This window comes from Rhamphochromis longiceps, linkage group LG23, assembly GCF_057381845.1.
Source record: "Rhamphochromis longiceps isolate RC_006_pf linkage group LG23, R_longiceps_female_GT1.1, whole genome shotgun sequence".
Lineage (NCBI taxonomy): Eukaryota > Metazoa > Chordata > Actinopteri > Cichliformes > Cichlidae > Rhamphochromis > Rhamphochromis longiceps.
Window position 1 is genome coordinate 21896599 of NC_140578.1, and position 62474 is coordinate 21959072.

Genomic DNA, 62474 nt, shown 5'->3' on the forward strand with positions numbered 1-62474 from the left:
TAAAGTCTAAAACTTTAATTCAGAAACATAAAAGCAAGCAAACCCAGTAAATGGCAGGCAGGAGGCAGAGTCCATACATGAGAAAGTTGAACAGGAAAAAGACTGGCCAGTGGGCAGTCACCAACTGGAGGTACATGCACACAGAGGAGACTCACTGACAGGAAAAAAGAAAATCGGCTGAAAGCACAACTAACTGGCGTGTAAGAAGTAAGGCAGGTGGTGACTAGACAGAAACCAAACATTGTAATGCTATGGTCCAAAATAAAATACATAACAAAGGAAAAAGAGAAACATAAATAAATAGAAACACCAGACAAACCAACAAAAACAAAACTTCACAAATCCAATGGGTTGGTCAGCAATAGGACTCAGCATGAAATTAGAGGAAGTAGGTGCATTTTGGGACATCGTGCATGCAACAGTGCATAGGTCCAGGTCACTGGGAAAGTGCTTGCTCATTTCCAGTGTGTTATCAACAGATACATTACTGAGAACAGATGCTGATAAGGAAATCCATGTGACTCCTTGAAGAAAGAGTCCCAGCATGAATCAGTGTCTCCATCTTGTGGGCAAAGTCTCTCTCTCCCTCTCTCTCTCTCTCTCTCTCTCTCTCTCTCTCTCTCTCTCTAGCTTTCAAAATAAATAAATTAATTAATTAATAATAATAATAAAAAATAAAATAAAAGATTATCTGCCCAAAATACTGACTTTAATTTCTAATTTAATTTCAAATTTCCATGACATTTTCTTACACAAGTACAATGTAAAGTGTTACATTTAGTGGAATCTGGTCAAATGAAATTTGAAGAGAATGGAAGAAGAGAGTGGAGGCAGGGTGGAGTGGGTGGAGACAAGTGCCAGGAATAATTTGTGACAGAAGAACAGTGGCAAGAGTGAAGGCAAAGGTCCACAAGATAATAGTGAAACCTGCATTTTAGCAGGTTTCACTAAAGGTTCAGTAAAGGTTCAATAGCTGCTATTTAACTAGGATATGTTTAGGCATGGTGGTTAGCGCTGTTACCTCATAGCAAGAAGGTCCTGAGTTCAATTCCACTATCAGGCTGGGGTCTTTCTGTGTGGAGTTTGCATGTTCTCCCTGTATTTGCGTGGGTTCACTTCAGGTACTCTAGCTTTCTCCCACAGTCCAAAGACATGCAGTTAGTGGGGATAGGTTAATTGGAAACTCTGCCCATAGGTATCAATGTGTGCGAATGGTTGTCTGTGTCTATGTGCTAGCCCTGCGACAAACTGGCGAACCGTCCAGGGTGTACCCTGCCTCTCATCCTAAAACACCTGGGATAGGCTCCAGCCTCCCCGTGAACCTGAAAAGGATAAGTGGCAGAGAATGAATGAACATTTAAAGCTTTTTAAAATAATCTACTTATGAATGATTTGAAATCTTTAATCCTGAAATGTCTTTTCACTTCTTTAAACCGATATGGAATAAATTAAGCTGAGGATATCTGATGCTGGTAAACTTACCCAATCCTCCTGATGAGGTTTCAGTTCCAACACTGACAAAGGAGTCTTGCCCAGTCCTGGAGGAGAGCGAGATTCAGAAATACAAGCATGCACCTTAGAACACACATGCATCAACACTACAATGAGCGGGTGGAGGGAGGTTTGGAGTCTTCTCTCACCCCCATTCTCTGCGACCTGCTGGAGCAGGGGGGCTAGGAGGAGGAGTTGGCCATCCGACTGCGGTCTGGAGTGTGGGGCCTTCCTGCTGCTGCGGTGTCGGGGCGGTCTGCCTCCCCCCACCGCAGGGAAAAGGGTAACACCACCTGGGTCTGGGTGCAGTTCCCCCCTCCAGGGGCAAGGGTACCTAGACCCGGTTTGTAGAGTACGCTTGGGGAGTGTGATCGTGTGTACAGCGTCTCTTTATGTCTGTCTCCACGTTGGTTGAGTGAGGAGTAAGTGCATATGAGAGCATGAGGGTGGGAATGGATGTTTGTATCTGTGTGTGCCTGTATGTCTGTCTGAGGGCAGGGATAGCTCAGTAGGTAGAGTGGTTGCCCCATGATCAGAAGGTCGGGGGTTTGATTCCCCTTAACAGCTACCCTGAGGTACCCCTGAGCAAGGTACCGTCCCTACACACTGCTCCCCGGGCGCCCAATGGCTGCCCACTGCTTCACTGAGTGAATGGGTTAAATGCAGAGAGCAATTTCCCCACGGGGCTCAATAAAGTACAATAATGTACACACTTTCTTCTTCTTCTATATGTCAGGTTGGGTGTCAGGCGCCACCTCTCTGGGGACATCTCAGGCCCTCCAAGGTTTGGAGGCCTATTTCCCCCTACCACCACTTCCCCTGCCAGTGGCGGACCCCCTCAGGTGTCGGTGCGCTGGTGGTTCTTTGTGTCTGGGGATGGGCATCCAGGTACACACCGGCTCACTCCTTGGCGGCCGCTTATCGGGCCCTGGAGCCTGGGGCTCGCTCGGGCCACTTCGGAGGTGGGGTGCCCCCGGCCTCTCGGCCTGGGGCTCGGTCACTCAGGTGCGGCTGGCTGCCGGCGGAGCTCACGGGCGCGTCACTGCAACCCCCCCTGGCTTCTGCTCCGCGGCTGCTGAGTGAGCCCTCATCTGGGACTCTCCTCAGCTCTTTCTGGGACAGTGGCGCGGCTGCCCCTCTGTTGGTCTTCCTTGGTCTGTTGTGTTCTGGGGGCCTCTGGATGTCTGGAGTTTTGATCTCCTCCATACCTGCTTCATGCCCTGGAGGACGGGGCTGTGGCCCCCCCACACCCTCTAGCAGATTATTACATGAAGGAACCTTTTAAAAAACAAAAAACAAGCGCATCCATGCTCACAGGTGTACACACGGGTGATCACACCCACAAACTACACCCTTTTTGGCTCCTACCTCAAAGCACACTGTGTTCTGTTGATCTTATGTGCTGCACAATAATGTTTAACATTTAGTATTTACTGTCATATTCCCATATATCATTGTGATGTTGTTTATTCTATTACTCTTGTTCTCTTCTGCTTGTTTTCTTTTTTCTTTCTCAGCAGGTGATCCAGGTGATTGATATATGCATTTTTTTTTCGGTTGGTTTTTGTTTTTTGCCCTTCTCCCCCGTCCCTCTTCTCAGCTGTTTCTCTTTCCCTCTTTCTTTCTCCCCTTCTTTCCCCCAGTCAAGTCTGTCCCGTATTCATTAAGTGAAAATAAAATAAACAATAAAAGGTGAATCAAATGGACCATTACGGCAAGGCTGGGATGGTCAATTTGGTAAAGTAAATCCGTTGGGCATCTTTCTTTGCCTTTAGACAACAATTCTGATGGCAAAAGAGCCAAACGGGACAGGCAAAAAAAAAAAAAGAAAAAAAAAAAGAAATACAAGCATAAAGAGAGATTTACCTAATATGTACCTAACAAGTAAAGTCTTCAACTTCCTCTTCCGCTGTCATTAGAAGAACACCAAAGATAAGCTGACGGACATAAAATAATATTTTTGCGTGTTTTCTTAGTGGAAGGGTGGCTATCAAGAGGGCATTGGTGAAGATGAGGAACATGAAGGAAAGACTGGGGTATCACAAATTACACAAGAGGTCAACTGAAAATCAGTAATTAAAACATTTCCTATCAAGGGGAATATGTTTTCCAAGCAAGAGACTGACCTGAGTGGACAGGAGGAGCCAGGCGGGGTTCGGTCATGTTATTATTAAATCACAAGTTTCAGTGCATAACCAGAAATCACATAAATCTCTGCACTACACAATTATACAATTGTACAATTTTGTGCTATTAACCCTCAAAGTACAATAAAAAATACATTTAAAAAATAAAATTAACTCAATATTTCAATGTGTGAAAATCTAATTACAAGCAAGTATTATGAAGTGCTCTAAATTTTGTTTCCTCTAGTTTATTCAATACATCCCAAAATCTAATTTGTTTGTTCCATGTAGAGCCAAACAAAACCTGTTTTGCCTCAAAATCTATTTAGAGTGGTGTAACAACTTCCCCAAATAAGTGTCTCAACAGTACCTTTAATGAAATTAATGAAGAGACAATATCCACTTGAAATACTTCATGGTGACAGATGTGAGGGCTACAGGTGTGTAGTCATTGAGGCTGTCTCCACTAGTCTTTTTGGAGATACGAATGATGGTGGAGGCCTTCAGACAGGTGGGAACTGTGGCATGAGTCAGGGAGAAGTTGAACAGCCTTGTGAGGATCCCTGCCTGTGGTGCACACAAGCTTTGACCATAGCCCTGGGATCCACTGCTGATGCACATGAATCCTTACTTAAAGTTGAGATTTTGTATCCTTTGGCAACAACTGATCGCATTCCTGTTTATATGGAACTAAATTCTGAGAATGTAGAAATAAAGGGAAGTTTGCTTCGACAGTTTCTGACATCTATCCGTCAATAAGTTGTACTGCCTGAAATCTAAGTTTGAGCAATATTAATGTACAAAGGGATGTTTTTTTGTGTGATAATGCTAATTTTGATCATATAGAGCACAGTAATGAAGTATTTATGATGTACCAGAAGATCGTGAGCTGCTTGAATAATGACTAATAATAATAATAAAAAAGGTCAGTGAGTCATGTGTCACTGCCAGGTTGGTCAGAATATGCCTCTGAATTACGTACTGAGTGCAGGGAAGATGGGTTGCTGCTGGAAATCCAAGATTTGGTATGAAATTTGAGCATAAGAAACTTCGAGTCCTGTGTTTTGGTCCTTCATCCTGGCTGCCACAGCACACCTTGACAGCTCTGTTCTGTCATTCATCCAAACACACCCAGGCAGTGACTTTACATTTTGATCTGCAAACATTTTCCTACAAATGCCAAGTAATGGACCTTCTAATTCTATCTTTTATATTATTATTTTAAGAAATCATGTTAATCATTCATAGTCAAATTTATAGAGTGTCTGTAATACAGTGAAGACAATGGGAACCCCAGGATAGTACTGTAAATGTATTATTAGAATTAGGTAATTCTAAAGTGCTGATTTATGCTGATTTGGTTAACAAAAACACAAATGAGCAGAAATTGCAGGTTTTCACATAGTTCCTGTAAGCTCATCACACCAGATGACGAAAGGGAAATCCCATGCAAATGATTTTTTTTTTTTTTTTTTTTTTGCGGTAAATTGACTATATCTAGCTCGTCTCTACATTTACATGGATAAAGTGAGGGAAACATTTTTTGATTTCCTCCTAAATTTGTAAGTCTGCCCCTCTATTGCACAAACATTATAAATAAAGTTCTAAATTGATTTGCATTGGATGAATGCACTGGGGGCAAGGAGTAGCTCAGTGTATTTCTCAAATGAGAATGTGTTGAAGTTTTTTCAAGTATGTTTATACTGAGGACAAAAAGACTTGGGGTGAAGTTTTGAGTTGCCGTGTTAGATAGACCTCACCTAATGACGGTATCTGGTCAGGACTGGAAAGGAATTACTTAGACTAAGACCAGTGTTTATGGTTGTGTGGGTGTGATTCAGAGAATGAAAGAGCCGCTCTATGCAAATATTTTCTCATGAGCGAGCATAAAAAGTCAATTCACGCACATACATTTTCAAAACCCGTTTGAAATCAAGAGAGCGATGCATCCAATCTGCACCTGCATCCTGCTCCTGCTAAGCTCATCTGGAACTTTGAGCAAGTATGTTCACGTTGACAAGATGTGGTATCGGGATGCATCTTTATCTTACTGCCGGCAGTACTACACAGACCTGGCCCCTGTCAATAACGAACGTGATATTGCAGAACTTAGGAAGATCAAGAATAACATTGGCTACATCCTAATTGGACTGGAAAGGAGCTCCACATACACAAACAAGTGGATGTGGTCAGGAGGAGGGGAGGTGACCAGGTTTTCCTGGGCATCAGGTGAACCACGAAATGAAACAGGCAGAAATTATGGCAGTATTGACAATAATGGATGGCACAGTGTATATAGCTATCCAAGAACCTTCTTCTGCTACAGAGCAATAGTGGTCGGGGAGGAAAAGACTTGGGAGGAAGCTCTGGAGTACTGCAGGGAGCACCACAATGACCTGGCCAGTGTGGCATCAGAGACTGAGACGATGCTGATCCAAAGAGAGCTGAGGAAACATAACACAACTAATAACGTCTGGATTGGCTTGCGCTTCTTGTCCAGAGACTGGCTGTGGGTGGACGGACAGGAGATGGTATGAGGCCTGGAGTGAAGAGGGGAAACCACTGTGCCCGCACCCCAAGATGAAGTGTGGAGCCCTACAGGTGAGAGGAGGGAGTCTGAGTGTCTGGGAGGCACATGATTGCGCGGAGAGACACAATTTTATTTGCTACTAAAGTAGTGTGTTTATTGTGCTTACCGGAGTTTGGTTGTTTCCTACTTATTTTGTGTCTTGTAAAAACGTAAAATTAATCCCTAAATGATAAGAAACTACAATATTTTTTTTTTTATTATTATCTCTTTTATTGGGACAGCTGTTGAACATAACAGTAATTTGCCTTTTTACATTTTCTTTGCTGTCACATTTTAACTTATAATTGAAAAACAAAGAAGACGGAAAAAGAAGAGAAAAGAAAAGAAGAAAAAAACAAAAACAAACAAAAACACCCCCCCCCCCCAAAAAAAAACAAAACAACAACAAACAAACAAACAAACAAACAAAAAAACTAGGGTTAGGAGGCAGCAGGGCAGGTAGGTTTACGTAGAACTCAGGGTTGTAACATCATACACAAAATCACATCTCATATGCTTAACATAGTCTGTCCATTTAGACCATATTCCGTAGAAGGTATCCCTCTGAAGTTTAAGAGAAAATGACACTTTTTCCATCGTATAGATCTCTTGTACAGAATGTATCCAGTCTTCTATCGTTGGTAGTTCAGGCTTAAGCCATCTTCTCGTAAGAGGCTTTTTACTTGCGGCCAGAAGGATATACAGGAGTCTTCTGTCGTTGGAATTCAGTTTATCCACTGGTGCATTGCACAAAAACATGGTCTCAAAAGTTGAAGGAAAAACAAATGAAAAAACATTTTGTAAATGATCATGGATTAGAGACCAATACTGGCGAATATCTTTACAGTCCCAAAAGATGTGGAAATGGTTAGCTCCATCTCCCCCACATCTCCAACATTTATCACCAATTCCTCGATATCTTTGTTGAGCAGGGGTAATGAAAAATCTCATAATGCTTTTCCAGCAAAATTCACGCCAAACATTAGACCCAGTGGTAGCCCACTGTATCTTGCATGCGTGAGCCCAACACTTCTCTGTAATTGTCAAATTACCCTCCTTTTCCCACTTCACTTTAATATACAGAGTGCTGTCGTTTTTACACCGCCGGATGCTGTTATATAATTTAGAAATAATTTTACTTTGCACTTCAGATTTGGTTAGTAATAAGAATGTTTCTACAAATTGTAATTTGTTTAGGTTCACTTTTAAGTTTTGATTAAAATAATTTCTGATCTGTAGATATCTAAAAAAATCATCAGATCCCAAGTCATGTTTACTCCTTAAAGATTCAAAGCTTTGAAATGCACCCTTATGGACAAATGAATAATAATTGGTTATACCTTTTGAAATCCAGTTTTTGAATCTATTATCATATTGATCTGGAGTAAAATCTGAATCATATGCACACCATCTTAAAACCTTAGAGGCATTTTCCAAACCACCAATTTATATTACTTCTTTCCAAGCTGATATCATTATTTGTAGTATAGGTTTATCTGCCATATGTATTTTATTCTGCAATTTTATGTCCGATATTAAAGCTGAAACTGGTATTTCTTTTACTATTGCTCCTTCACCATCTTTCCATCCGGCGGTGTAGTTTGGACAACAGAGACAAATCAGCGGTCTTAACTGAGCTGCACAATAATATTCTCGTAGACAGGGAAGCCCACGACCTCCCTTTTCTTTCTTTAATTGAAGCGTTTTATATTTAACTCTAGCTTTTTTCCCATTCCAGATATATTTTGACAATGTTCTATCCCATACCGCAAACTGTTTTTGTGGTATGGTAACCGGTAGAGACTGAAACAAATACAGCAGTCGGGGAAGAATATTTAATCTGATTGATTCAATCCTGGAGTGTAGGTCCAGAAATGGAATAGCGTTCCATCTTTGTATATCTGATTTTATGGATTCATTTAGAGGGGCATAGTTTGCATTGAACATTTTGGTGAAGTCACGATGTATTACCACCCCTAAATACCTAATGCTATCTGCATCCCATTTCCATTTATAACGATTCTTGATTTCGACTGGTGGTTCATAATTTAAAGTTAATACCTGCGTTTTATTTATATTGACCTTATATCCCGATAAAGAACCATACTGTGATAGTGCTTCCATGAGATGGGGGAGTGCCTGTGAGGGACAAGTTAATGTTAAAAGTAAGTCGTCAGCAAATAATGCTAATTTCTGTTCCCCTCCTGGCGTTCGTACTCCTGTTATATGCTGACTCTGCCTAATCCACTGACTTAATGGTTCTATAAACAAAGCAAAAAGCAGCGGTGAAATGCAGCAACCCTGTCGTGTTCCTCGTTCCAGTATAAATGATTCGGTGAGGTCCCCATTGATTTTGATTTTAGCTGTTGGTTTGTTGTATAACTCTGAGATAATATCAATTATAGATTTATCAAAATTAAACTTCTCAAGCACTTTGTATAAAAAGGACCATCTCACTGAGTCAAACGCCTTCTCGGCATCTAAGCTTAACACTAAGGTCTCTAATTTTTGTTTGTCAACTTGCCGCAATATGTGCAAAACCTTTCTGATGTTGTCCTGGGCCTGTCTATGTTTAATAAAACTCCCGGACGGACAGGAGAAGGACTATGAGGCCTGGAGTGAAGAGGGGAAACCACTGTGCCCGCACCCCAAGATGAAGTGTGGAGCCCTACAGGTGAGAGGAGGGAGTCTGAGTGTCCGGGAGGCACATGATTGCGCGGAGAGACACAATTTTATTTGCTACTAAAGTAGTGTGTTTATTGTGCTTACCGGAGTTTGGTTGTTTCCTACTTATTTTGTGTCTTGTAAAAACGTAAAATTAATCCCTAAATGATAAGAAACTACAATATTGATAAAACTGATAAAGATGCAAAATAAAAACACACCTTACTAATTATACTCATCTCTTTTCAGCAACACTAACAAAGTTCATTTCGACTCAGTTGTTGTTTTTTGTTTTGTTTTGACATGATGATATTTGTGTGCACATGTATCTGTTTAAATGTTGGCTAGGCAGAAGAAGTGTAGGACGTTCAGTTAGGTCCATAAGTATTTGGGCCACTTTAGTTTGCTTGAATTTTACTCTCTGGTGTGTATTTGTATTTTTATTTCTCTCTTATGTGGCTGGTGAAACAATGTAAACAACAACAACAACAATAATAATAAAAGTGTTAAAAATGAGTTTGAATCAAATTCTTTTTTCTCTTTTGCCTCAGAAATTAAATAGAAAAAAGTATTTAAGTAATGAGTCTTCAAGGACACAGGGAAGCCTTGGTTTAAGAAGGGTGGGACTGCTGGCAAATCTTGTGCCTTGTAAGCATGTTTTATTACCTTTATGCACCCAGGAACTTATTCAAAACAGCAGTTACTGTAGTAGTGTCCTTGAAAGTGTCCTGAAGGTCTTACTCCTTGCAAGCAAAAGAAATGATTGGTGGTTTAAGACTTTTGCAAAGTGCTGTACTTATCATCTAATAAAATGCAAATTTAGACGAGAACCCAGATGAGCTGTAGAATTTAAATATTAACCAATTCAGCATTGAGAACCAATATTAAATTGGTTCTCAATGCTGAAAAGACAAAGCTAATGTTGTTTTCAAACATGAAGAGATTTCCTCAAACTGTCCCTTTGGTGTCCACTCTTGAGGGAAACCTCATAGAAGTGGTGCATACGTATAAATATCTTGGCTTTTTAATTGATGATTCTCTGACCTTTAAATCTCACATAGACAATCTTGTGAAAAAACTCAAACTAAAATTGGGATTTTTCTTTCGAAACAAATTTTGCTTTTCTTTTGAGACAAAAAAGCGTCTTGTAAATGCCACATTTTTATCTGTTTTAGATTATGGTGATCTGCTGTACATGAATGCTTCCGCCCAGTGTCTTCATAAGATTGACTCAGTATATCATGCCTCTTTACGATTTATTACAAACTGTAGGGCCTTGACCCATTGTTGTGATCTGTACGCTCAAGTGGGATGGCCTTCGTTGTCCTCCAGGAGGTTTGTTCACTGGTGCATCTTTATTTATAAGGCCCTGCTTGGACAAATGCCCACCTACATTTGCGATCTGCTCACACGGAGGAGTACTGTTTCTTACAGCCTGCGTTCAAGCTATCTTTTTTTGCTCAATGTTCCATTTGCCAGAACTGAACTGGGAAAGAGGGCTTTTACTTATGCTGCCCCTTTCACATGGAACATGATGCAAAAAGACTGGAAGATAGCAGATCTTATTTCATTAAATGCTTTTAAGTCCAGATTGAGAGAGCCAGAGAAAAATGTTTTTAAATGTAATTGTTACTTATAATATGTATGTAACTTTGTAATTTTAACATGTTGTCGCCTCTTGGCCAGGACTCCCTTGAAAAAGAGGTTTTTAATCTCAATGGGACTTTTCCTGGTTAAATAAAGGTTAATAATAATAAAACCAAAGGTGCCTTGATGGTCAAGGGACTTAATTTTGTGACCAGGTTCTTTAGAAGATATGACTTAAAATTCAGTTTTGTCTGATATGAACAAATGAGTGCAGATATTTTATTTACATTTTAATATGGTTCCAGTGATGATGACAGTACATGAACATGATGTGGAGATGATTGAGGCACGGTCAAAGCCCTTAATGCAAGTAGATGAAATTCACCAAAGTGCCCGTGTTTTAGGTTTGTCCGTGTTATTTTCACAGATCCATGCACACATAGAAAAACAATTGTACAGTAATTGAGTGGTTTATTTACAGACTCACTCAGTTTTTGTTGCATAAAACAGTGAAGCCTAGAATCAAACTCTGTGAAGTCGGACACAGACACACGTACAGACCAAGGCAAATGATGTGGTGACACACCTGTGAGCATGAGCGCGCTTGTATTTAAAAGGTTCCTTCATGTAATGATCTGCTAGAGGGTGTGGGGGGCCACAGCCCCGTCCTCCAGGGCATGAAGCAGGTATGGAGGAGATCCAGGCTGCAGACATCCAGAGGCCCTCAGAGCACAAGAGACCAAGGAAGACTAACAGAGGGGCAGCCGCGCCACTGTCCCAGAAAGAGCTGAGGAGAGCCCCAGATGAGGGGTCACTCAGCAGCCGCGGAGCAGAAGCCAGGGGGGGGGGGGTTGCAGTGACGTGCCCGTGAGCCAGCTGTGCCAGAGTGACCGAGCCCCAGGTCGAGAGGCCGAGGGCACCCCACCCCCGAAGTGGCCCGAGCGAGCCCCAGGCCCCGACAAGCAGCCACCAGGAGTGAGCTGGTGTGTACCTGGATGCCCATCCCCGGACACAAAGAACCACCAATGCACCGATGTCTGAGGGCGTCTGCCACAGGCAGGGGGAGTGGTCGGGGAGATAGGCCTCCATACCTTGGAGGGCCTGAGATGTCCCCAGAGAGGTGGCGTCTGATACCCGACCTGACATATAGACACAAACAAACAGGCACACACAGATACAAACATCCATCCCCACCCTCATGCTCTCATATGCAAGTCCAAAGTAGCTAAGTTTGCTAATACTGAGCCTCTGATAAATCTTTCATGTCTAATGTCCAAAATCACTTGTTTTGTTTGAATTTGTATTTAATGCACTTCCAAGCTAACCATTAAAGCAAAATTCTACTCTAATTTGTTTGTCCAATGTGACATTGAGCAAGACCTATGCTTTGCTTTATGCAAATTCTCTTCTTACACTTCTCCTACTACAGCACAGTAGTGGTGGAGGAGAAAAAGCATACTGCAGGGAGCAGCAATCTTACCAGAAGCATTTGTTGCTGCCCATCAATCTGAGATGGGATGTAAGGAAATTTTGAAACAATTTGAAGTCCATCATCCTGATGTGAGAAAGATTATTCAGAAGTGGAAGTACATGACATTACTTGTTTGGAAACCACTCATCCAGTCCAAGCCTGAACCTGTGGCTCCATCTTGTGGACAAATTGTTCCATACTATCAGGACCTGCTGATTTCAGGTGCTCCATCTAAGAAGCAGGTTTTTGAGAGGGAAATGATGAGACAATGGGTACATTCCAAAAGTCCCTCCTAGTCCCTATTCCTAACCTCTTTTCCTAGATGAAAACTTCATTGAGATCAAGGCAAAGTGGGTGGGGGATTACCAGGTAAATGCGCTACACCTAGTCCTAATCCTCAGAACCCTTTGCACCGTGCTCAGCAAGTTATTTATTATATCAAAAGCACACTCATTCTCTTCTCAACTATCTGAGAGGAAAACTTGCGTGAAACCTGAGCTCACACTGCATTATTTTGGTTAGTAGGCCTGCAGTGCTCTACCTCACACTCCCTCCTCGCGATTATTGAGCCACTAATTTGCATTCTCTCTGCACAATGCTGTTTTATACTGAAGTGAACTGGCTGTATCTCATTATATAAATTACAGACCACTATTAGTAGACCATGTCTGCGATTGTGTCATTACAGTATTTTGCCTCACTTAGTAAACCGGTCACATAGCATTAAAAAAATATGTCATCTTTTTTTATTTTACTGTTGTGGTAAAGTGGAACTAGTTTGCTCCTCCTTGATGACAGAGTAAAATCCCCTCCATTATCACTCGTCTCAGCTGAACTGATTACACAAAACCTTAATCACACATTTATCAGGTAACATAGATCGCCTTGTAATCGGAAGGTTGCCGGTTCGAGCCCCGGCTTGGACAGTCTCGGTCGTTGTGTCCTTGGGCAAGACACTTCACCCGTTGCCTACTGGTGGTGGTCAGAGGGCCCGGTGGCGCCAGTGTCCGGCAGCCTCGCCTCTGTCAGTGCGCCCCAGGGTGGCTGTGGCTACAATGTAGCTTGCCATCACCAGTGTGTGAATGTGTGTGTGAATGGGTGGATGACTGGATATGTAAAGCGCTTTGGGGTCCTTAGGGACTAGTAAAGCGCTATATAAATACAGGCCATTTACCATTTACCATCATAATCTTGAGCTTGTACAGCATTCTGCTTTCTTCATGAACAATAAGGGCGACCGTGGCTCAGGGGGTTGGGAAGCGTATCTGTAACCGGAACGTCGCCGGTTCGATCCCCGGGCTCTGTGTCCTGGTCGTTGTGTCCTTGGGCAAAGCACTTTACCCTACTGGTGTTGGCCAGAGGGGCCGATGGCGCGATATGGCAGCCTCGCTTCTGTCAATCTGCCCCAGGGCAGCTGTGGCTACAACCGTAGCTTGCCTCCACCAGTGTGTGAATGAAGAGTGGCATTGTAAAGCGCGTTAGGTGCCTTGAAAAGCACTATATAAATCCAATCCATTATTATTATAATAAGTACTTTTTAATCCTCAGTCTCCAAAAGTTGATTTTGTTTATCTGGACGTAGTGTTTTCAGTGGGAGGACTGTTTCGTCACTCATCCAAGTGACTTCTTCAGTCTCAGCTCAGTGCAGGCTTCCAACCTTATAAACCATAGGTGTCAAACTCTGGCCCGCGGGCCAAATTTGGCCCGCAGCCTAATTACATTTGGCCCGCGAAGCCATACCAAATTACTATTAGAGCTGGCCTACTGGTATTATACAGCTAATATATATATTGTTTAGTATTAAGCTTTGCTTGTTCCATATTCAGTTTTCCAGCTAAACTTATTTGAGTCCATAAGAAAAGATTCATTCTTATATCTGGAGGAAGATTTTTTTTTCAATAAATATTAATGTTAGCCCGCGACTTTGTTCCAGTTTTGAATTTTGGCCCACTGTGTATTTGAGTTTGACACCCCTGTTATAAACAGTACATTTGCATAATGACTGAAACCAGCCCACTGAGGGAACAATGGGCTGGGAGGTCAGTTCCTTCATCATAATTATGCAAATTCTCATGACCATTAATCAAAGCCCACTGATCAATGGCCATGAGTACCGTTCACAGAGAGAGTTGGGCAATGGCTGCAATCACAGCATTGTAAGATGTTGAAAAATGTACCCTTAGGCCCCCTCCTTTAATCCATTGATCTTGCTGTTAACTGGCTAGGCTATGATTTGAGCATATTTTACCATCAAATCATGGAAGATTTTTGTGCCTTTTAAAGAGGACTGGAATCTTCTCTTGTTTTAGCCTTGTTTGCATGTTTCTTCTGTTTGATTTCTGTTTAGTTTATGCCTCACGGCACTTTGCATCTCATTGTGTTCACACCCAGCTGTGTGCACTCTTGCTCTGGTTTAGAGCCACACCAATACCTTCAAAGAGAACTTCAACAGACTACTACTGTTCAGTCACCTTTAACAGGCTTTGCTATGCGTAGTTTATATTCTGTGGACATTGCATGACTGCATACGCAACTGCACTTAAGTAACACTATGAATGCACTCACACTTTTCAAAAAATCTTAGTTATTATTTTATTTTATTCATAGCAAAATGACTTGAGCTAAATGACACAAAGTGCAATTACCTTGTCATGGTATTACTCTTTTATATACTTTTGCTTTTTTGTTTTTAATCAGAGCTTCTACTCAGAGTTTGAAACAATCACAATGTCAGTCCAGAGTTCTTTACAATGTAAAGTGCTGTGAAAGAGTATCGTCAAACCAATGTTAATATCAGGCAACAACCAAATTAAGTACAAAATGCTGGTCAAGTCATCGTGTTTAGCAGTAGACTTACCCATACCTGTCAATGCTTTGCATAGCTTGAGTAGAGAGAGAAGCATTCAAGGGTTATAACATAGAATCTACAAAACTATGTTTGAGGAACTTAAAAATTCAGAGGGAAACTGCATGCCAAATTAAAAAGGTTGCAGTGAAGTACAGAAAGGTTAAACAATGTTGAGGTCGGGTGTTTCGTCTCCACCACTGGAATTAGAATCTAATTCCAAGGATAAAGATGGCAAAGAAGAAATAAAAGATGTTGAAACCATCTTTGACATTGAGGGCAAAGAAAAAAAAACTGGAGGTGCAACCTTAACTGTTTGCATTTAGTGGAAGCACTTGCAGGAACCTATCAGGGCGTCACAGTGTGGAAGGAAGGAAGAGAGGACCCAAACGCTGGACTCGTGGCTTGGTGAAGGCTGGTGTTTATTATGTGGGCAGGATGAACAGAACATGAGATGGACAACTAACTTACTGGGTGAACTGAAAGACTGACTGAACTGTATTGGAACACAGATGCAAAACTGTCGACAACAATGACAAGACAATGAACTGAGGGAACTGAGGGTTTAAATACGATGATGATTAGAGACCAGTGAGTAGACAGCTGAACTAATCTAACTAATGATCCACGGGAAGTGGAAGAGAACATAACGCACACAGACAGATGGCTAACATAATAAAACAGAAACTGTGAACATGTGGAAAATAAACAGAGAACATGAACAAACTGAAAACACTGGGTCAAGCACCCAGGAACCCTGACAGAACCATTCTGAACACTTACTGTAGAGGGCAGCAGAGACACTTTCTGCTGTCATTTACAGTTTGCTATCATACAATGATCACGTGCACTGAAAGTCAACTGTTAAACTCTCTCAAAGTTTGCTCATACAATCTAATTATTATCTGAGGCTGTGAAATATTTTTAACAGGCGCATAATAAATGAAGCTGCTCATGAGGTTTCAGTTGCAAAAGCTGACAGAGGACTTTTGCTCCAACATGCTACAGGGATACAAATGGAGAGATGGCCAGTGCTCGCTATTCTTAAAGTGCTTTGTAAACAAAGTTGGCTTGGCAGTAGGTGGGCTGCAAAAATTTCCCAACAAAGATTATGATGAGTGATGATCACCAGATGTGTAACAATGTGCAAAAATTGCAAGGGATTCAAAGACTCTACAATAAGGAACAATGTGTTACCTTATCAAAGAATGTGGAAGGTAGATCTAAGTGTTTGTAGAATACTTGGTTAATGTATGGTCAAAGTGTTTTTGTAAATAGTGAAAAAGTCTTGTTACTGATAAACACAACAAAAACAATATATACAGCTCAATCAATGCTCCAGTTCAAATTGTGTCATTAGAATAGTTATGCACTGACCAGATTTACAGAACATCTTTATAATAATGATTTCAATGTTGCTTAAATGACACTACATTGAAATGCCATTGATAAAGTACAGATGTGTTACACCATGCCCACTCAATATCCCCAGAGAGGTATACAACTCCACCCTAATGGTCAACAAATCATGTTCCCCTCCAACCCATAGGAAGAATCATAATTTCCTTTGAGATTAATAAAGTGTTCTGATTCTGATAAGGTAAAAGAATAGCGTCTCTAACTACTATTTTATATGTTTAACATTTCACGATATTAATGCTTCCTGGTTGTTTTGAATGTTGGTTATTTGCGATAGATCAGTCTTACAGGCATAGAAAAAAACAGATTCCATCTTGAAAAGTTCAAAACAGGTAGAATGTCTCTTTTCAAGTGTTTTCTTTTAAAGCCACATTTATCCTAGCGTCATGGTCTATCATTGAGGAATAATAATGATAATAATAATAATGGATTGCATTTATATAGCGCTTTTCAAGGCGCCCAAAGCGCTTTACAATTCCACTATTCATTCACTCTCACATTCACACACTGGTGGAGGCAAGCTGCAGTTGTAGCCACAGCTGCCCTGGGGCAGATTGACAGAAGCGAGGCTGCCATATCGCACCATTGGCCCCTCTGGCCAACACCAATAGAATAGAAAAAGAAAAACAGTGTCGGCAAAAAGTACTGCTTCTTGATTTTTGACATATTTCCCCACTCAAACCACTCCGAACTCCCTGGCTTTCCTGAATGCTGTGAATAAATGATGGCACCAAATAAAATTTCTCAATATAACCCAGATCCTGATATGTAGATCTAAATCCCATGACTGAACTCACTCATTCTGGAGGAACTTTGAGCACTTGCAGAGTTATACAGTCACAGATCACTCTTGTTTAACTGTCTTGTATTTTTCTTTTTTTCGGTTGTAGGTCCTACTAGTGCAGAAATCTGAAGGATAAACAAATTATTGATACCTTAAGCAAATCAAAGGAACGCCCTATGCAAATAAATCCTGATAAATAGCTCAGAGCTCCAGCAAATATTTTTCAAACATCTCACCGCTCCCCAGAACTCTTTCCAACAAGACAGCAACGAATCAGATCGTTACCTGCATCCTGCTCCTGCTGAGCTTATTTGGAACTTTTAGCAAGTATGTTTACATTAAGAAACAAGTCCTGGAATGAAGCTCAGAGTTTCTGTCGGGAGCATCACACAGGCTTGGCCTCTGTCAGTAATGAACAGGATAATCTCAAACTTGGGAAACTTGGCAATTCCAATGACCATATCTGGATAGGATTGAAGAATTCCTCAGAAAGTCAAAAATGGATGTGGTCCGGAGGCACGGAGGTATCTAGCTTTTTCTGGGCAAGTGATCAACCAGACAATCAGCCGGAACAAATCTACGGTGTTATTTATAACAACAAGTGGCGTGATTATCCTGATGATCACTTGCACTTCTTCTGCTACAGCGCTGAAGTAGTGAGGGAAGAATAGACTTGGGAGGAAGCTCTGGAGTACTGCAGGAAGTGTTACCGGCACCAGAGGGGAATCTGGACCGGCAGCAAGCGGCACACAGGCTAGAGAGCACTGCGTAGCCAAATATGAGCAGACTGTGGATTAATAGAGAGGACACCCAAGTTAGCGTCTTGCTCAGGCTGGAGCTCATTTATTTCTGAGCTGCGCATGCGCAGAGCCTATAGCTAGAGTCTCTCTGGTAGTTCCACAGCAGTGCAAGAGCACCATCTACTGGCATAATGAAATATAACCATGGTCTGGCAACACATAACAATGTCAAAATAAGTCACAATAATAAACAAAAAATAAGGGGGTAATTGGTTTTCTTACAAAAATAAACATGTAGCTTTTTCAACCTGCTACACTCTCCCCTGCTTTAAGAGATGGCTCCGGACATCTGGAACCAAACTAACACACTTCATGGCGTTTGCCCAAAGTCTTTAAAGTCTAATAGTCAAAACTGTTACAGTTCCAGGAGTAATGCCAAAAGGTCTTTTGGTCACCAGTCTAACATGTCCATACTGGTGTGGGGTAATAACAGTCAGGAACAGCTGGGTAAAGTGGCATGTGGCAGGGAACATACGCAAGCATCATGTTTGCTCCAGGTCTCCAGAGCTGATATGAAGCCTGTCCCATTTGGCTATATGTAAAAACCTCTCTTGGTTTCACAGCTCTGGTCGACCTCCGTATTGGTGGCACATCCCATTCTGGTGTCTCTGGGGCAGGGTCCCTGTTATCCACACAGCTCTCCGACCCTGTGTCCTCCATAAGATCCTCAGTTGCAGGTTCCTCCTGGGTTTCCACAGTTGGTGATGAAACAACAGGCATTGGGAAATCTGCTGGTTCTGTATTTACAGCTGGTGGGACTGCACTTCCCTGCTGCACTTCCACTGATTCCATTTCGTGTCTTATTGGCTGGAACTCAGGAGCTACAGCTCTCAGTTCACTGTGTGGTCTCGGCTGAGGCCTTTTGGGGTTAACTCTCCTCCACTGATACACAGGTATCGTTCTCAGGCTGTATGAGTACCCTTCCTCTTCGTCCGAATGATCAGACTCATGTTCCACTGTTTCATTGGGGTTTGTCTCTCCCCGTCTTTGTGTTTGTCTTTTCTGACGTCCCGGCTGATCTTGCTCTACCGGCAAATCAGTCACAAGCAGCAGGAGGTTTCGATGCAGGACACGAAAGGTTTTGTCTCCTGTTTCTGATTGTACCCTATATACAGGTCCATCTCCAATCTTCTCAACAACTCTGTGAATTTTCTTTTCCCAGTGGGCACTGAGTTTGCCTGGACCACCCTGCTCGGAGAGGTTTCTGACAAGCACTCGATCTCCTGGTTGCAGTGCAATGCCTTTGATGTGCTGATCATAATGCTTTTTCCCCTTTGCAGAGGACTTTGCACTGTTTTCTGAAGCAATTTTATAGGCTTCCTGCATGCGTGCAGCCCACTTTTGTGCATACTCCTGTCTGGACTGTGACTCTTTTTCAGGTTTTAAATAAAAAAGCAGATCAACAGGCAAGCGTGGGGCTCTTCCATAAAGGAGGAAGAAAGGTGAATAGCCCGTTGCTTCATGTCTTGTGCAGTTATATGCATGGACTATATGGGGCAAATGATCCTTCCATTCTGCCTTTTTCTCCTCATGAAGAGTCCGTAGCATTTGTAGAAGTGTTCTATTTAGACGCTCAACAGGATTTCCCTGTGGGTGGTAGGGGGTTGTTCGAGAGTGGCCTATTCCTGCCAGCTGTTTGAGTCTTTGGAAAAGGTTGTTCTCAAACTCCCGGCCTTGGTCATGATGCAGCTTTTCAGGGTACCTGAAGCGCGGGATAAAGTCAAGAAAGATTTTCTCAGCTGCTGTTTTGCCAGATTTATTCTTAGTCGGGTAAGCTTGGGCAAAACGGGTAAAGTGATCTACCAAGACTAAAATGTACTCAAAGCCACCTTTACTTGGTTCTAGATGTAAATAGTCAACCGAAATGAGTTCAAAGGGGGCACTGGTTGTTATCGAGCCCATTGGTGCTCTCTCTGGGACACTTGGCCGTTTCTGTTTGATACAAGGGCACTGGCGAATGACATAGTCCTCAATTTCACGCTGCATAAAAGGCCAGTAAAACCTCTCCCTTGCTAACTGAATGACTCTGTCAGCACCAACATGTCCAATATCATCATGTAGGTGTTTCAGTACAGTTTGCTTCAGCTTACTGGGTAGGATCAGCTGTTTTCTTTGTCCAGTCTGTCTGTACAGTATTCCTTCCTCAAGTACAAGTCTGTTCCATTCATGTACTAGCCTACGTGTCTCTTGTCCTAGCTGTCTCTTATCTTTACTATTAGGACTCCATCTACTCTTTTTCAAGTTTATCACCTCACAGATAGGGGGGTCCTCCCTCTGCGCAGCCCTGATGTTTTCTGGGGTGATGACAGGGGCACCTTCAGGGGGTGTGTCATCAACACAGTGCAGTGGAGCCACCCATGGTACATCACCGTCTCTCATGGCTTTGTCTCCTTGCCAGATTGCAGAAACCACTTCTGGGGACAGTGTCTCAGTATACTCCATGAGGTGTTCCTGGAGTGGCAATGGATAGCGGGAGAGCGTATCAGCGTCTGTGTTGGACTTGCCTGGTCTATACTTTACAGTGAAATGGAAGTCAGCTAATTCGCCCACCCACCGATGTCCCACAGCGTTTAACTTTGCTGTGCTCAAGATGTACAGTATGTGAGGGGATTATTATCTGTGTACACTGTGAAAGTGGGTGCATAGTAGAGGTAATCCCTAAATTTATCACAAATTGCCCACTTCAGGGCAAGGAATTCAAGCTTGCCAGAATGGAGATGGTAATTTTTCTCAGCAGGCGTGAGTGTCCTGGAACCATAAGCAATGACACAGAGCTTTTCCCCCTGTTGCTGATAAAGCACAGCCCCCAGGCCTTCATTTGATGCATTTGTGTGTAGCACAAAGGGCAAACTAAAATCTGGGTAAGCCAGGACAGGTGGACTGGTTAACATATCCACCAGACGTGACACCACAGTACGATGTTCTGCTGTCCATTGCACTGGTGTTTTGGAAGGAAGCTGACCACCATTTGTGCGCTTTAACTTGATTTTGGCTCTAGTTGAGCTACATTGCAGGCTAGGATCACTGGGACTCTCAATAAGCTTAAACAGTGGTCTCGCTATTCTAGAAAAGTCCTGAATGAACGTCCTGTAATAACCTAGTAACACTAGGAGTGCTCTGACCTCTCCCACGTTCTTTGGCTCTCTGTCTCTCAAATGTTCCACTGCTTCGAGATCTTTTGGGTCTATCTGGACACCTTCACTGGTCACCAAGCGCCCAACATACCTGACCTGACGCTTAAACAGTTCACATTTTTTGGGACATAGATTCACACCATGCTCTCGCAGGCGGCAAAGCACATGCCTCAGATCATCAACATGGTCATGAAATGTCTTGGAAAAGCAAAGCACATCATCTAAATATGGTGAGCATGTTAGTTTATTTCCCGCCTGTGTTTATGTTGATGTACTCTGGAGATATTGTTGTGAACACTTTAGTAATGTAGCATTTTCTTTCTGTTCCGTTCAGAGACCACACACACACACACACCCATGCCCACGCACCTAAACCTGTATGCAATACCTGCTCCTCTGACAATCCCTGTTACCTTCAACTGTGTGAAGTCAATACAAGAGTCTGCACTATCCTCGGTGTCTTCATTGTCTCCCTTCTGAACATTCATCCGGGCCTTGAGCAGTGTTCTGGCCGACACTCCGGGGAGTGGTAGCTGCAAACCTGAACAAGCACCTTACAGTCCTTCCAGTACAAGCTATCTCCCCAACATTAATGGTCCTTCGAGCCGGATGGTAAGCTGCTTCTACCCTAACAAGATGGATGATATTCAGAACTTCTCAGCTCTTGGTGCACGCCCACGGCGTAATGTACGTCGTCCCCTCCGCTATGAAGCTTATGAGACTGACTTCCCCGGGCTTGGTGCAGGTTACCAGGAGGAAAGTGAGACAGGAGGCGACAACCGTTCTTCCCACCATCCTCCGTCTGACCCCTCTGATGACGGCTCACACGGCCATGTCACACCATTGAGAGCAGAGTTAGAAGATATACAGCGTGAAAGGTTCCTGTTCCAGCAGTCGCATGACGAGATGAGAGCCGGGCTGGCTAATTTCCAGGCCCTTCATGCTAGTTTGCTGCAGTTGCTGGACCGTGCAGAGAGTCTGCAGCTCAGTCCACCGCCCAGAGCCCCTGCTGTTCATCTCCAGCCACCCCCTGCTGAAGAGGAAGAGGACTGGCCTCCACCACCTCCTCCTGTTGTGTTCAAGGAGGAGTCTGTCTCCAGCCAGGGTCCAGTTGCGGACCGCATCGATACGATGCTGAAAGAGCTCCAGGATCTGAAGAGGGAGTCTATGGCTGCACAGGAGAGTCAGATCATCCCCCCACATGAATCTAGGCCAGGGTTCACTTCTCCTCAGCCAAGGATCACCTACCCTCCAGCGCCGCCTCCGAGAGCACACCCCCCTCCATTGCAAGCACTGCCAACTCCACCCCCATCCTCATCTACTCCTTTCTTGACCTACAGGGGGCCTCGTCCAAGCATTCCCAAGCTCTCACGCCGTGATCCTGGGGAATTTGCTCGTCTAAAGATGGCGCTAGAGAACTTATTGCCCCCGGAGAGTTCAGAGCTCTTCAGGTACCAAGTCTTGTTAGATCACCTACACCTGGAGGAAGCAAAGTTGATAGCGGACGCTTACCTCCATTCTGCCACGCCCTTCAGTGACACTATGAACGCTCTTAACGACAGGCTTGGGCAGCCCCACCAGCTTGCCCTGAGAAGGATTGCTGCTGTCATGGACTCACCTGACATCCACCGAGGGGATGCAGCCGCATTTGAGCGATTCTCTCTCCACATCCAGTCGCTCGTGGGCATGCTGAAGACTTTAGGCCCTGATGGGGAGGTCGAACTACAGTGTGGCTCCCATGTGGCTCGACTCCTTAGTAAGCTTCCTTCAGAGCAAAGGGCTGATTTCCGTCGGTGCATGTATAACCATTCTGGTCAGGCTTACACCCTGGATGACCTGGCTACCTGGTTAAAGTACGAATCCTGGTGTCAGGACTATGACGGCCTGCCCACTCCAGCGATCACCAGAGAGAAGCCTGATGTCAGACCAAGCAGACGCTCTGTTGCGGTTCTTCACAGTGGAGAGAGCTCACCCAGGTCACTAGGTACCACTCCAAACAAAGCTAGGCAGCCACCCTACTGCGCCTTTTGCGATAACCGTGCCCATCACCTGAGTCAGTGTCAGGAGGTCATCAAGCTGAGTCGCGAACAGCTCACAGACTGGATAAAGACTAACAAGAGGTGCTGGCGTTGCGCACGCTCCCATCAGGCAGCACAGTGTACCCTCAAGAAACCCTGCAGCCTGTGTCAGGGTCGTCATCTGCAGGTCCTTCACGATGTGAATTCTAAGCCCTTAAAGGCACATGGCCTAGTGTCTGCTCTCCCACGAGAAGGTGAGAATCCTACGGGCGTCCTGTACCTCGATCGTCCTACAGAGAGCGGCCAAGTCCTGTTAAAGGTTGTCCCAGTCATCCTTCACCATAATGGCAAGACTTTGAGCACTCACGCAGTTTTGGATGATGGGTCAGAGAGAACTATGCTGCTACCCACCGCTGCCCAGAAGCTTGACCTTCAAGGCATCCCAGAGACACTTCCATTGCGCACTATCAGGCAAGATGTGCAAACTCTGCATGGATCATGTGTCTCATTTGAGATCTCCCCTGGTGGCAAACCTAAGCTGAAGTACAAAGTCCGCAACGCCTTCACCACCACCCGTATCGACCTAGCCGAGCACAGCTACCCAGTGGAGTCCTTGCAGCGGAAGTACAGACACCTCCGAGGCCTGCCTCTCCAGTCCTTCAAGAAGGTCAAACCTCTCCTTCTTATTGGCAGTGACCACCCACAGCTCATCACTCCAACTGAAGCTGTCCGTCTTGGTCCACCGGGTGGTCCTGCTGCTATGCGCACCAGGTTAGGGTGGACACTACAGGGTCCCTCCAGCCTTATAGGTTCCTCTTCGCTGCCACAACAGTGCCTCTTCACGACTGCCCTTCCTCCCCAGGTGAGTGAGCTACTCAAACATGTAGAGAAGTTATGGCAGGTAGATGTTGTCCCGGTGCCAGAAGGCAAGGTGGTTACCCGTTCAAGAGAAGATAACTATGCAGTTAGCCTGCTAGAGCAGAAGACAGTTCGTGTAGATGTCGAGGGCATCCAACGCTATGCCACCCCCCTCCTTCGCCGCGAGAACATGCCACACCTTAAAGCTAGCCCTAACGCTGTCGTTCCCAGTTTGAGAAGTGTGGAGAGAAGGCTCCAGAAAGATCCAGAACGAGCTAAGATCTACCGGGCGGAGATAGAGAAGTTGGTCCAGGCCGGTTCGGTGGTTAAGGTGTCCCCCTCTCAGGTTGCTCAAGCAGATGAGTCATGGTACATCCCTCACCACCTTGTTAGCCACAATGGCAAAGATCGCCTTGTGTTTAACTGTTCGTTCCAGTTCCAACGCCAAGCCCTCAACGAACATCTTCTACCTGGGCCTACCCTGAGCGCATCGCTCCTTGGTGTCCTCCTTCGCTTTCGAGAGCATGCCGTAGCCATTAGTGGTGACATTAAAGGTATGTTCCACCAGATTTGCCTTCTTCCCGAGGATCGTTCCCTCCTGCGGTTTGTGTGGCGGGATCTGCACCCCGGGGAACCGGTGGCCATTTACGAATGGCAGGTCCTCCCCTTCGGTACAACCTGCAGCCCATGCTGTGCAACCTTCGCTCTGCAGCGCCACGCCAGGGACCACACGGAAGGAGATGATCCGCTACGTCACTCTGTGGGACAGTGCTTCTATGTTGATAACCTTCTCCAGAGCGTGCCGACCCCTGAAGAAGCCCGGGACCTAGTGGACAGGCTAAGAGCCCTCCTGTCTTCTGCTGGATTTGTCCTTCGCCAGTGGGCCAGTAATGAACCCAGCACCATTGGCCACCTACCTGAAGACCTCAGATCCACAAGTGCAGAACTTTGGCTCACTCAAGACAAATCAGACACCTCTGAGCCAACTCTGGGCCTTAGCTGGCACTTCCCCACGGACACCTTGGGTTACAGACACCGCAAAATCAGTTATGGTGCCCCCACCATGCGGAATATTTATAAAGTTCTCGCAAGCCAATACGACCCACTTGGCTTTATCCTACCGTACACCACCCGAGCCAAGATGCTGGTGAGGCGCCTTTGGGATCAACAGAGGGGATGGGATGACCCGCAGCTTCCACCAGAACTACTCCAGCAGTGGAAAACCCGGGAAGAGGAATTGCTGTTCCTTGCACAAGTCCTGCTTCCTCGCCCGTATCTCCCAAAGCACATCATGGAGGCAGTTAGTGAGAGAGAGATTCACATATTCTGTGATGCATCAGAGCAGGCTTATGGCGCAGTGGCCTACATGAGAACAGTGACAGGTGATGGCAGCTCACATCTAGCCTTCCTGATGGCTCGCTCCCGTGTTGCCCCTAAACGCATTCTCTCCATGCCTAGACTTGAGCTGTGTGGTGCCCTCTCCGGAGCTCATCTTTCCCGTCTCCTTAGAAATGAGCTCACTCTGGACATAAAGAGGATAGTGCTGTGGTCTGACTCCACAACTGTACTCACCTGGTTGAGGTCCCAGTCATGCCACTTCAAGGTCTTCGTCGGCACCCGCGTGGCTGAGATCCAGAAATTAACTCACTCGCACACCTGGCGCTATGTGGACTCAGCCCAGAACCCCGCAGATGATATAACCCGGGGGAAGTCCCTTCCCGAGCTGACCAGACCCAATAGATGGAGTCAAGGGCCTCCTTTCCTGCTCCTAGGTCCAGAACAGTGGCCTCCAGAGCCAAGTCAGAATCAGAATCAGAATACTTTATTCATCCCGAGGGAAATTAGGGGTTACAGCAGGCAGCACGCTAATGGCGCATGCGCACTCACAAAGGAACCTTCTGACCAACTTTACACAAACATCACATTGGGCAGACATGTCAGAAGGTAGGCTGATAGGAAAAAAACAACGAAAATACACTACATGAGGTAAGAGGAGGAGAAAAAAAACTCCACTCAGACTGAGCTCCTAGTGGGAGAACAGTTTGATAAAAGAAAAACACCTCAGCACAAAAGCACATGACTATCAATACACCATAGAAACACGAGACAAGCAACAGGGGCGGGTAAAGGGTAAGAGAGAGCCGGCGTAGACAGCGCATCCGGTCCTGCAGCATCTGTGCTGGTCCAGTTGACTGCTATCATCCCCGGTAGGGCACAAGCATCGAAGGCGTTGGAAAGGGAGGGGGATGAGTGAGTGCTTATCAGTGTAAGTGTGTGTGTGTGCGTGTCCATAGTTTAGCTGAGACAGTGTCCTTCGGCCTATCAGGCTAAGTAAACAGTCCTCCAGCCAATCCAGGTGTCCTTCATGGGGCGGGAAGAATAGTCATCACACAGTCGTTATCAGGGAGTTGTTTTGGTGGGCTCCAGCCTTGGGCCTGCAGCTGGGGCCGTGGTGTCCAAATGTTGAATATTGTTGATTTCTCCTTTGTGAGCAGCTCGAATTCTAGCACTCCGAGGCTGGTCTCTCGATCTCCCGTTGAAGAGCTGCGAGCCTCCCCATGATGGTATCAAACTTCTGTTCCGTGGTGTTGTCAGTCTTTTGATTCTGAGACCTCACAACTGCAGTGATCCGTTCCGCGATGTTTTCCAACTGTCGCTCAAGGGTCTCATTTTGAGCAGGCCTCTCTCTGATGTTTCCCCTCATACGCTCAATGGTGTTGTTTTGAGCCTTCACAGCAGCTGTAAGCGTCTCCAAGGTGTTGACCATATTACGTTCGTTGTGAGAGGTCGCACCTCGTCCCGTCGCTTCGAATCCAGCGGGCAGCCTTGTGGGGGTTTGAACAGCCGGTTCCGCTTTTTTATTTCTCTGATAAACCAGGGCTAAGCCAACGCCGATCAGCATGAACCCTGTTATCATGGTTCCGAATAGGTAGATATCTTCAGCGTCCTCGATCGACAGTCCCGCCAGGCACACGGTCCTCCAGTTCTGCCACCCGTCCATCGTGTAACCGGCAGGGAAAGTCCCTCCAGGGCACTCAGGCTCTCCCGAGCCCCGACTTCTCGTTGAGAAAAGGGTGTCAATAGCACTCAGAGACCAGTTGATCAAATCCATAATTCTCTTTTAGGTTTAGAGAACGACAGTGAGAGACTGTTCCAGGGAAAGTAAATTCACACAAGACAAGACAAGGACATAGAGGCGAAGCAGGGAAGATAAGGGTGAGGAGGAGAGGAGAAAGTGCGACCGCCTTCGCTGAGAGCTCAAAAAGGATGCCAGTGGCACCCTGGCTGAGCCTCCAGGCCCATCTGAGCTCCGTAAAGAGACCTTTTGTGGATTTTCTACCACCTTCGACCCCGCCACTTCGAACTTCAGCAAATATGACACCTGGACACAGCTGCTGGAAGCTGCTATTACGCAGTTGCATGGGGCGGCCAAAGGCGGTGGAACTTCATCGGCTTATGACTACGTTCGAGCAGAGATGAACGTCCTGAGAGAAGCTCAACAGGAGAGCTTCCCTGAGGAGTATCGACTTCTTAAGCAGGGGAAATCCATCAGTCGCAGCAGTCGTCTCCTCGCACTATCCCCTGAGTTCGACCACGAGAATGAGGTCATCCGTGTAGGTGGACGTCTTCGCCGCTCTGAAGATCTCGCATTTACCAGCTCCCATCCTTTAGTTTTGGATCCGACACATCCAGTCACCTGCCTGTTCATCCAGGACGTCGACAGTCGCCTGCGCCATCCAGGGCCAGAGAGGGTCTTCGCGGAGCACTTCCTCAAGTGGCTTACCCCAGAGAAGAGCTCCTGAGTCGCCGGAGGTGGAAGCACTCCCAGGTGCTGGCTGACCACTTCTGGTCTCGATTCATCCGGCTGTACCTTCCAAGCCTGCAGCTTCGGCAGAAATGGCGGTCATCCCCCGCAGATGTCACAGAAGGTTCAGTGGTGATGATCGTAGATCCTCAGCTGCCTCGTGCTTCCTGGCTCGTGGGCTGCATCTCTGCTGCCTGCCCTCCCGGACGAAGACAAAGGACAATCACCGTGACTTTGTTTGTAAAATTGCCTTTTGTTGTGAGCAAATGTACTTCATACATTTGGGGGCGGCTGTACAAAAGGCCCCGTAGTTATGGTTTTATTCTGTTCAGTTGTTAGTTCACCTGTAGTTTTTAGAGTGGCCAGTAGAGGTCACCCCACCGCTTTGTATGAGAGACTATGTCCAGGGAGAAACGTGGGCAAAGCACCTGAGCTTTTCTGCTCCAGATTACCGGCAGAGAATTGGTTATTCCGTGAGAAGTGTGCGTTAATGAGCAACGTAAGTTGGTGATGTGTGAGGATGTGATAATAAGATGTGTTTGGGACTGTAACCAAGGTTAGGGGGGAAATGACTATGTTTCTGTCTGTGCCGCTAGCGGGTGCTAAGCTAAGCTAACTTTCCTGCCGTGTGGTTGGGTATAGCTGTGTACCTGGTTAGCTCTCTCAGGGGGTCTATGTGTGAGTCGTGGGTAATATATGGCCTATGGTATTAAAGGGGATGTTAGTTTATTTCCCGCCTGTGTTTATGTTGATGTACTCTGGAGATATTGTTGTGAACACTTTAGTAATGTAGCATTTTCTTTCTGTTCCGTTCAGAGACCACACACACACACACACCCATGCCCACGCACCTAAACCTGTATGCAATACCTGCTCCTCTGACAATCCCTGTTACCTTCAACTGTGTGAAGTCAATACAAGAGTCTGCACTATCCTCGGTGTCTTCATTGTCTCCCTTCTGAACATTCATCCGGGCCTTGAGCAGTGTTCTGGCCGACACTCCGGGGAGTGGTAGCTGCAAACCTGAACAAGCACCTTACAGTCCTTCCAGTACAAGCTATCTACCCAACAGTACCTAAGACTGTTCTTTTGGAGAGAATGTCATGTTTTGGTAGGATTCTGAATGGGAATCTTAACAATTTTTGTCAACCCACTGGGGACATCTACCAAAGCTGGGAACAACTCCAAACCCTCAGGGCAGCTTTTCTCTAGATTTGGTTGGAAGAGTTTTGGGCCACCTCTTGGCCATTCTCTGACTCTACACTTTACTTCACAAATCTGTCCTGCAGGAATCATTACACCTTTTTTTCCTGTTCTCACACTACTCTCAGGATCTATTTCATCAGGGGTGGGCATCTGAAGTGCTGAAACTAGAGCATCTACTGCACTGCTGCTGACACTTAAAGCTTCTTTGAGGAGCGCAGAAAGGTCAGCCCCACCTCTCTGTTCTTTATTGATTTTTAGGATTTCAGCTATTACGTTGCTGCCTAAAATAGGACAGTTAAGGTTGTGCTGACTGATAAGCACTGGCACTTGTATGGCGACATGCCCATAGTTCACACTCTGAATTTGAAGTTCCGTGTCTGCCCAACCATCAAATGGAACGTCTGTACCATTAGCTGCCGCTATTTCCAGAGGCTGGTCTGAAAGGAGGGACTCAAGTGGCTTGATCTTAATGTGGGGGATGTTTTTCTCTATCCACGCTCTTGATACCATAATCACTTGGGCCCCTGAATCAAGCAGCATCTTAAGTGGTACTCCATTGATGGCACATGAGACCATACATCTGTTCCCAATAAGCTGTGCAGTGGGTTTCACTGGTGGTACAGGACTGGGTGCATTTGATCTCACCACACTTGAAGTCTTAGCAAAACTGGTGTGTGCTGGGGACTCCTCGGCTTGTTCGGTCACTGGCAGCCCCTCTCCAGTGACCTCACCCCGTTTCCCGACACCTTACGCCGCAGGCAGCCAATAGCCCGGTGTCCTGGCTGGCCACACGTAAAACAGTGGGGGCAGCTCACTTTGCCTTGCTGTACACAATCACCACATCTGCCCCGGTTCTCAGCTGGAGGTGTTGGAGGGCGGTTCAGGGGCGAGCAGGAGTCTCCAGATGTCACACTATCAGTCTAGCTCACCACTTTAGTTAGCTGTCTGGTCAATGAAGACACTTGGGCAGTCAGTTCTCTAATAGCTGCACGGTTAGTCTGTAGCTCAGTGTCAACCTTCGCTTGCTCAGTCAAGTCAGTGTTAGCAAGCTGAGCGGCACTTATAGTCACAGGTCTAATTTTAGATGTGGTACCCAGTCGCCTCAGTTTCTCAGCTTCCTCACTGGTGGACTTTGTAATCTGTTCAAGCAAAAAGTCGTCACTAACCTGCAAGTCATTAAGAAAAGGTTTGAGGTCTTGTCTCACATAGTTGTTTTTTTCATTGAACCCTTGATAAAGTGTGTGAAGAAATGTGCCCTGCACAAGCTTTTTGTCATAGCTAAAGTCTGCACCAGGCTGTCGTGACTCAAATAGTACACGCTGTTTTAACCCTATAATTCTGTACAAAAACTGCTGTGCACTCTCTTTGTCTTGCTGCTTAGCATTACTTAGCTCTTAAAAGAGTTCAGCGCTATTCTTGTCTCGAATATGAGAGCGGAGAATCTTCAAACCATCAACTGTCAAATCATCTTTGTTGGTTAAGATTTCCTTGAGAGTACCAGGCTTCATTATCTTTAGCACAGTTCTGATTATTTCACACTCAGTAAACCCTTCTTGTAACCCCTCATCAATTTGTTTGCACAGACTACTGTGGGACATATCCGAGCCAAGATCTGAAATTTGTCCACCATGCAACTTGAATTCCCTGCGTGAAAACAAAGCTGCCACATCACTGAGATTCAAAACTTGGTCATATCCTCTGGACGGACGACTCACCCTGCCAGGGGAAACCCCAGCGACACTAGGCGCCGGTGACACTGAAGCTGGGATGTTGAAGTTCTTGGTGGGCGTATCAGTGTCTCTTAGCATGGATGAGGGAAAGGTGGAGATGTCTCTGTCCTGTGGTAGAATGGGCTGTGTGTGAGAGTCTTTGTTAGGGTGTGATGGTAGAGTGGGGATGTGGTCAGCTGGCATAGCCAGGTGTCTGTCAGGATGTGTGGGGTCAGTGTGGGGTGAAGTGGGGCACTCCTGCTGCTGGTTAGGAATGTCTTCCATCTCAAGCGGCACGGCGAGATGATCTCCAGCCCCTCCGACGTCCGTTGACAGCAGGTCACTCATGATGTCGTCGAGGAGCAAGAGCTGGGCCATACCTTCATCCTCCAACGCGCTCAACTTTTCACCTCTGATGTACCCAACGATCAGGTCATACAGTTCTGGTTCACTTAAGCCATCAACATTGCGAGTCATACTGCCATCCTCCACTGAAGAAACAACTGTGCGCAGCTGGCTCACACTCAAATCACAAAGTCTTTTCTGGATCTTTACTATCAACAACCGCCGTGGGGTAACAGTGGCCATCTTGACGTTTTGACTGTGACCTGGGCTCCCTGGATGACGCACTCAATGCAGCCTTCCCTGAGACTTTGGACACCAGTTCTGGTCGTTTGGCACACACGTCACCACTAGACGATCCCGGACGAGCCCCCAGTTGTTACCGGCACCAGACCTAGGGGAATCTGGACCGGCAGCAAGCGGCACACAGGCTAGAGAGCACTGCGTAGCCAAATATGAGCAGACTGTGGATTAATAGAGAGGACACCCAAGTTAGCGTCTTGCTCAGGCTGGAGCTCATTTATTTCTGAGCTGCGCATGCGCAAAGCCTATAGCTAGAGTCTCTCTGGTAGTTCCACAGCAGTGCAAGAGCACCATCTACTGGCATAATGAAATATAACCATGGTCTGGCAACACATAACAATGTCAAAATAAGTCACAATAATAAACAAAAAATAAGGGGGTAATTGGTTTTCTTACAAAAATAAACATGTAGCTTTTTCAACCTGCTACAGAAGCACCATAACAACCTGGCCAGCGTGGCATCACAGACTGAGATGATGCTGATCCAGAAAGAGCTAAAGAAACACATTACCACTGAGCACATCTGGATCGGATTGCATTTCCTGGCTGGGAACTGGCTGTGGGTAGACGGACAGGAGATGGGCTACAAGGCCTGGAGTGAAGGCAGAAAACCATCATGTCCACATGTGTGCAGCCGTACAGGTGACAAGAAGTAATAATGTTTGGGAGGCTCGTGACTGTGAAGAGAGACTCAGTTTTATTTACTACTGAGCTTAGTAGTGAGTTTTGATTTCCAGGCTAATACCTGATTGATATCTTTGATGTGCATTTGTTTTATTTCTGTCTTGTTAGAAGATTGACCTTTTGAAAGTGAAAAATAGCAAACATATTTAAATACAACTGCAGTTTTTTTCCCAAGGCTATTCTTGCACATCTTATCTAAGTTTTCATTCTTGAAAAGTAACTTAGATAGGATTTTACCTCAGAGTGATGTAGGTTTCATATGTTAATAAAACCCTCTCTGCAGGCCGCGTGAAAATGTACCTGTAGTGTCTGCTGTGTTATTCTCACCAGTGCTTTGAAAGGTGAGGCTGTTTGCAAAACTATTTGCCTTGCTGTTCTCACATTGCTTGTAGCTCTGCATGGGACTGTAAGGTACTATATTACCATTTCATATTTAGCTAATTCACTGTGTGACATACACCGCTGCATTTATGCCATAAGCAGAAATGATAAAGCTTTGCTTCTTCATTTGTAAATTGCTGATAACACTGTACTGCAATTTCATTAAAAACTTCAAGATGTCTTATGTTGTATTCTAATATAAATTTTGAACCAATGTGTGACCAATAGTCTTAAATGCTTTTTCACATCTTGTGTTACTGTATTCATTAACATATTGCTATCATTCTTTTATTTGAATTCAAGCTAAACAATTATTTATAAGTTGTTTTTTCATTACACCCTGCTCCGGGGCCCAGCCCTGGAGCAGGGTGCCGCCGGTGCATCGAGCCACCTGGGGGGCTCTTCAACTGGTGGGGAAGATTGTCACATCTTGCAGGAGCTTTCCTCTCCTCAGGGGCTCTCTCTGCAGGAGGGGGAGATACAGGAGAGGTGGAGGAAGATCTCAGCCTGGGTGTTTATTGTCTTATGTAGTCTGGAAGATGAGTGGATGGTGGGGTGGGTGCAGTTTTCTCTGACTGGAGGAAAGAAGGGGAGAAAGAAAGAGGGAAAGAGAAACGGCTGAGAAGAGGGACGGGGGAGAAGGGCAAAAGACAAAAACCAACAGAATGAGCAGAAAAAAAAGAAAAAAAAAAGCAAATATCAATCACCTGGATCACCTGCTGAGAAAGAAAAAAGAAAACAAGCAGAAGAGAACAAGAGTAATAGAATAAACAACATCACAATGATATATGGGAATATGACAGTAAATACTAAATATTAAACATTATTGTGCAGCACATAAGATCAACAGAACACAGTGTGCTTTGAGGTAGGAGCCAAAAAGGGTGTAGTTTGTGGGTGTGATCACCCGTGTGTACACCTGTGAGCATGGACGCGCTTGTATTTTTGGTTTTTTTAAAAGGTTCCTTCATGTAATGATCTGCTAGAGGGTGTGTGTGTGTGTGTGTGGGGGGGGGGGGGCACAGCCTCGGACTGGAGCAAATCTTAACGTTCAGCTTGAAATAGTCCAGAACCAGATACCCTGAAGTGACCAAACTCATCCATTAAGTCTAAGACTGCCTAATTGGGTTCTTCATTGGTTTCTTATAACTCATTTTACAAACTCAGATGATGTTTTTAGCTATATCAATGCAGAAATTGTCAAGGCAGGTGAGTTAGGGAACCCAGATGCGGACCTCTTGCTTAAGTTGAACAGTGCTTTTATTTACAGTGAAGAAAAACCAGTCAACAGTTATCCACAGTTCAAATCCTTTTAGTGATCCTCTCCCCTTTTTCCTCTGTGATGCGTGGCAGTGCGTCAGTGTCCACAAACTCCCGAAACTCCGTAAAGTCTCTCCTTCCTCCTCCTGGGAGCAGGCAAAAACAAACACGATTAGCTTCCCTCCGCTAGCTACCGAGCTTGGTGCAATACTCCAGCGATGTCTGTCGCTCAGCCACACCATTAAATAGTCCTGCCAACGATGGTGGATGATGGCAGCAGCTGGCGAGGAATCGGGCTGTATCCCAATTCAGGGTCTGCAACCTTAAAGTACGCATTTCAAGGCCGATTACGTCACAGCGGCGCGCCGAAGGCTGTCCCAATTCAAAGGCTGCTCGAAATGCGGCCCTGAAATGCATCCTTCATTTCCCTGAATTTTAAGGCTGTGGCAGTGTAGACTTCGTGGTCCCATATATCCCACAATTCATAGCGCGGAAGTCGGTGTGGATAATTCTGCCGCAGACGGCAGAAGCGGAGCAGCCGAAGAGTAAACTGTGAAAAGTAAGTACTGAATATTATGTCACTTATTTATGTGCAAATGTTTAATAACGAAGAACATTAAAACATTACTGTTGGCCACATGTCGGCAAAGTTATGTAACATTAGTGACGTTTGTACTAACTTGGTTTTAAAGCCTTTACTTCAAAATATACGCCGTTTAATAGCTGAGCTTAATCTTACAGAGAATGATCAAAGCTCATGTAGAAACAAACAAACAAATGAACATAAGATTTTCTCTTTCATTTCTGTCAAACAAAGCTGTATGAAACGTTTCCAGCTGTTAGTATCATGGTTGCTAGGCAACCTGGGCAGCGCAACAGAGGCTAGACCGTCCCATTTCGCAAGCCTCGCACTTCCGGCCTTAGTGGTCTTTGAGTACGCGGCCCTTGAGGATCGTTGAGGCTGCGTACTTTAAGGCTGCCTGAATTGGGATACAGCCTCGGTCTCAGGTGAGGCAGCTCAGAGCGGCAGCGCTTCTGGGTTGGAGGTCTCTCGTTGCCACGCGACCTCGTAACAATCGCAGCAGAGTCAAGAAAAACAGAGCGAGAGAGAGGAGAACACACACACACACAGGCAGGTCGACCGGTCGGGGCACCGTCCGACCCTGACAGAAATGCAGATTTGAAAAATGTTTACAAATAGAAGCAGGATATGTAATATGAATTAAAATGAGCCTGTTGAATTTCTGATAATTATGTATTGATAATTGTATTTATGAACTCCAGTCAAGAGGACAATATAAACATGAATTGACCTAAATCAAAATACATATGAGCAGCACCTGCGATTTCTTCCATGGGTCATGAATACCACAGGTTCAGTGAATTAAGAGCCGCCCCAATGCAAATGTTTTCTGAGAAATTCAAAAGGCTCACAGCTTTAACAAGCATCATCAGACCTCTTTTTTTTTTCAGCAAAATTCTGTAAAACAAGTTAAGGATGGATCTGCTCTTCATGTGCATCCTGTTTCTGCTGAGTTTATCTGTAATGTTTACCAAGTAATTTTACATTGAACAGCCAAAAAATTGGCAGCTTGCTCTGACACACTGTTGGCAGCAATACACAGACCTGGCTCCTGTCAGTAATGAACATGATAATCTCAAACTTGAGCAGCTCTCTGGTAGTATCAATAGATGTATCTGGATAGGACTGAAGAGAAATTCCTCAGATAGAGAAAAATGGCTTTGGTCAGGAGGTGGAGCGGCTACCATGTTTTTCTGGGCACCAGGTAAACCTAACAACTGTCACAGTGTTGAAGACAGTGGCTGTGTGTGGATAAACAGGTGGAATGATGCAAACCCACAGAATATCAACACATTCTTCTGCTACCGTGCAATAGTGGTGGAGGAGGAACTGACTTGGGAGGAAGCTCTGGATTACTGCAGGGAGCACCATGATGACCTGGCAAGTGTGGCGTCTGAGACTGAAATGCTGCTGATCCAGAGAGAACTGAAGAAACATAACACCACTGAACTCAGCTGGATTAGCTTGTGTTTCTTGCCTGGGGACTGGCTATTGGTAGATGGGCAGGAGATGGGCTATGAGGCCTGGTGTGAGGTGAGGGGAACCAACATGTCCACACTCAAAGATGAAGTGTGCAGCCATACAAGTCACAGAAGGGACTGCATGTTTGGGAGGCTCGTGATTGTGAAGAGAGATTACAGTTTGAATTTACTTTATAAAATTCATTTGAATTATTTATTAAGGTTGGTATAGATGGTGTTTCTTCATTGTCACCTTTGATATTATTGATATTTTGCTCTTTGATGTGCAATTTTTTGGTTTCTTTATTGACAAATTTCCTTGAATCTTGGAAGCACTGGGTTTCACCACTTCATATGTGTGTTTAACTGTGTAACCTGAAGTTAGTAAATTAAACTCCAGATTTTTTGTTGTTCACAGTGATGTTTCTCACATTTTGAGACTACTCTCATATTTGCATGCAGAGTGAATCCACACATATTGCAGTGTGCAGAGTGTAGGAATGTTCAGCTTATTTTAGAGTTTAGGAATGTGTTAGATAGGATATAGAATTGTGAGACACTGACACTGCCCTGGATATAAATAAAGACCTGACTGTGTCATGAACTTAGGAGTAGATTTTAGGAGACCCTCCCCCAGTTGAACTGTGTAAGACAAAGAGGAGTTAATGCTGAGTGGAAATTCCTCAGGGCATGCCTGGGTGGGAGTCTCAAAGTTTGTAACTAAATAACTTTGGTTTGGAAGGGAGATGGACTTTTATGACCCTCAGGAAGGCACGTACATAGAGATATACGCACATAGTGTTTTAACTGTTACGCACACACATCCACACGCACACTCACTCATGTGCACTTACATAGACATACGGGTACGTGCACACACAGGCATTTACGTGCTTGTGCACATAGCCACAGACACAGAGTTTGCAGCTCACCATGGGAGGTTTTATGATGAGGTCGCTCCTACAAAACTGTGTTTCACAGACAAAGGAGTGAAGATTTTGCAGAGGGGCACTGGCCTGGCAAGTCTTCCCTTCTAGAAGAATGCATGCTTAAATGAGGATAAATAAAGATGAGTAAAGATGAATAAAGCTTTTGTGAAAATGACTACTGAGTCCAGTGCCGTCTCTGGATGCTCGAGGAATAAAAAAGAACCGGGGCAAAACTGATTTCTCAACATGAGCTGTCTGGCATTCTACTGACTTTTTGCATGGATTGTTGATGAGGTTTGACGACAGAGATATATACTATATCTATGAGGAACATCCTTGTTTGTGTTGACAAAAAGATGTACAAATACAGCCAGGAACTCCAGATATTAAAATATCATTGTTAGGGTTTGTATTGTTGATTGTCATTTATGTTTAGAAATATTTAACCATATATGCTTAGAGGTGTATAATCAATTGTGTAGTGATAGGATGTGTGATCTTTAGCAGGCTGCAAAGGCTTGGTGTGCATCCTGGGAGCATGGGAAGAGGTCGTACCTTGTCTTATTGTTTTATGGTAGGATAAACGTGGCTATATCTGTTTTAGGCTAAGTGCCTTTTGTTTAGATGAACTGTTGGACTTCCAGACCAGCAGGTTTAGGGAAGTCATTTATGGGGTCACACACAGGCAAGGTACTTTTTGTTTGTATGTAGACGTCATATGTTAATGAACCTTTGCTTATTCATGTAACCTCAATAAAAGATCAGTGTTACGGGGAGCGGACGAGAGCAACTGGGGTCAAGCGAAGGAACGGCGTTTGTCCGGTTCTCTCCCGTGCACGAGAAACATGAAGAACTTTGCCTACTCGTGTCTTGCTTGCTGTGTAATTATATTGTCTTCAACGTTCCAGCGAATAGGTTCAAGCTACAAACCTAACAATCATCACCACCTTTAGATTTTGATAAAATGTGACATGTTATCAAATGTGACAATTTGACAAGAATTGGCTTAGCAGAAGTGGCAAAAGTCCTGTTTTATTTTTTTTAAATTTCTTTTATGTATTTTTTTTTAAGACGTACAGGAACATATGGTTTTTACTCCAGTAAAAGTGAAAAAAATACAGGCTTTGAAATGTACAAAGGTAACTGAACCTTGTGCTATATTAATATAATAATAAAATTATATTAGTAGAATAGAATATAAAAATTATTCTAATTAATATTCTAATTCTAACAAATTAACTTAGTTTGAATCGTTTATGTGGGACACAAGCAGTGAAAGAGAATTAAAAAACAAAATTGTGTTGCTTACATTGTAGTGGGTGACTTTGTGTCATGGTCCGTGGCCCTGTGTCTGAGGAGTGTGTGGGATGCCCTGGTGGCCACACCCCTGGGCTGGGTCATCACCATCACACCTGCATCCCATGGATACCTGGAGCACTATTTAACCCTGCGCTGACGGATGCTCCAAGCCAGTCCGTTAGTCACCCCTCCGTGGTAACTAGGCTCCTCGCAAAAAGCTTTGTATATATGCGTTACGTGAACTACGTTAATTCTGCCTTCGTGTGCCTAGGTTACGATCCGGCATCTGTATCTGCCACCTGCCTGTCCTCCAGCCTGCTCGGATCACTAAGTGTGTCATCTGACCTCATCCCTGCCTCCTCGGATTCGCTAGCCACAGACACACTTTCCCCCTTCCGAGTCCCACGGTCCCACTCTGATCGTAAGCCACTTACTAAAGCCCTGTTCTGTTGTGTCTCTCTAGTAATTTTCTCCCCTTTGTGTTGCAGCCTCCCACGGTCCCGATTACGGCTTCCCTGTGTCGTTTGTCTTCTTGGTTTTCTTCAGTTCCACATTTTCGCTTCCTTGGTTTTTCCGGGTCACCCTTTGTTAAAACAATAAAGACTGTTCTTGCTCGCATTAGGTGCATTGAGTCTGCTCTTGGATCCCGCTTGTGTGCATGCACTGCGGTTCATGACACTTTGCCTCCACACCTAAACAGTAGAATGAGAATAGAGAGGTTACAGTGGAATTCAGCTCGTCATAAAACACTAAGATCTGTATCGTGTCTCAGCACAAGAAAAATAATCACAACTGACAAAAATTTATAATGTGAGCTTCAGTAGGTTTTCTTAGTGAACATGATGTGATCAGCTGACCTGTTTCTCCTTGTGGATTTACATCCCCTACACTGAAACTATGCTGTGTATACTGCCTTTATATAGAAAGTATATAGTTGGCATAAAATTGTAATTCAGTAAATTAATCTAAGCATCATCAGCTTAAATGCAAACTCATCTCTGCTACACTTCTGATGTAACCTTACTCTGACCATGAGCACCAGAGCTTCTTTTCTGTTCTTTTGAAATGCAGCAGCTGGACCTTTAGCTAGCAACACACTGTGCAACAAACTGCACACAAACAGTTTGTGTGTTTGCTGATGTCTGTTGAGCTGATAGAAAAGTTGCATTGGAAATTACCTGCCACAACATGTTCCTCCTTTTATGCTTGCTCTTATTCAGTAGGGCTAGCTAGATGCTGAAGTTCTGCAGCCACAACTCAGGGACACCTGCAGTTGTTTTGGTGTTGTAGCAAAACAATAAAAAAAAAACCACTGTCCCACTTTAACCCTTGTGTGGTGTTCATATTTTTGTTACTCAGCCAGTGTTCATGGGTCTGGTGGACCCGCTAGAGTTTTGGCTTTCCAAATTAACTCTATCAAACAATTTTATGTTAAATTACTCAACAGATGTTTACTTCATCCCAATTACAAGCCATATGAACAGCAAACATGGTTAATTTTTTCCCTTTACCTTTGTTAGGTCACATTTATGAATTAATGTGCTTCTCGTTTTTTTTTTTTTTTTTATAAAATGTTATAAAAAAATAAATCAGTTATAATCAAGTGAAGTGAGTGGAAAGACACAACACATTTACACGTGAAGCAACATGTTTCACAACTAAATGACATCAGCTGCTCATCAATGGTGACATTAGGCCCAGGGTTGTAAAACAGGGGGAGGTGGTGCACCCACTTATCCCACACTGTCCTGATGGCAGCTAGCTTGTCTCTCTGCCGTTGAGCTGGTCTGTCATCTCGGTTATCAAAACGGATAATCCTGGAAATTTTGTTGAAGTTTTCCAGAGACATTGATGCACGGAAAGGTTCGTGCTGGTTTCTGCATCCCACAAGATTCTGTGGATTCCCCTTTGGACCTGAAAACTCCTGCAAGGATAAGAACCCCAAAGTAGGCCTGTAGATCAATTTGGTCCATCTCCTTCCACCTCTCTCCAAAAACACACCTTCATTCTAGATTACTGCAAACTAGAGATGGACCGATCCGATATTACGTATCGGTATCGGTCTGCAAACCAGACCAGAATAATTTTCTGGATGGAATCTGGGATGAAAAGCTCAAATGAAGACTTGATGTCCTGCACATGAGTAACTGTCAGCCGTGTTGGCCTTGGCTTATCACAGTAACAGCTCTGTAGGGTGGCTCATTTCTTGGGCAAGAAGACCATTCAATTTCACCATTTATTGACATCCATATTTCTTCACTTGCTGTCTGGTGGGCTTGTTCTGGTCCTGGAGCTGGCTGCTGATGGGGTACTCGTCTTCGTTTTGTTACTAAATGGTGCTCAACCTCATCCTCTTCTTCAAAGTCACTGTCAGACTCTGAATTTTCAGAAATGTGAAATATTCCAAAATATTTGGAATTGCCATGCAATCCAAAATCAATTGCATGGCCCTCGCAGCAGATAATCTTTTGCCATCTTGATCAGTTGTGATAAAGAACCACACTGGCAAAGTCTTATTTATAGTATTATGCCCCTAATTTGCAGGAGGGACAGGGTATGAGAAAATAAAATTTGGATCCCTCAAGAAAGAGGGTAAAATGTGCGGGAATGTCAGAGCAGACGATGTTGATAGTTGAATTTTCAACAATGTTGCAACTTTGTGCGAGAGCAGGAGGGGAAGAAAACACTATCAGCAGCACCAGAAAGGAGGAGGACAGAGTGTGGGAACACAGGACCTACACTTTCAACACTTTTATTAGACCTGGGTCCAGTGGACCCGAACACCTTGTATGTAATGTAAATGCGTGGGGGGAGGTACAGTATGTGGTCATCGAAAATTTGTTCAGATTTATGTTCTTCACAGAAAATAAGCCAAAGCCAATGAATTTCAGGTTGAAAAAATAATTAATTGTTAAATTTTTCTTTTGAGAAAAACTGAAAACGGGTCTCACAGACCCGAACACCATACAAGGGTTAAACACCTGACTTTGGCACATGTCATCTATTTTTATGCAACATCTTCTGGTGATTAATAGAAGATATCTGCCTTTCATGTTTTACTCTTTTGGCTCAAATTGATTTGAAGTTTGAAGGATTGTGGAGGCCCCCACGCACCCCTCACACATACTCTTCACCCTGCTGCCTTCTGGCAGGAAGTACCGGAGTATTCGGGCCCTCACTGCCAGACTGCAAAACAATTTCTTCCCCCAAACCATCAGACTCCTGAACACTCAGTGACTGGACTGACACACACAAACACACACGCACACCTTCATAAACCAAGTTACTTTTTGCACAATTCTCAGTCTTTTCCACATTTCTATTGCACTGTTGTGTCTGCACCATCTTGTATCTGTATCATTCTGTTCTGTCTGGTGTTGCACTGTCTTTGTTTTGGTTTTTTGCACTTTTTGCACATTGGACTTAATATAGTCCTGTGTTTATTGTCTATGTTGTATGTAGCATTATGGTCTTGGTGGAACATTGTCTCGTTTCACTGTTTACTGTACCACTGCACATGGTTGGAATGACAATAAAGCCTCTTGACTTAACTTGTTATAGTTCATGGTTCCCGGATTCTATTCAATTTGATTCGATTTTGATTCAGACAGTCAGAAAGATTACACATCTGATTTGTTTTTCCAGTGTGAAGTGAAAGAAGAACTATAATTTCCCAAAGCAAGTTAAAAAAAATCGATAAGGGTGTCGTAATCCATCTTTCTAAAGGGACTTTCACAGCAGCCCTAAGGGAAGACCTTGTAACAAAATTACAATTTTACGTGCTAACAATAAAATTGTAATAATAATTTACAATTTTATTGTTAGCACGTAAAATTGTATAGGATTTTTAGACAACCAACCTGCAATAAGCTGACCTGATTAAATTACCACAACTTTTACTTCCTCAAAGAAAAGCATTACTTGACTCTTTTACATAAAAAAGGGGGAAAAAACTAACATGGGTTTACATTTTGAATTGCTGAGCTTTCCTATTTTAGAATCGGTTCTTATGAGGAGTTGCATGCGAATGGATACTGTGTACAAATGTAGTATATAAATAAATCACTACAATTTTTTATGAAAATATGCAAATACTTTCTGACAGACAAAAAGACTCACAGATCCATCATACACCAACACACCTCTTTAGATCTTTATTGCTTTACATGCAAAACCACAATGGTTCGAATCTTCAGGTGCATCCTGCTTCTGCTAAGCTATTCTAAAACTTTTTGCAAGTATGTTCACATTGATGAGAAGATGCTTTGGCTTGAAGCTCAGAGTTACTGTCAGAAGAACTAGACCTGGCCCCTGCCAAACATGAACATGACATCAGCAAACTTCGGGAGCTCAGCAATGTCAGTGTCAAAATCTGGATAGGACTGGCAAGGAGCTCCACTGACAAATGATTTTGGTCAGGAGGAGGGGAGGTTTCCAAGTTTTTCTGGCCATTAGATAAACCTGAAAATAGAACAAATTAAAATTACAGCTGTACTCATAAAGAGAAATGGCATGACGTTAAAAGAACACCCATTTCTACCTTCTTCTGCAATGGTGGTAAGTGTGGAAGTGTTAAGTGAGAGCAGGACTTGGGAGGAAGCTCTAGAGTACTGCAGGGTGCACCACGATGATCTGGCCAGCGTGGCATCTGAGACCGAGATGCTGCTGAATCAGAGAGAGCTACCGAAACACAACACAACTGAACACATCTGGATTGGTTTGCGCTTCTTGTCCAGAGACTGGTTGTGGATGGACAGACAGGTGATGGACTACGAGGCCTGGGGTGAAGGGGAAAACCCTGGTGTCCGGACGCCAAGATGAAGTGTGCAGGAGGAAGTGTTTTGGGCAACTCATGATTGTGAAAAGAGACCCAGTTTTATTTGCTACTGAACTAGTTTACTTTGCAAAATTTATTTGAATAGCCTTCATTTATTGCAGTTAGTGGAGTTTTTTTTTTTTAATCTCACTTGTTTCATGTCTATCTGGTCAAATGATTATGTAAGGCCTCTTTTTTATTTTGAAATCATTTATTTCATATTTTTGTTTTAATGCTTTAATGGTATAAAACTAAAATGTTGATGAAATGAAAAAACAAACAAAACAAAACTTGTTCTTTCTCCCGCAGCAGTAACAAAGTTAATTCATAGTTATTTGCGCAAGTGTGCCTGTTGAAATGTTGGCTGTGCAGAAGACGTGTATAAAATTTTGTTTGCTCTGCAAGTATTGGGACCATGTTCAGCACATTTCTTTATTTGAATTTTACTCACTGGTGTTTTTTGTTCTTCTGTCTTATCAGGTTAAGAAAATGTAAAGCTAAAGTAATAAACTAGTTAAAAATGAACTTCTAAAAATGAAATTCTCTTTTTTCTTTTGCTATAGAGGGAAACATTGTGTCAAGGTAACAGGGATGAGACCGCTGGCAAACCTTTTGCCTTGTCATCCTCAAATATGTTTTGCTACCTGTTTATGAGACCCAAGAAGATGCAAACATAAGGAAATGCCAAAGAACCATACAGTTTTAAGCCACCTCTCCATTTATATTTTACAAGGAAATGGTAAATAGGTGCAGTCATTTCTTGTATCAAGGAAACACACAGTTTATACAATTTTAATGAGCTTGGAAGTCAATATTTATTCTTTATTCTTCAGCACAGTCTAAACTCACTTAGGCAGCTTTCTCATCATTTCTTTAAGTAGTCTACAGGAATAGTTCTCCAGGCTTCTTTGGATGTTTCTGCCTTTTGTTCAGTTCTCTGTCAACATGATCCCACACTGCTTCAATAATGTTGAGGTCCGGGCTCTGGGGAGGCCGATCCATGATTGATAGTGATAGACTGACTCTGTCTTAACTGGCTGTGTCTGTTGTTTTTGTCCTGAGGAGGAAGGCAGCTTTGGACACTTTTACACTGCCTTCACTTTATAGGCCTTGAGGCTATGTCGATCTTTTACAGTCAATGTGTGGTGTTCTTGAAGAAACAGCAATATAAGGAAACCATACCTAGCACGAGCTCAACAAACCACTAACATATTAATAGCATTTTAATATGTTAGTGGTTTGTTGAGCAGAATTTAACTATATTATGTGACTTACTTTTCATATTCTGCTGTTGTGATCTTTTGCATGTAATCCGCAAAATATCACAATAGTAGAGTGCAGATGCAAATTAGCTTTAAGCTCTGGTACAATGCATCAAATGGCAACATTTATGTTAATACTGTACATGAAACGGTTTCTTACCAATTAATAATTTCTTATTATACCAGATAAAGGCTCTAGAGGTGAGAAAGGGGCTAGTGTTGATAAATTGGTGAGCTCTAAACCAGGTCTCTTGTATAAAAGCCAACACTGGATCTTTAAACGGTACTGGTCTTCCTCTCTGAGTGAGGAAGGCCTCTAAAGAGGTAGGAGCCACAAGACTTTCCTCAATCGCAACCCATGACAGCTTCTCCGTAGGGGAGTTATTTATCTTAACTAACTGAGAAAGAGAGAATACTTAATGATGCCAGACCATCTTGGATAATGCCAACACGCCGCTATCTTTTTGCAGCATATAATGTGGACCGATTAAAGGATGGGTTTTTGCCTGCCCACACAAAACCCTCCACACATGTATTATAAAGCGTTATGCAGGACTGCTATAGGTAACATATGGAGAAAGTACTGGAGTTTAGGAGCAATGATCATCTTTACCAGGTTAATTCTGCCCAAAAGGGACAGATTCATTTTGACCTAATTCTCCAAAAGCGGGCGAATATTTTGAATCACTGGGGAGATATTTACTTGCATTATGTTATCTACACCAGGAGTCAATTTAATCCCTAAGTAGGTCAAACCCTCGAGCATCCACTTGAACTGCCATGAGCTCCTAATGGCTGGAGGACACAGTTTAGAAATGGGCATAGCTTCGGACTTCGACCAATTTATGGTGTAGCCAGAGATTGCAGACAAAGAATCAATAATCAAGGAGATTGCAGGAACCGCTCATTCTGGGTTACTTGCAATCAATAAAATGTCATCTGCGTACAAACAAGTTCTATGTTCTTCTTGACCCAAATCCACCCCTCTGATCTGCTTACATTCACGTAGAGCAATAGCCAGAGGCTCCAAAAACAGGGCGAAAATGAGAGGTGATAAGGGTAAACCTTGTCTAGTGCCCCGACTTAACGAAAAGGAGGATGACATTATCCCATTGGTAGTGACTGTAGCCATTGCATCTATGTACATCATCAGAATCCACCGCCTGAAAATGGGACCAAAACCAAATCTCTTCAACGTATAAAACAGAAAGGGATATTCAACTTTATCGAAGGCCTTCTCTGAGTCTAAGGAGAAAGATCTAAATTAGTCCTTCCAGAATATATGCAATATCCTACTTAAGTTATCTGCAGAACATCTGTTTTTCACGAAACTGACCTGATCCCTATGCACCAAGCAAGGAAGTACGTTCTCAAGCCTCAAAGCTAGTATCTTGGAGATAATCTTTTCGTCCACGTTGGTTAATGAAATTGGGCGGTAATTCCCACAATACTGTGGGTCTTTCCCTTTTTTGTGTAATAACGTGATCACTGCCGATTGCATACTAAGTGGTAATCTCCCCTTTTGAAGCGCATCTTGATACACTGGCAGTAGTCTTGGAGCTAATTCGTCCATAAACACCTCATAAAAATCTGAAGGAAATCCGTCATTGCCTGGAGATTTGCCCAATCTAAGACTACCAATTGCCTGCTTAACTTCAGCTAGTGTGACCTTTCCTTCTAATACAGTTCTTTGGTCTTCGGACAGGTTGGGAATTTTAATAGAAGAAAAGAAATCTGACAACCTCTGTTCCTCCATTGGAGGTGCACAGCTCCTGACAGAATTTAGTAAAAGCATCATTAATTTCTTTTTTACAGGTGGTCAACTTATTATTATTATTATTAGTATTATTATCAAAAATAGATGGTATAAGGTTGCTAGATTTTATCTGCTTAACCCTGTGCACCAGCATTTTACCTGTTCTCTCCCCTTGTTCAAAATACTTTTGATTCAGGCAAAACATTGCATATTCTGCTTTTTTCTGCAGTATGCTGTTCATCTCAAATTTAAGTTTAATTAATTTGTTCCACATTTCCCTCTCTGGGTGCAGCATGTGCTGTTTTTCGAGCTCCTTGATATTCTGTTCCAGCTTCATCCTGTTCATCAGATTGTCCCTCTGAGCTTTTTTAATCGGGGAGCTATACTGGATAAGGCACCCTCTCAGGTAAGCCTTAAAAGCATCCCAGGTCATTCCAACATCGTCAATAGAGCCCTCGTTACACTCACATTTCCCTTATACATTCGCAATGACCCTTATCCTTCAATAGTGAGTTGTTCAGACGCCACCTGGGTGAAGGTTTAACATTATCATTACTAGAAAGAACAAGGTCAATGGGAGCATGATCCATTACTGCAATGTTACCACTGGAGGACCCAACGGTTTGAATCACCAGAGGGCGAGACACCAGAAAGTAGGTTGAGTGAGGATGCGAAAAGAAAGTATAGTCTCTTTCTTGAGGACGAAGAAGTCTCCATATATCCACCAGGCTCAGTTTCTCTGACACAACGTCTACAGCAGCACTTAACAGGGTCCTTACTTGGTCTAGGACGGGAGGATTTATCCAAAAACACATCCCTGACCTGGTTAAAATCCCCTCCACTTACAATATTTGTATTACCAATATTCCACACAGTGTTACAGACTTCGTGAAAAAATTGTGGTTGAGGAGAATTTGGGGCATATATGTTGACCAGTAGAGCTGGGCGATAGAACGATAACGATATGTATCGCGATATAACTTTTACTCGATAGAGAAATTAAGCTATCGCGATAGACCTCGCCGCTCTTGTCCTCTTAAAAAAAAAAAAAAAAAAAAAAAGATCAGCCAATCCAAATTAAGTAGCGCAGAGCCGAACCAATGACAGCCGCAGCGTCACGTCGCGTGACTTGTAACGTACAGCACAAGTGCCAAGCCGCATGTGTGTTTGTTTGGGAAGCAGCCAGCGGGTAATGGAGGAAATGAGTGTGCCGACTAGAAAAATCAACCGAGCGTGACCGAAGAGAAAACAGATAATGGTTCCAACGCCGGAGAGATTGTCGAACGGAAGAGCCATAGAAGTTCCGTAGTGTGAAGGTATTTCGGCTATTTCAAGTCTGACAAAAAACAGAGTAGCGTGCACTGTAAATTGTGCCGAAAGCAAGTCTGGAAATACAATGAACTGGTGCATGCGTCACACTGTGCGCCACGTTATTGTTTCGGTGAAATGAATTTCTACAATACTGTTAATTCTACTCTCTGCAGTGTTTAAATGCTTACATATACACACAGTTACTGTCCGTCCACACATACGACTCGGTTCTGCTTCTATGCCCCAGCTTTGTTTACTTTTTCCAACCGAGGCTTCTAGACTTCTGATTGGCCAACATTTCTGCACGGTTAGGAATCTAGCGCCACCTGCTGCTTTGGCATGTTCATAGCAGCGTTTTCCTTCATTTCTGCCTTTATGTGTGGACGGGATTCTTTTTTAAAACGAAAACGGAAAATCTCCGTTTTCAAAAATACCCGTGTACGTGTGGACGTAGCCTCAGTCTCTGACTGGAAGCGCTAATTCGTCATTCGGCTTTTGTCAGACTAAAGTAACCGTTAAAACAGTTTGAAAAGCTAAGCTATACAACAAGGAGAGATTGAGAATTTCCTTTTAGTTCTCAGTTTATTTGATATTGACAAAAGTTAGTCAGTTTTGTCTGTTCTTCTGTAACACAAACTAAGATTTATTTTTAGAATTAATATTTTGTTTCTAAGTGGAATTGACAATTTAGTCTGTTTCGTTTGTTCTATTTTGAAACTTAAACGCTTTAGCGGCTGCCTTTTGTGTAGTTTGCAATATTTGCCTTTATTTATCTGAAAAAGTCTCATGTTCCTTAAGTACATCTACCCTGTTGAACTTATTATGGGAAATAAATATTTAAATAAAAAAAGCTGCTGATTATTTCACATTTTACTTGTGAGCAACGGCACATTTAAATCTTACAAATATAGTTATTTGGCTTATATCGTGATAGATATCGTTATCGCCTGAAATGAAAAAAACATATCGTGATATGAAAAAATCTCATATCGCCCAGCTCTATTGACCAGTATCACTTTCTGCCCCTGTAGACATGCATCCAAGACCACCCATCCACCCTCCTGATCCATATAATGCTTGAGTACCTGAGAATCCAGATTTCTTCTGATTATAAGTCTGTATTATAATGTCTGGTGTTTTCGTGTTTGTTGGTTTGTTTTTATTTTGTTTTACTTTGCGAGTTGGTTATTAGATGCTGCTCCAGCCGGTCAGAAAATCCCCCGCCGCCCCGCCCTCTCCTGTCTGCGCCGCAAGCAGCAGGCGCACCTCGCAAACGAAGGGCGTCCTTACTCCCAGCAAATGGGCGATAGAAAACCGATCGGTGCCTGTACCATTCCCAATATGTGCTGGTTGAAGTCGGGGGAGCATGAGTACGAGCATTTTTTTTTTGCCGATGCCCGTGATGCCGCCTACCACCACGATGCCGCCCCGGGCAACCGCCCGTATCGCCCGTATCTAAAACCGCTAATGTATATATATATGTGTGTTAGGGGTGCAACGATACACAAAATTCACGGTTCGGTTTGGTTCGATACTTTGGTGTCACGGTTCGATATTTTTTCAGTACAAAAAATGTTCATGCCTTTTTAATTTGTCATTTATTAAAATTATAAAAATATATTTTAACTCAAAAGTACAGTTTTTAAATTTAATGTTGCTGAAACAACAAAGTAAAAAAATAAATATATCTGATTGAGGAATCACTCATCTTTGGAAAAGAGAGTTTATTACAGAGAAATGTCTCTTTCCAAAATAAAAGCTATACTATACGCTTCTTCTGGGCTATATTCTCAGCAGCATATTAAACATATCAGGTCCCCATAAGGAGAATCATGTGCTAACGGCTGTCTAAATGACTCGGGTAAAGTTTGTAGCATGCCTGCTTGTTGTTTTTGTCTGCTTCCACTTGTCTTTGCACTAGGATGATGTCGGAGTAAATGTGCAGTCATATTCGTTGTGTTCCCAGTAGTGCTGTCAGCAAGAAGGAACACGAGAAGCTGGAGAAATACCAAGGGCTCAGAGAAAAACTCGAGAGGATGTGGAGGGTGAAGGTAATGGTGGTCCCCGTGGTAATCGGAGCACTAGGTGCGGTGACTCCCAAGCTAGGCGAGTGGCTCCAGCAGATCCCTGGAATAACATCGGAGATCTCTGTCCAGAGGAGCGCAGTCCTGGGAACAGCTAAGATACTGCTCAGGACCCTCAAGCTCCCAGGCCTCTGGTAGAGGACCCGAGCTTGAAGGATAAACCGCCCGCAGGGGCGTTTTATTTTATTTTTTTATATATATGTATATATACAAATGTATATACATATACATATGTATATATACATTATAATGAGACTAGGTCACAGTCATGTCTGTCTCAAAGTGTGCTCCCTCCACCTTTAAACATGTACTTTGTATTTTTGTTTTCTTGAAATTTTCATTCCAGGCACGATGACGTAACAATATGAAAAACTGCTTCCACTTGGCATACAAAAATATGATTTGTTTGTCTTACATTTTGCCTTAAGCAAATTAAAAATTTGTTTAGTGTCTTCTGTGCAACAAAGCCTGGGCTTTATTGTGTGAGGAAAACTGTGAAACTAATCTTATGTTTGTGATTAGTTTTATGTTATCATACAAAAATATGACTTGTTTGTCTGATGTAAGGCCAAGCAACACTTGCATTTTGCCTTAAAGCAAATGAAAACTTTGTTCGGTATTTTCAGTCCAGGAAATCCCAGTGAACCTCCGACAATGTGAACCTCTGCAAATAATCTTATGTTTATGATTGTTTTTGGTTTTTTTGCTTTGTTTGTTAGCAGAAAATATGGATGGCTCTGCATGAACTCTTTACAGGATGAGAGGCCACTCATCTCCCAGACTACACAAGACAATAGACACCCAGGTTAAGTTCATTATGCTCCTCTCCTATATCTCTCCCCCGCCTGCAGAGTGAACTCCTGGAGACCAGAGGACTTCTTCAAGGATGTAACAGCCTCCCCTCGAGTTGAAGAGCCCCCCAGTTGGCTCCTCACGCCAGGGCTGAGCCCCCATGCACCCACCCGCCCACAACCTCGGCGACACAGCAGAATGCTCGCCACAGGCCCACCCAGGGGCAGCTAGATCAGTAACCTTTCGTCTGTCAGCACAGACCCTCCCCCAGCCCCGCTGCATGCAGCCATGAGGAAACCATCATCTAAGAGCCACCAGAGCCCGTAACCAGGTCGTGACCACAACCCCAGGTTGAGCCCGCCAAGGAAGATGTTTCTAGGGCATCCTCCGACGCCCCAAGCCTGTCCCTGCTGTTTCCGTTTTTTTTTTAGTTTTTTTTTTTTTACCTCAAACAACTATCAACCTCAGATGAGAAAAATGAAACTAATCTTGATTTTCATCTTTAATGATCCAGAACCAGATATCCTGTAAGGACCAAGTTCATCCATTATTTAAATAAAAGACCCCTGCAGACTACTTAATTGGGTTCTTAATTTGTTTCTTTTTTCTAATTTTAGAAGATCAGATGAGGTGTCAATGCATACTAATACAGAAATACAGAACGTGAAAATGTTCACAAACAAGCACCAGACATAAGATAAGATAAGATAAGATAAGATAACCTTTATTAGTCCCACACGTGGGAAATTTGTTTTGTCACAGCAGGAAGTGGACAGTGCAAAAGTTATGAGGCAAAAATTAGAATACAATAAGAATAAATACAGTACACAACTGTACAGAATAGAATAAAATAAAATACTATATACAGTAGAATAAAATAAATATACAATAAGATAAAAATAGAATACAAATACAAATACTATATACAACTGAGTAAAAATACAACGATGACAGAAAGGATTATTGCACTTAGTATTATTGCATATGTATGGATGTGTGTGCTTGATCAGTTAAAGTCTTTATTATGGAGTCTGACAGCAGTGGGGAGGAAAGACCCGCGAAATCTCTCCGTCCCACACCGTGGGTGCCGCAGTCTCCCACTGAAGGAGCTGCTCAGTGCTGTCACAGTCTGCTGCATGGGGTGGGAGATGTTGTCCATCAGGGATGACAGCTTAGCCGCCGTTCTCCTGTCACTCACCACCTCCACTGGGTCCAGAGGGCATCCTAGAACAGAACTGGCCCTTCGGATCACCCTGTTCAGTCTCTTCCTGTCCCCAGCAGAGATGCTGCCGCCCCAGCAGACCAAAATGGTCATTCAAGTTTAGATCCACTTCAGAATTCAAAAAATCTTGCTTGTTTACTTTCTTATGACGAATTAATCACACTGTATTTGTTAGATTCTTGTTGCAATTCTACTCACAAGAGGACAATATAAACATGAATTGACCAAAGCTAAAATACAAATGAACAGCACGTGTGATTTGTCACATGGCTGCTAAATACTATAGGTTCAGTGAAGGGAAGGGCCGCCTCAATGCAAATATTTTGTGACAAATACGAAAGGCTCACAGCTTTGACAAGTACCATCCCTCCTCTTTTAACCTTTATCATTAGAGCAAAATACTTTAAAACAAGTAAACAATGGATCTATTCTTCATGTGCATCCTGCTGAGCTTCTCTGGAATTTTTACCAAGTATGTTTATATTGAAGATGAAAAGAATTGGCAGGATGCTCTGACACACTGTCGGCAGCAATACACAGACCTGGCTCCTGTCAGTAATGAACAGGATAATCTCAAACTTCAGCAGCTCTCTGGTATTCTCAATAGTACATCCTGGCCATGTATCTGGATAGGAGCGGAAAGAAATTGCTCCAACAGGGAGCAATGGCTGTGGTCAGGGGGTGGAGTGACTACCACATGTTTCTGGTCACCAGGTGAGCCTAACGACTGTTTCGGTGTTGAAGACAGTGGCTGTCTGCAGAAAAACGGGTGGAATGATGCAAACTCACAGGAACACAAAGCATTCTTCTGCTACCGCGCAGTAGTAGTGGAGGAGCAAAAGACTTGGGAGGAAGCTCTAGAGTACTGCAGGGAGCACCACGATGACCTGGCCAGTGTGGCATCTGAGACCGAGATGCTGCTTATCCAGAGAGAACTGAAAAAACATAATCCCGCTGAACATGTCTGGATTGGTTTGCATTTCTTCTCTCTGGTTGGACAGGCAGGCTGGCTGTGGGTGGATAGGCAGGAGATGGACTACGAGGCCTGGGATGAAGGGGGGAAACCAGCATGTCCTGATCCCAGGATGGAGTGTGCAGCCATACAGGTGACAGAAGGGACTGAGGGTGTTTGGGGGGCTCATGACTGTGAAGAGAAACTTAATTTTGTTTGCTACTGAGGAAATATGCTTTGCAAAATCAATTTTAAATATTCATTTTTGTTACTATAGTTGCTTGGTAGTGTCCTTTGTTCATTGTTCATTTTGCTCCTTGATGTGAATTTCTTGACAGAACTCTGGTAGCATTGGAGTTCAACTCTGTAAAATGAAATAATAACAATATTTTTTTTAATGTGATGCCGTTTGAGATTATCCTTTTGTTTGCATGCAGAGTGAACCCACACAATTTGCAGTGACCATAGTTGTGTGAAACTCTGCTTCTCAAAGAGATTGAATTCCTCCGGCTCTACTTTATCCAAAAGTAAAATAAAAAAAACTGGATGTTAAATAATACAGAGGTTTAAAACAACGCGTTAACGAGCTAACCGTGCTAACACGTTGACGCTGTGCAGCCCCACGCACGTGGCGATCCACGATAACTTGCTAACGGAGATTGTCCTCATTAATGCGGTTATGGCGTTAATGTCATGCTGACAGCACTAATAATTATATGTATAGCTAGGTATGTAGTCTATTCAATCTGACTTATCAATATAATGAATGAGCAATGTACTCTAATCAATTAAATTCTTTTAATGCCTATATTTTTTTGGCATGATTCACCTTTGACCCTGGCAAACTTCCATTTTTTATCTACTGCAGAATATTTTTAAGGGGTTATCTGCTTTAAAAAGCCAGGCCTGGAAAATCTCAGTCATGTTTTTCTGTGTTTTATCCTCAGCTACTTTGACATAAAAGGATCTGCTGTGATGCTTGCACATCTGGCAAAGTGTCAGCTTTGTTTATAAAATATGTAATGATAAATGATCAGAATTATTATATTTCTGACTGTCTGAGTCAAAATTGAATCGAAATTGAATTGAGAATCGAATCGAATCTGGACCATCGGAATCAAGTCAGTTATAGAAATAAGTGACAATATCTAGCCCTATTTATAATGTCTGTTTAAATGCTTGTCTGTGATTATTTTCATGTTGCCTCGAAATACAATATCTCCCTCTGCTGTTACATAAAACTTCTGCATGTGTGTACATGGAGAAGTAAAGTGTAAAATGGACACTCACTTGTCTATTACATATTTTGCAGTGATTCTCGGGTTAACTAAGTGAGACATACAGAAAAATATATTAACATGTGGTGGATTTAATGGATGATCATGTTAAAGTACAACATAGAAAAGAAGATAATGTAATCATTGTAATGAATGACTGAAGTTTGCTTCAAACCATTTGAATAAAGGTTACACAGAGAGAGAGCGCAGAAGGGTGAGGCTTAGTATAGAAATACACAGTCAAATCATACAGTGTGGACATCAAGGAGGGGAGGAGAGAGAAGAAAAAGAACGATACAAACACCATGCCAACAAAATGAGTTGTTGTTCCTCTAGTTTTCTGTGATGGGCAGAGAACTTCAGAAGATCTAGCCTTGGGAGTTCATTGTGGGAAATTACAGCAAAAATGCCAGAGGATAAACCACCGCTGAAAAATTATAATTATAATGGAATACTGATAATAACATCCGTGCATATGCATGTACACACCTGTGCATTCATACATGTGTATGCCAAAATAAAAATAAATAAATGGGTATGCATCTGTGTATAGTTAAAAAATTAATTAAATCAGATAATCAAATGCCAATATTAGTAAACAAAACTGGAAGAAATTTGCTGAAGGAAGGATAGAAAAAAATAAATACATCACAAAAGGATGAAAGAAAAGAAAAGAAAAGGGAAGGTGCAGCTCATAGAACACAAAAGAGCTGCTAGAGGTAGCACTGTCAGAAATGATAGTCCTATGTGTTTGCTGACTTCTAACATTTGGCACCATCTTTATTTTCTTTAGACTGTGATCAGCTAGCTATGAGTTGCCCCCAGGCTTTAGCACAACCACCAGATTCTGGGAAGAGAGTCTATTTACCGTATTAGTGATGGGATTTCCGGCTCTTTTTAGAGAACCGTCTCTTTCGGCTCCCAACCGGCTCTTCAGGTCGTTTTGTTGCTTTAATTAATTTATTATTAACAACAATATAAAATTATGCACAAAAGGAATTACTAATGTAAAAAACAAACAAACAGTGGTTTTATTTATAAATGTTTATATATAAATATATATGGTGGCCCCTAGAGAGAAAGCACGTACAAACTCCAAAACACCTTTCTAGAGTTAACTGAACTTCCAAAGCAGAGCTACCTAGATCACTTAAATTACACAATTAAAAGCATATGTGTATTGTTCGTGTATTTATACACAAACACTCGTATATATTCAAATAATTAAAAAAAATGTTCATTTACCTGGTACCACCACACATCAAATCTGGTACTTCCTGGCTTGTGTAGCCACTAAGTAACAAAAGCTCAACACTGCCCCTAGCATCTTGGAGCACTTCTGTTGCGTTTTGTATGTGTTTTGGAGTTTGTACGTGCTTCTGAGTTTTTACGTGCTTTGTCTCTAGGGGCCACCGTAAATATACTGTTATTTATTCACTCCACATAAAAAGTAATAAATCAATCATATAATACAAAAAACAACTATTTACATTTCATCTTTTAGCTAATTACATTTTCAGCTTTTTCCTTCTAAACAAATTTAAAGTGAAACAACACAAAACACTACTACCGCCCCTCCACCCAGCGCAAGCACAAGGCTTGTGTGCGGAGTGAAGTGGAAAAAAAAGTGCAAGAGAGAGGGTGAAAGAAAGGGAAAAAAAAACACGGCTCCCAATAGGTAGCCGGCTCGTGTCGTTCACTTCAAAGATCCGGCTCTAAGAGCCATTTCGTTCACGACCGACACATCGCTATACCGTATTTTCCAGACTATAAGGCAGGCACGTGCGGGGGGGTGGCTAGAGGGGCTTGAGCACACGCCCCTTTCCTGACGGGTGCCCAAAGTGCCCTTTTGTTGAGGCAACTTTTAAAAAAAAATTTTTTTTTTTTTTTTAATGTGTGTGCATGCGGAGTCCTGTCTGTGCCCCTCAACAATAATATTTAACTATTAATCACAGTTTTGCTAAATGAAAGGATCTGGCTTGCATCAGTCACATGATCACATTTAACCAATGATCGCCCTTGACAGCAGAACGCGCTGGTTACGAGCCGGGAACGAGCTCACAAAGAGCACGTGCATTTTTGGTGGTCCGGAGCTGTAAGAGGAAACACAAGTTAATTCAGAGACACAGACTGATGCGACAAAACCAGTAAGTAGGTGTACAGCGTACACTGTAGTGTATAGTACCCAGGAATATTAGCTTATTACGTACACGTTGGTAAGTTGTCTTGTTGCAACTGACGAACTGAAACAAATGAGCGTACTGTGTGTGCAACAGCGTGACAAACATTACCTGTCCTTTTATTAACTGCACAAGTAGTGCTGGTCATAGCTGCTGGCTACCTGTGTAAGGCTGTCATGGGTCTGTAGCTCTGTCACCGTTTTAGGGAACATATTTAGTTTTAAGGTAAGTTTCCGGGCTTTTCCTGCCTTTCTGGAGGGATTATATTTCACAAAAAATGATCTAATATGCATGTCCACATAATTATGCATTATTATAATTATAATATTTTTTTAAAAAAACACGCTGTATTTTAAAGAACATACATTAAGCGGTAAATGGCCTGTATTTGTATAGCGCTTTACTAGTCCCTAAGGACCCCAAAGCGCTTTACACATCCAGTCATCCACCCATTCATACACAGGTGATGTATGTATTAATGCACTTTATAATACGGTGCACCTTATGTATGAAAACAGACCTGTTCATCGACAGTGCACCTTATAATCCAGTGTGCTTTATGGTCTGAAAAAACCGGTAAATGGCAGCCAGATTACTCTCTTCTTAGTACAGAAAACACTGGACCGTGGAGTTACATAGTTGGTAGTTTTCTGCTCTCTCTCATTGTCAGAGGAGTCTTGCTGGAGATGGGAACATTCTGAAGAAGTCCTCAATCCTGTTGACATGCCTTCTTCAATGGAAGCTGAGTCTAGGGAAAGTGGCAGCAGAGAGAGAGATATCTGTTCTCTAGTCAAAGTCAAAGTCAACTTTATTTGTCAATTCTGCCACATGTACAGGACATACAGAGAATAGAAATTTCGTTACTCTCAAACCCTAGATGAAATAGCAATGAACATTTAAATATAAGAGAGTGATTAAAAAATGCAAATAAAATAATTAAAAAGTAAAAATTTAAATAAATACAATACAAATTAACAAGAAAGCTATACAATATACAATATACAGTATTCAGGTAAGGGTAAATGACAATGAGTGTAAACCAGGCAGAGTAGTGCAAATAGGCAAATAGTGCAAATGGAGATTTAGTAATGTACAGTAAGAGATAGTATAACAACAAAGTCTTATGAGGTAGTGGCAGTCCAATGCTCCACAAAGTGACTGGTAACTGGTGCAGGCCAGTGAGTGAGTCAGAGTGTGTGTGTGTGTGTGTGTGTGTGTGTGTGTGTGTGTGTGTGTGTGTGTGTGTGTGTGTGTGTGTGTGTGACAGAGTTCAGTGAGACCATGGAGGAGCGCTGACCCTATGACCTGAACCTGTTAAGGAGCAGACAATGGATATGAGAAGAGGGTTTGTTAGTTTCTCTCTCTGACCACTGCAGGGTGCTGATCACTCACTTATATTTTCATGTTTTTGTTTTCACTTCCTTTTAACATCAGCAGAGTGGGTGCTTTGCATTTTGCATTTCCTCGAGACACCAGTTGCATCTCTTCCTTATATCTAAACTCCAGCCAGTAAACATTTAATTGAGTGGAAGGTGAAGGCATATCTACACAAATTTTTTAACAAGTATACATGGATTTTATATTGCTGTCATATTCCTATTGACGAACACAGGAACTACCCAAAATTACAAAAATACAGAATAAAATTTCTTTTAAGTCCAGTTCTGTGGTTGTAAATGGCCCTGCCTGCCTTTCTTTTAGTTAACATGGAACTTTTATAAGTTAGGAATGATAATAAGATAGGAAACAATTAAAATAACAAATTAAAATTTTCGCAAGTGCAAAATTTGTTTTTCTGTGCTGAAATATTAAAACAGTCTCTAAGGAGTGCAGCACAGGAACAAAATGTTAATTTGGGGGGAAATTTCTAACAAAACTGTTCTGGTCTTTGACGTGTGTGTTCACATTGGAATCAACTGTGTGAAGTGCAGACCACTAACCATAATAGAGACCCATGGTGCTTCTTGTCATGACATGTTTCTGTAGGAAATTTGTTTGCATTCCACTTGACCCACTCTAGATTCATGCTACCAGACACTTACTACTGTCAAATGTTTTCTAAGCCAGTGTATCATTTAAGGTTTCGCAGAAGCCATTTCTCTCTCCTGTGGTGGTGGTTCTGCCTCACAGGAAATACAAGAATGTTGTCCCCACTGACTGAAATCACGGGCTGTTCTGTCTGCTGCAGGCATGCTAGTTTACTTGACATTTTCTATGGTGCTTCATTGTAGTATCTTGTTTTTCTTTTCAACGCTCCACATCTGCTTTGATGGCATATCTTTAATGAATGCACTATGAGGCCAGCTTCTATAATATTAGGGGATCATTTTGGGGCTTTAAAGCACGTTTGTAGCACTTGCATTTGCGAGCCCAACTGGATCATTGACCATAGGGTAAATCCTTGGGCAGTTTGCCATCAAGCATCATGACCACAACACAGCTGAGCAGTCAGGGCCATTGGATACACTGTTGGCTTTCCTACACAGGACAAAACTTCAGTGTTAGAGAGCTTGTCTTTCCAAGTGACTGAAAACAAATGATGCTGCTGCATTTGGTCAAACTGCCCAAGCTTCTGGTATGAGCACTGTCCGAATTCGAAAATGCTGAGCAATGGAACAAACAAACAGAGGCCCAGAAGAGTGCAGTCAAACAATGATTTATTGAGTACATGCGTGGGAAGATGTATACTGCAACACCAGCATCGATCTTCACCGAACAGCTCAATTGAGAATGGTTTTATTCATGTCAGGGTTCAACCCCTTCTGCGTCACAAATGAACATAATATGCATCAGTTACAGTAACTAATCAATTAATCGACTCTTTTAATGAGCAGAACATGCAAATGTGTATACAATGATTATAGCTGCACCTGTAATAAAAAGGTTAATATGATACCAGTAGCTTTAATAAACTGTTTAATGCAATGTTAATGATAAAGAATATATGGTAGCAGTAAAATAATTTCTGTATCTCCACAGCACCATGTCACAAAACCCTATATGAGAAATAATATGAACACAGCTCTGTAAACCTTGCACTTCAGTAGACACTTGGTAGTTGAATATTTTATGATCGGACAGGATCTGAAGCAAACCAGAAGCAAAGCAATATTTCCTGACATGAAACTTGGTTTCCGGATCAATGGAGGTGATAGATGTATTTGTGCTTTCTAACTAGCAAAACAGCATTAAGTTGAGTGTTAGAAATACAGATGACTGGATCTCCGTACAGGAAGTGAGATGATGGCTGGTATAACCAAAGTGTTTTTGCTGCCCTAGTAAAACAGCTGGTGACCTTCTGCAGTTCATAGAAAGAACAGCAAGAGCACAATAATCTTCAAACTGTACTTCATGGGTTACTATTTCCCTGATTGTGGTACTTGAGCTGATTCTTACAAGACTGAGAATATTTGATTGTTTTCACAAATGATTTGCACAAAGGTTCTATTCTTTTCTTCTGTTAAAACAAAACATCATGTGTTTATTTATTATTTTTAATTAATTTAGTTTTTAGCTATTTTAGTGTCTTGAGAAAAAAAGAAAAGAAAAAAACTAACGACAAACAAACAATAAAACCCGCCAATATCAAATCTATTGTTATTGTTAAGCCACAGTGTTATTGCTTTTCTGCATTCGTTTATGGCATACAAGTGCTTAGCAATAACACTGTGCCTTTATAATATTTACATTTATGCTAATCACTGATGATGTTTTAAAATGTATTAGTTTGTGTTTACCTGGAAACAAAATAAATAGGTTTCACATTTGTATTTACGTCATCTGTATGCATGTGTGCAGGTAAATAAATTCAGGAACATATTTTCCTTGCTTTCAGTCTTGTGTTTCTGTGTCCATAACACTTTGTTTTCGTGTATTTCATTGTTATAAATATTCTATTTCAGAGCTGTGTTCTTCATTGTTTTTAATGAATTAGCACAATCATAACACCAAGTTGACATATCTATCTTTCCATCCATCAGTCTAATGAGATCCGAAATTTATGTCTTGCCCTGGAGATCAGGTTTTTTGATGGGAACTTGACTCGTTATTCTATTGTGTTTAAGTTATTTGCACATTATTCTGATTGCAGAAACAAAGCCATGTTTGTCCTTTGACTTTGTTAAAGCCGGTTATTCTTGTGCCGTGTCTGTAGCTGCTGAGCTGTATACAGAGACTCTTGAGTACCTGAAGTTCTTCCTTTTTTATGTGTTCAAGTGACCTTAGTATCTTAGTAACCAACCTTTTTCATATATGAGCTTGGTTCAGACAATATACTGTAAATTTATTTATATTATTTTGAATATCTATATGATTGTTACATTTTGTTTTTCCTTCTTTTATCAGGTTTCTGTGAAAATATGGCTCATTGAAAAAAGTCCTCATCTAGTAATGCAAAAAATTGAGCCACTCGGTCTGCTGAGACCTGGTTTGGACGAAATGGTTGTTGTACTTTAAACAAATCAATAATTTGTTTAGCATGCTCTGTTCCAGTAGATTACATCTGTTTACATCTGCTCTGGGTTTCCACTCATCATACCTTGTTTTTAAATCTAGGAGTCCGCCAAAGGTCACCATCAACAAAATCACCGAAGCATGTCAACCTTGTTAAGAGACATTTTTGTGAGTGGTTTTTTTTTTGTAATTATAAATGAAGGTAATTTACTTTGCTTAGAGTCTTTTGTAACTGCAGGCGATGCCATAGGTCATTTGGCATTCACTTCCATATTAACCAGAAAAGCAAGAAAAATGACCTGAATCTAAAAATCTACTTAAAGTAAAATTTCTTGAAGAAACAATTAGGCTAAACATTTAATTTATGTTTAATCATCAAGTAATCTTTATTTCCTAATATTATGTGCACACATTTACAAACTTGTTTGCCTGCATTTTGACTAGAAGTTTTTATACCTGCTGCAGTGTAGAGAACAATGAACTGTTTTCATCATTTTTTCAGTCAGCTGATTTCAAAAGAAAATACATGTTATTTAAAAAAAATGGTAATAAAGTAAAAGGAAACAGCAACTGTGCAACAGCTGTACTGGATGCTGACTGATTCAGTGAATGAAAGTACTGCCCTATGCAAATACGTTTTGACAGACAAACATAAAAAGTCAAAGCTCCAGCAGATATCATCAAACCTCTCTGTATCTTTGTTGCTCTTGAGAACTCTTTGAAGCAAGACAGCAATGAATCCAATTTTTCCCTGCATCCTGCTCCTGCTGAGCTTGTCTGGAACTTTTACCAAGTATGTTTACATTGAGGAGAAATACAGCTGGAAAGAGGCTTTAGATTACTGTTGCCAGCACCATACAGACCTGGCTCCTGTTAATAATGAGCGCGACATCCACATACTTCAGGAGCTCTCCGGTGGCACAACTGAAAAGATCTGGATAGGACTGATAAGGAGGTCCTCAGACAAAAACAAATGGTTGTGGTCAGGAGGTGGAGAGGTGTCCAGGTTTTTCTGGGAAATTAAACAACCTGACAATAAGAGTAATGACAATTATGGCTATACTGAGAAAAACAGGTGGCATGATTCAGACGGAGGTGGTAAGGAACACTTTTTCTGCTACTGGCCAGTGGTGGCAACTAAAAAAAAAACTTGGGAGGAAGCACTAAAGTACTGCAGGGAGCACCATAACGACCTGGCCAGTGTGGCATCAGAGACCGAGATGATGCTGATCCAGAAAGAGCTGAAGAAACATAACACCACTGAACATGTCTGGATTGGCTTGCGCTTCTTGTCCAGAGAGTGGCTGTGGGTGGACAAACAAGAGATGGGCTACGAGGCCTGGGGTGATGGGGGAAAACCATTGTGTCCGCACCCCAAGATGAAGTGTGGAGCCCTACAAGTGACAGGAGGGACTCAAGGTGTTTGGGAGGCGCATGATTGTGTGGAGAGACTCAATTTTATTTGCTACTGAAGTTGTTTACTTTGCAAAATGAATTTTAATAACATTTTTGTTTATTGTAGTTAGTACAGTTTGGTTATTTATATCGCCTGTTTCATTTCTATCCTGTCAAAAAATTATGTAAGCTAGATTTTTTTTTGAAAGAATTCTATTTCAACTTTTTGTTTTGATATGTAAATAAAAAATGTCTATGTTGATTAAATCAAAAACAAGCAAAACAAAAAGAAAAATTTAATTGTTATTTCTCCTGCAGCAATATCAAAGTTCATTTATACTCAGTTGTAAAAATGTGTCTGTTTAAATGTTAATTGTGCAGCATAACTGTTGAAAATATAGTTAGACCCAAGTACTGGGACCATGTTAGCTTGGATATTTATCATATTTTAATCTCTGGTGTATTTTTTCCTATTTCTGTCTTATCAAGTTAAACAATCTTAAGCTTATTAAAAGTAAAAATAAATCTCTTTTATTCGTTTCCTCGAGAAATAATATTTTTTGTTACCTTTGTTTGGGACCCTGGAAGAAGGAAACATCAGGAAATGCAAAGAAATCAACAGGCAGATGATTTTAGTAACCATTTTTTTTCTTGTGTTTTTAAAGTGTTTAAACGTTTTTCTGTCTGGTTAAAATTTACAGATACAGTGTTTTTTAAATGTTTTGAGCCACCTCACATTTCTTTATATTTTACATTATATTTTAGGAAATGGGAAGTAGGTGCAGGAATTTATTGAACCAAACACCTGTGTTTGCACAGATGTGAACAGCAGCTACCTATACAAAAGCACTTGTTTCATTTATGCCATGTAGTCAGCATCTTAGGGATCTGATAGCAATAATTTAATGATTAAATTCAGACCATTAGCACACAACATATACAATAAAAATTTGACTTTTCCAATCTATAAGAGTCTGCAATTTGAGCATCTTTTATTAATTTACTTTAAGAGCTGTCTCTGCCAGTGAAAGCTAATCTGAACTTTTGTCTCATTATTATTATTGGCATAGTTATTAATATTATAGTTATGATTATAGTCTCCAGCGTTTTCAGCCCAGGGGCACTCCCAAGATTTGCTGGTTCCCCCAGTGCCCCACCTCCTGGCAAAATAATTTAAAGAAATGTGAGCACAAGAGAGAGGAAGTCACCCTACTATGAATTGAAAACATTAACTTCTTATTTCAAAAA

General features: G+C 42.6%; 5 protein-coding genes and 2 pseudogenes across 6 annotated transcripts; 6 read left to right on the plus strand and 1 right to left on the minus strand.

Annotated features, from left to right (window-relative positions):
• The first annotated feature begins 5560 nt into the window (after positions 1-5560).
• On the plus strand, positions 5561-8932 carry LOC146641916 (C-type lectin lectoxin-Phi1-like). Its single transcript, XM_085397867.1, has 2 exons — positions 5561-6148; positions 8789-8932. Exons 1-2 carry the CDS (start codon positions 5561-5563, stop codon positions 8930-8932), a joined length of 732 nt encoding a protein of 243 aa, XP_085253993.1.
• A 7009-nt stretch (positions 8933-15941) lies between these two features.
• LOC146641917 (C-type lectin mannose-binding isoform-like) lies at positions 15942-17714 on the plus strand. The gene is given in 3 exon segments (XM_085398255.1): positions 15942-15970; positions 17203-17301; positions 17303-17714. Coding segments are annotated over 3 exon segments (540 nt in total).
• An 8086-nt stretch (positions 17715-25800) lies between these two features.
• On the minus strand, positions 25801-27006 carry LOC146641918 (uncharacterized). Its single transcript, XM_085399383.1, has one exon. The coding sequence runs from the start codon at positions 26876-26878 to the stop codon at positions 26270-26272; it is 609 nt and encodes a 202-aa protein (XP_085255509.1). The 5' UTR covers positions 26879-27006; the 3' UTR covers positions 25801-26269.
• Positions 27007-34954: 7948 nt separating this feature from the next.
• LOC146641919 (macrophage mannose receptor 1-like) lies at positions 34955-38920 on the plus strand (annotated as a pseudogene). Its single transcript, XR_014909748.1, has 3 exons — positions 34955-35572; positions 37745-37922; positions 37999-38920. The product of XR_014909748.1 is annotated as a macrophage mannose receptor 1-like (transcript).
• Positions 38921-41906: 2986 nt separating this feature from the next.
• LOC146641920 (macrophage mannose receptor 1-like) lies at positions 41907-42548 on the plus strand (annotated as a pseudogene).
• Positions 42549-51389: 8841 nt separating this feature from the next.
• Positions 51390-52148, plus strand: LOC146641921 (C-type lectin mannose-binding isoform-like). The gene has a single exon (XM_085397574.1). It carries the CDS (start codon positions 51390-51392, stop codon positions 52146-52148), a length of 759 nt encoding a protein of 252 aa, XP_085253700.1.
• An 8417-nt stretch (positions 52149-60565) lies between these two features.
• Positions 60566-61303, plus strand: LOC146641922 (C-type mannose receptor 2-like). Its single transcript, XM_085397605.1, has one exon. The coding sequence runs from the start codon at positions 60566-60568 to the stop codon at positions 61301-61303; it is 738 nt and encodes a 245-aa protein (XP_085253731.1).
• Positions 61304-62474: the final 1171 nt, after the last annotated feature.

Bases quoted from the DNA above. Each gene is read 5' to 3' on its own strand.
- LOC146641921 (XM_085397574.1), top strand. From the start codon at position 51,390: ATGGATCTATTCTTCATGTGCATCCTGCTGAGCTTCTCTGGAATTTTT.
- LOC146641918 (XM_085399383.1), bottom strand. From the start codon at position 26,878: ATGGATTTGATCAACTGGTCTCTGAGTGCTATTGACACCCTTTTCTCA.
- LOC146641922 (XM_085397605.1), top strand. From the start codon at position 60,566: ATGAATCCAATTTTTCCCTGCATCCTGCTCCTGCTGAGCTTGTCTGGA.
- LOC146641916 (XM_085397867.1), top strand. From the start codon at position 5,561: ATGCATCCAATCTGCACCTGCATCCTGCTCCTGCTAAGCTCATCTGGA. The intron at 6,149-8,788 runs GTATGAGGCCTG...GGACAGGAGAAG, and splicing joins GGGTGGACGGACAGGAGATG to GACTATGAGGCCTGGAGTGA.